Raw genomic sequence first — 72,089 nt, 5'->3', positions numbered from 1 at the left:
ATAAAAGCTTTTCGAAAATATGTCGGACTATGCACGCAAATTGATGAGGCTAAAATGAGTTATTTAAAGGCTTCAAGGTGTAGAATTAGTTTCAAAAATGTCACACCTCCTCTTTCAGCTCCCGCGAGGGGTGAAGGGAGTTTTTCCAATTAAAGGACAATCGAAACGGGATTTCTTTATTTATTTCAGAGTCAGCACTTGGGAGATTTAGGGTGTTCCAAGTCACCGATCTAATCCTTTGGGGGGGGGAGGGGTTTGGCCACCTAGGCTCGATAGGACTCAACAAACCTAACTGCCTCAACTTGTGGAACAAGGTGGTATAGGTTTCTCCCAACTTAGTAAAGGCTTTCTGTCTCGGTAGCCTTTCATTTCTAGAAGCTTGATTTCCTCGAAAGCCTGCCCCTGGAGGGTTCCTGTAGGCCCTTGATAGAGGATAGGCATTTTGGGGTGGAGGGTATGTGTTCTGTGGAGGTGCATATGCGTTTTGGGGAGCCGACGCGCGCCATTGCGGGCGAACCGGAGGCTGAGTGTATGTTTGGGCTTGGTGCACGGAGAAGTGTGGTTCTTGAGGTGGATAGTAGTGTTGTGGCGGGCTATATGGATAATTTGGATTGTGGGGTCTGGGTTGGTTGTAGTATGGTTTGCCGGACCTGGACCAACTGCATGCCTCAACCGTGGCAACCTCTTCTTTCTTTTTCCTCCCCAGCGCACCTCCCGTGCCGCTCTGAATAGCCTGAGTTGTTGCCTTAAGCGCTGAGTAATTCAGGATTTTATCGGACCTCAGCCCCTCCTCTATCATAACCCCTATTTTTACTACCTCATTGAAGGATTTTCCAACCGTCGTCACCAAGTGACCAAAGTAAGTTGGATCCAGCGTTTGCAGGAAGTAGTCCACTATTTCCCCCTCTCTCATGGGAGGATCAACGCTGGCTGCCTGTTCTCTCCATCGGAAACCAAACTCACGAAAGCTCTCCCCAGGCTTCTTTCCGGTCCTCAGTAACGTGAGACGGTTAGAGACTATCTCGAGATTGTATTGGAAGTGACCTGCGAAAGCCTGCGCTAGATCATCCCAAGTGTACCACCTGCTGGGATCTTGTCTGGTATACCATTCCAACCGAGAACACAAGGCTCTGAAGGAGAAAGAGAGAATTGATACTTTTAAACAAAAGTATTAAAAGCTCTTAAGGCTGATTTTTGAATCTTCACAAGTTAGAAAATATTGAGTGAGGCAGGCTGGAAGTGGGATCGAAAGTCCAAAGTTAGAGGTCTGTGGTTCTAGGCTTGCTTCCTTACAGCTATTTTCAGCATATTGAGAGATAGAAACTGAAAAGAGAAGTCTTTTCTTCATTGTTGAATACAATACTGTGATAGCTTCATTGCCCTGTCGATTGTCCAATATTGTTTGGTTTTTCTTCAAACTGGTTTTGTTGGGTCTGCCATTTGGGTGACCTGCTACTGTTTCATTGAGTGTCTTGGGTTTTTGTCTGGTTTACAAAATTTGTCGCGGGTTCTTTCTTGCTGCCTATTACTGGTTATTATTGGTTTCCTTTGGTTGCTATTGTGTTTGCTGAATCTGTTGATGTACTACTACTATTACTGCTGACTCCTCTTCTACTGTATCTCTATTCTTCTACCAGGTACACAACTTTATCATGGCTGTTGTAAGTCTGAAAATTTGAAGCATGAATATGAGATGAAGAACTGAAATTTTAACGTTTAGCTTTGTATATTCTGAAACTTTAAGTTGTGTAAAAGGGTAGTTAGTTTCATTTGTTAGCAGCATGTAGTAGCTTTGCTATGTACAATTGAGTATCGAGCAGTAATAGTGGATAGAATGCCTTGCATGTTATTTTACAAGAACCAATAATGTAATGGTAGCATTCTGTTATTTCAGTTTATTTCTTTGCAAAGCATGTTTCAAATACGTATAAAGGCTTTAGGCTAATTAATCAGTAGTTTAAACTGTTTTAGTTAACAGGTTTATTTAGAGTCATAAAAGGAGTTTTGTAGTTGTTGATTCCATTTCCGCCTTATTGTAAAAACCAAAAGTGTAAAAGTAAGTAGCAGGCCGGACGTAAAAAAATAAAAATGGCCCAGGTCTAGTTCTGCACCCGGCATGCTGGGCCTGGGCCTACACTGTGTTGCCTCATGTTCCCGTCTATCTTCGGTGTCGATTATTTAGGTTCGAATTTTTTTATAATAACTCGCAAGCATGTAAATAAATTAGGTATATTTTCTTCTTTTATTCTAGAGACAAACGAAATAGAAGACGTAGTCGCTTTAGGATTATCCTTTTAAAATAAATGAGACGAGCCTCGCCAGATAAAAAGGTACAAACTGCGGGGCCCTCACAAAATGTATGTGTTAATTACTTAGAACTCGGGATCGGCCGCTTAGCGAACTTCACGGCCTTTTTCCCAAAATAACCATGCGTTAGTCTCTTTAGGCGCACATTTTAATAATCTTACCTTCTTAAACTCGGGTGCGCATTTCATGCGACCCAAATCCAAATCCCAAAACATTGAATAAAAATGTGTTCCGGATTGCGGGTGCATTTCATGTGACGCAATCCAAAGACATGTTTTTAAACAATGTTCACATTCTTTTTTAAAAAAAAATATAATAACAAAAGCGGTAAAGAGTTAAAACCTGCACATGAGCTCATAATTGTATAAAATCATATAAACAAGCCGAATATGACAGTTGAGCGACCGTGCTAGAACCACGGAACTCGTAAGTGCCTAACACCTTCTCCCCGGTTAACAGAATTCCTTATCCGGATTTCTGGTTCGTGGACTGTTAAATAGAGTCATTCTTTTCCTCGATTCAGGATTAAATCGGTGACTTGGTACACCCGCACCCGAGTTTAAGAAGGTAAGATTATTAAAATGCGCGCCTAAAGAGACTAACTCATGGTTATTTTGGGAAAAAGGCCGTGAAGTTCGCTAAGCGGCCGATCCTGAGTTCTAAGTAATTAACACATACATTTTGTGAGGGCCCCGCAGTTTGTACCTTTTTATCTGGCGAGGCTCGTCTCATTTATTTTAAAAGAATAATCCTAAAGCGACTACGTCTTCTATTTCGTTTGTCTCTAGAATAAAAGAAGAAAATATACCTAATTTATTTACATGCTTGCGAGTTATTATAAAAAAATTCGAACCTAAATAATCGACACCGAAGATAGACGGGAACATGAGGCAACACAGTGTAGGCCCAGGCCCAGCATGCCGGGTGCAGAACTGGAACTGGGCCATTTTTATTTTTTTACGTCCGGCCTGCTACTTACTTTTACACTTTTGGTTTTCACAATAAGGCGGAAATGGAATCAACAACTACAAAACTCCTTTTATGACTCTAAATAAACCTGTTAACTAAAACAGTTTAAACTACTGATTAATTAGCCTAAAGCCTTTATACGTATTTGAAACATGCTTTGCAAAGAAATAAACTGAAATAACAGAATGCTACCATTACATTATTGGTTCTTGTAGAATAACATGCAAGGCATTCTATCCACTATTACTGCTCGATACTCAATTGTACATAGCAAAGCTACTACATGCTGCTAACAAATGAAACTAACTACCCTTTTACACAACTTAAAGTTTCAGAATATATAAAGCTAAACGTTAAAATTTCAGTTCTTCATCTCATATACATGCTTCAAATTTTCAGACTTACAACAGCCATGATAAAGTTGTGTACCTGGTAGAAGAACAGAGATACAGTAGAAGAGGAGTCAGCAGTAATAGTAGTAGTACAGCAGCAGATTCAGCAAACACAACAACAACCAAAGGAAACCAATAATAACCAGTAATAGGCAGCAAGAAAGAACCCGCGACAGATTTTGTAAACCAGACAGAAACCCAAGACACTCAATGAAACAGTAGCAGGTCACCCAGATGGCAGACCCAACAAAACCAGTTTGAAGAAAAACTAAACAATATTGGGCAATCGACAGGGCAATGAAGCTGTCACACCTCCTTTTTCCGCACCCGAGGGGGTACAAGGGAGTTTTTTCCAATTAAAGGACAATCGAAACGGGATTTGTTTATTTATTTCAGAGTCGCCACTTGGGAGGTTTAGGGTGTCCCAAGTCACCAATTTTAATCCCAAATCGAGGAAAATAATGACTCTATATTGCAGTCTGCGTACCAGAAATCCGGATAAGGAATTTTGTTAACCCGGGAGAAGGTGTTAGGCATTCCCGAGTTCCGTGGTTCTAGCACGGTCGCTCAACTGTTATATTCGGCTTGATTATCTGATTTTATACAAGTGTGAACTTATGTGCAAAATTTAACTTTTAAACCGCTTTTGTCATTTACTGTTATTTTATAAGACTTGCAACGTTGTGAAAACATATCTCGAACCACGTTACGTCAATGCACCCGTGATTGTTGACATATTTCGACTCGGTTGAGATTTGGATTTGGGTCACATAAATGTGCACCCGAATTAAGGAGAATAAATTATTAAGACGCGCCTAAAGCAACTAGCGTATTGTTGTATTGGGTAAGGCCAAAAAATTCGCTAAACGGCCTGTCCCGAATTCTAAGTGTTTTAATATATATACAGTTAGAGGGCCTCGCAGCTGTGTACATTTTTGTTTGCCGAGGCTCGTCTCGTTCTACTTTTAAAAGGAATTCGCGACGTCATGGATATGCCTCTCGAACCACGTCACAATCAATGTACCCGTGATTATTTGGATTTGGGCCACATAAATGTGCACCCGAGTTTAAGAAGGTAAGGTTTATTAAAGCGTATCCTAAAGAGACTAACGTGTTGTTATTTTAGGAAGAGGCCGTGAAGGTTCATTAAACGGTCCAACCCAAAGTCTAGTCAATGGTTATGTATTTTATTGAGGGCCCCGGCGATGCGTGATTTATTTGGCGAGGCTCGTCTCATTTTTATTTTTAAAGGATAAACCTAGAGTGACTACATTTTTCTACTACGTTTGTCTCTACTAATGAAAGCAATGATCCTACTTAATTACATGTTTGCAGGTTATTTATAGCGGAGTCCCGAATGCTTGAGCAAAATCAGAAGCGTGGCCGCACATACAGTCAACCGAGCAAAATTATCAGGCCCAAATCCAGCTCGCTCGTGATGGGCCAGACTTGGGCTATGGTTTGCCCAGTGCAGGCCTGTTCGGTCTGTTTTGGCCTGGGCTCGACCCTCATGGGGGTTGAGAAGCGCAGACTTGCGCCGTTTATTTTAAGGCAGTGGTTTGCCAATTGTAAAGAGACAGCTTATCAAAAGGACATGAAATTAACTAACATGGATAATTCTATGTTTTTAAAGACATGCTAACCAGAAGAAACCTAATATACAACCTACTGCATTTGAGACCCTTTTATCTATCAACCTACATATACAAACTAACATTCAATCACCACATATTGACATCTACTGGGCACACAAGCTACCTTCAGTATCTAAACAAGAATGCCAACTATTACGTATTACATGAATATTTAATGTAACCATCTATGTACAAAGACATTCTTCAGGACCTTCATTTATTCATGCTCAAATTTCCCAATTACATTTGACAGTGCATTGGTTGTGTACCTGGTTTAGAAGACATAGAAGAAAGGGATGATCAGCTGGGCAATATGCAGTAACACAGCAACAGCAGATACACAGCAACAACACAGCAACAAATCAGCAAACCAAGTGTTTTCCACAGCCACAGACAACCAACAATATCTCCCAGAACAAAAGAACTAGCAGATAGTCGAGTACCAAAACCAGCAATCCCAGGAAAGAGTAAGGAATAGCAGCAATAACTGAGGGTTCAATGCAGTAAAACCACCAGTTCAACCACCACAAACAACTCGGTCCATGCAAGCAACAGAACTTGGCCAAGACAGCTTGACCAATATGCACTCTTATACAACTTTCAAGCAGTGTTTGGTTACAATGTTTATTGGAAACTAACTTATGTTTTTTCAGTTTTTCTTTGAACTCACTAGACCTCTCTTCAGACTAAAAGTTTTTTCCAGCCTTTTGTTTTCTCCTTTTCTGAAGACTAAAAGTCCAGCCCCTTTTAAGTTCTCAAATGGCCTATTTATAAGCCAAATGAACCAGTGCTGTTAAGCTGCCTCCCCTGCCAATTGGTAGAATACCCATACCCTTTAAGCCCATGCCTAAGCATCTTTGGTGCCAGCCCCTTTGTTCCCCACGCTTGGTTTTTGTTTAATCAAGAATTATGAGCATCATTTTATTATTCATTTTAAGCCCCATACTTTTGTGTCTTGTTCCCCATTGGTATTAGTTTAATCCCAAATTAGTACCCTGCTTGTCAGCTCATTTAAACGAATCTTTCTGCCCTTTTTAACACCCCAGAATACCCTTGTTAACCCTTGATTATTACTGCCCTGCCTATTGCAGCATCAGGGCATTTTTGAACTGATGAAAGTTCAAATTCAAGACTGCCTGGACTGAACCTTTTCAGTCATTTTTACAATGCAAACAAACCATTTCAAACAATGCTGGGGCATTCAGTCAGTGGCAAAGTTCAATTAGTCATGCGACATTATTAGCTCATTCGATTCATTAGTTATAGAAAACTAATCGACAACATTTATCGAGTCGACTATACTAATTATAACAGGTAATAATCAGTCGCTCATATAAACAATACGTTCAGGGACCTAAAGGGTATCAGACAACTTTTGTTCAATTACTGGGGCCTATATAAGTTATTCATGCGACGACTATACTAATCGGACATGCTTATCATAGGATACATTTAAATCATACACAGAAAACAATCGACCAAATAAAAGGTCTTTACAGAGAGGAAAGAAATTAAGAAACTATCAGAAAATAACAAACAATTACCACAAAGCAATGCTAATGACTTAATCAACAATTAATATAAACGAAAAGGGAAAGAAAACTTACCGAAAAATGTTTAAATCAAACAGACCCAAATCCGACTCAACTCTGCCCATTTGAGGCCGAACAAATTTTAACCAGGATGTTCTCACATGAGAACACCTTGGTTAAGATCCATTGAACCTCAAACCCCTTTCAAGACCGGCTGGATTCCCCAGGTGCATGTGTTCTAAGGTCTGGGTTTTCAGATCTGGATTTTTAGGAGTTGTGGGTAGATTCGGACCAAACCAAGCTTGGTTTGGTCATAAGGAAGGTCAGGGGAGTGTCTGGTATAAAGATGGGGTGGTGGTTTGGCATAGGTCCGTGTTCGACTCAAATCTTCAAATGAAGATTCGAGACGAAGGAAAGTGATTCGAGGCTAGGGGGTAACAGATCCATGTTCAAGAGAGTGAGGGGGTCTTAGGGTGTTCAGGAGGTGGCCACCGGCGTTCGTGCCGCCGGGTTCTGGTGAAAGGGAAGCTAGGGCGGCTGCTAGGGTTTGGGGGGCTTCAGTGTTTGGGTGAAGACGATGAGTGGGGGGGGGGGGTTCGAATAGGGGGTGCGGGGTATGATAGGAGGCTTATATACGGGGAGGCTGATTGGATCTGAGCCGTTAGATCAGATGATCTCAACGGCTTGGATCTGAGGGTGAGAAATGAGACGGGGTCGTTTGGTAGTTAAACGAGGTCGTTTGGTTTAAGTGAGGGGTTGGGTCGGATTGGTTCCTGGGTCGGGTTTTGAAACGGGTTACTGATAGTGATCCTGGACCGTTGGATTGGATTGATTGGAACGGCTGAGATGAGCCGCCCTTGAAACGACGTCGTTTCAGGAGGTGCCTGGGCAGGCCTGGACTTGGACTGGGTCTGAGTGCTGGTTTGGGCCTGTTTTTGTTTCATTCCTTTTGGGCCCTAACCGATTTTCCTTTACTCTTTTGCTTTTTTTTTTCTTCTTTTTTTTCTTTTAAACAAAAATGAGATAATAATAAAAATAGTGAAATTAAAATCAACAAACTGTAACATTTCCACATAATTATCACAAAAGTAAGTTAAATCACAACCTAGAACGAACGACGCACATATATCTATATTTTTTGAATTTTCTTTTAACGACACATATTTTTTTGTATTTTGTTTGATAATGACTAAATGCGAAATGGACAGACCTACAAACGACTAATAACACATGTCACGGAAAAATCAAAAAATTGTACAGCGAAATCATTTGTCACTATTTTTATTTTTTGTTTTCCTTTTGGAGTGATTGCTCGTGAAGCAAAAATCACGTGCTTACAGCTGCCCCTCTTTGCACGAAGACACGAAGGGTTTTCGCGCAAAGATAAAGCGAGCGATTTTTGCCCGTCCGAATACTCCGTGTGAAGCATTTTTTGAAAAAGATTTGACCGAACCTTTGCTTCAGAGGTTTCCTACATATCCTGGGCTGAACAGGAATCAGGTCAATGTAGTTCGGGAAATTTTGGTAGCTGGGACTACCGTGTGACTGTAGTGTTTGCTGTTGTTGTGCGCTGTTGTATGCTGCTGTAGGATGCTACTGCTCAACCGATCTCCCTGTTACATTGCTCTAAAAGGAAAAAGAAGAAGCTAAGCTAGACTGAGGATCATGAAATCTTATCCATCTTCAACTTGTTCTTGTTTCCTTGCTTTCTTGTCGGCTAACGCTTTCCTCCGATGCCTTTATCTTGTGACTTTGGGAGATGACGCTGGTCCTTCGCTGACGTTTGAATGCCAGTTTTCATCACTTTGCTTGATCCGCTGGGAACATGCCCTCTTCTTCAAGCCTTTCAATTGTTTCTTTGGTGGTATGGCTTTTCATCAAAATTGTTATGTTGGGCATGCTATAACGTTCCCAAACTGCTTCTTCTGAGACGCGTTCCTTCTTTCTTTTGAATGTGCGCTTGCTTTGGCAGCCTTCTGCCTCTTGGCGCTGGGGATTTTATTGTTTCCTGCTTGGGGATCTTTGTTGTACCCTTCCGTCTTCAGGTGGGGTGACTGATTCCAAAATCTAGAGCTGAATGTATTCCCGCATTATACTGGTGGGCGACCTAGAACTTAAAAGTATTCCCGCATTATACTGGTGGGCGACCTAGAACTTAAATGTATTCCCGCATTATACTGGTGGGCGACCTAGAACTTCAATGTATTCCCGCATTATACTGATGGGCGACCTAGAACTTAAATGTATTCCCGCATTATACTGGTGGGCGACCTAGAACTTAAATGTATTCCCGCATTATACTGGTGGGCGACCTAGAACTTAAAAGTATTCCCGCATTATACTGGTGGGCGACCTAGAACTTAAATGTATTCCCGCATTATACTGGTGGGCGACCTAGAACTTAAATGTATTCCCGCATTATACTGGTGGGTGACCTAGAACTTAAAAGTATTCCCGCATTATACTGGTGGGCGACCTAGAACTTAAAAGTATTCCCGCATTATACTGGTGGGCGACCTAGAACTTAAAAGTATTCCCGCATTATACTGGTGGGCGACCTAGAACTTAAATGTATTCCCGCATTATACTGGTGGGCGACCTAGAACTTAAATGTATTCCCGCATTATACTGGTGGGCGACCTAGAACTTAAATGTATTCCCGCATTATACTGGTGGGCGACCTAGAACTTAAAAGTATTCCCGCATTATACTGGTGGGCGACCTAGAACTTAAATGTATTCCCGCATTATACTGGTGGGCGACCTAGAACTTAAAAGTATTCCCGCATTATACTGGTGGGCGACCTAGAACTTAAAAGTATTCCCGCATTATACTGGTGGGCGACCTAGAACTTAAATGTATTGAAATTGCTTCCTCGTTCTTTCGAGAAAATTTTCGACAATCGGCAGAAAATTTTCTGCCCCGGTTTTGGTGATTTCCCTGGCGTTGCATCTTGCTGCCATCATCAGTCCTTTGTTTTCCTGCAGCAGACAAAAGGATTTAATTAATTTTCATTGTGGCGGTAGAGGGTGCCTTTTTGGCGGATGATTTTCCTTTCTTCTCTTCTCTTGCTCTATGTCCCAATTGATTAGGGGGGGGGCAAAGTTGCCTGCTGGGGGTCTCTAGCCTGCTGGGGATTGGATTTCAATTAATCCCCTTTTCCGCTTTCTTTTTAAGCATATTCTGTGGGAGTCTGCTTTTAACTCCCGAAACCACTCCCTTTAGGAGCTCACTTCCTCCAAAATTGCCTGGCACGATCCTTGCATTGGGTGAATTCCCCTCCGGTTTCTGGTAGTAAGCTTTGAAAAATTCTTTTCAAGACAAATTTTAGGAAGAAAAAATAAAAGCTAGAGGGAAAAAATCTTTCTGAACCCATATTTGGTGGGGAGGAGAAACTCAAAAGAACTTATCTGGAGGACATGACTGGTCCCCGTGATCATGACGTGCACCATAGATTCCCGACCCAGTCTATTTGTATCAATCGATTTGCCCGATGGTCTGACTTGCTGGGGATGATAAATGGCTGTTCATCTCGTTGCAAATGTGGTAGCTTTTGCTGATCTATCTTGTCGCCTCATAGTGCCCTTCGAGGGGTTTTCACTAATGAGACTCTCTCTTTTCTCTCATCTCCCGGCGCCTTATGGTGCCTGTGAGGGGTTTCACCAATAAGATTCTCTCATTTCATATCCCTCATCTTACATCGCCTCTCGGTGCCTGTGAAGGTTTTCACCGATAAGACTCTCTCATTTTATTTCTTTCGGGGAATCGGGGCGTTGTAGATACGGCCCTCTCTTCTGGAGATTCCTTTGACCATCAATTCATTCCCATTCTTACGATCCTCTTCTTTGCTGGGGATCGGTGTGTTATTCTCGGCCTCATTGCTTGACTCGACATCTCTTGAACATTGATCGGGAGGTCTTTTGGACATTGATGTTGGTTTTGGTGTGGAGTTAAAGAAAGGCTATGAAATTGAAAATAATTTGATGGGTGATGTGCTACAACTTTTGGAATCAAACCTTTGTTGGAACTTAAAACATAACCTCTGCCCCAGTTTTCTTGCTTGGGGAATTTATTTTTTTACACTTATGTTGCGCTATGTGCGTTACGCATGCTGTGCCTATTATGCACACTATGTACATTATGCATCCTATATTTACTATGATGCATACTATGACCGAGCCGTGAGGCGCCTACGTATCCTCTTTGAGGAATCAGGTCAAACGTAGTTCCCACGGTTTTGTATTTCTTATGATTTTATCTTCTTCTTTTTCTTTTTCCTTTTTTTCATTTTCTTTTTCTTTTCCCTTTTTTCTCTTTTTTTTTCATGCTCTTTTCTTTTCTTTTTCTCTCTTTTTTTTCTTTTCATGTCTTTTCCATTAGTGATTCCAAAAGAGGGGTATGAAAGAATAACTTTAAGCTCAAAGGGGGAAACAAGGGTTAAAAAGTGTTTGGATAGAAGAAAGAATTTCCCCCGTCATCTCATTATCCAATAAATGCCAAATACAAACAAATAAACCAACAATTGCCATAATTAAAGAAATTATGCATAATATCTCTTGACTGCATCTGAATTGATAGCCATGTCGACACATCTCCCCTCGACATCTGTTAAACACAAAGCACCGTTGGACAATACTCTGGTCACGATATAAGGCCCTTGCCAATTTGGGGCGAATTTGCCTTTTGCCGCGACCTGATGTGGGAGGATCTTCTTCAATACCTGCTGCCCTACTTCAAACTTCCTGGGGCGCACCTTCTTATTATATGTTCTTGCCATTCTCTTCTGGTACAGCTGACCATGGCACACTGCTGCCAATATTTTCTCATCTATCAGGCTCAACTGTTCCAATCGAGCTTTGACCCATTCATCATCATTAATCCCGGCTTCAGCGACAATTCGGAGGGACGGAATTTCGACCTCCGCTGGTATTACGGCCTCAGTTCCATACACCAACAAATAAGGAGTTGTGCCTATGGAAGTTCGGACGGTAGTGCGGTAACCCAACAAAGCAAAGGGTAATCTCTCGTGCCATTGTCTGGACCCTTCCACCATTTTTCGCAGTATCTTCTTGATATTCTTATTGGCTGCTTCGACTGCTCCATTCGCCTTGGGACGATATGGGGGTGGAATTGCGGTGTGTAATCTTGAATTGTTGGCATACCTCTCTCATCAGGCTGCTATTAAGATTCGCACCGTTATCCGTGATGATCACTTTTGGGATCCCAAATCTGCAGATGATATGGGAGTGAACAAAGTCCACCACTACCTTCTTGGTTACTGATTTGAAGGTTTTAGCCTCAACCCATTTGGTGAAGTAATCAATGGTCACTAGAATGAACCTATGCCCGTTGGATGCTGCCGGCTCGATGGGCCCAATGACATCCATGCCCCATGCCACAAACGGCCAGGGTGCTGACATCGTATGTAACTCTGTTGGCGGAGAATGAATCAAATCTCCATGTATCTGGCACTGATGGCATTTCCTCACGAAAGTGATACAGTCGTGTTCCATGGTGAGCCAATAACACCCTGTTCGAAGGATCTTTCTTGCCAATACATATCCGCTCATGTGTGGCCCACAAACTCCAGCATGTACCTCTGCCATAACCATCGTTGCTTGACTGGCATCTATGCATCTCAACAATCCCAAATCCGGGGTTCTTTTGTAAAATACTCCTCTGCTGAGGAAGAAACCATTCGACAAACGCCGAAGGGCTCTTTTTGGTCTCCAGAGGCATGTTCTGGATATATCCCCATTCTGAGGTATTCCTTGATATCATGAAACCAGGGTTTGCCATCTGCTTCTTCTTCTATGGCATTGCAGTAGGCGTGCTGATCACGGACCTGGATGTGTAGAGGATCCACATACATTTTGTCAGGGTGGTGCAGCATTGATGCTAAGGTGGCCAAGGCGTCCGCAACCTCATTGTGAACTCTCGGGATGTGTTTGAACTTCACCGATCGAAATTGCTTGCTTAGATCATGCAAGCATTGTCGGTATGGTATGAGCTTTAGATCTCGTGTTTCCCATTCACCCTGAATTTGATGTACCAAGAGGTCCGAGTCTCCCAAGACCAAGATGTCTTGGACATCCATGTCAGCAGCCAAGCGCAGACCCAGAATGCAAGCCTCATACTCGGCCATATTGTTGGTGCAATAGAAGCGTAGTTGAGCCGTAACAGGATAATGCCGTCCTGTTTCAGAAATGAGTACTGCTCCTATTCCAACCCCTTTCGCGTTTGCAGCTCCATCGAAGAAAAGCTTCCAACCCGGTTCCTCAGGCAATTCCAACTCATTTGTATGCATTACCTCTTCGTCAGGAAAATACGTTCTTAAGGGCTCGTATTTTTCATCAACGGGATTCTCTGCCAAATGGTCTGCCAGCGCCTGGGCTTTCATGGCCGTCCTCGTTACATAGACGATATCAAACTCTGTGAGCAGAATTTGCCATTTTGCCAACCTTCCCGTGGGCATAGGTTTCTGAAAGATATACTTCAATGGGTCCAAACGGGATATGAGATAAGTAGTATACGAAGACAGGTAGTGCTTCAACTTCTGAGCTACCCAAGTTAGGGCGCAACATGTTTTCTCGAGTTGAGTGTACTTGACCTCGTGTACTGTGAATTTCTTGCTAAGATAGTAGATGGCTTGCTCCTTCCTTCCTGTGTCGTCATGTTGCCCCAACACACAACCAAATGAATTTTCCAAGACCGTCAGGTAAAGAATTAGGGGCTTCCCGGGCTTAGGCGGGACCAATACGGGTGGATTAGACAGATACCCTTTGATTTGGTCGAAAGCCTCTTGACACTCTGCCGTCCAACCTACCGCAGCATCCTTTTTCAGCAGCCGAAATATGGGCTCACAAGTTGCTGTGAGTTGAGCGATGAACCTGCTGATGTAATTGAGTCTACCCAGCAAACTCATTACCTCTGTTTTGTTCCTTGGCGGTGGCAAATCTCGGATGGATTCAATTTTGGATGGGTCTAACTCAATCCCTCGTCGACTGACGATGAATCCTAGCAACTTTCCTGATGGAACCCTGAATGCGCATTTGGCCGGGTTAAGCTTGATATCATACCTCCGGAGTCTTTGGAAAAATCTCCTTAGGTCTGCTACATGGTCCTCCTGATGCCAAGATTTGATGATCACATCATCGACGTACACCTCGATTTCTTTGTGTATCATGTCATGAAACACAGCAGTCATTGCTCGCATGTACGTTGCCCCGGCGTTCTTTAACCCGAATGGCATTACCCGATAGCAGTAGGTTCCCCATGGCGTAATAAACGCTGTCTTCTCAGCATCCTCCTCGTCCATTAGGATCTGATGATAACCCGCATAGCAATCCACAAAGGATCCGATCTCGCGCCCAGCGCAATTATCGATCAGGATATGAATGTTGGGTAGCGGAAAATTGTCCTTGGGACTTGCTTTGTTGAGGTTGCGGTAGTCAACGCACACCCTGATTTTTCCATCCTTCTTTGGGACTGGTACCACATTGGCCAACCACTCGGGATATCGAGTGACCCGAATGACCTTCGATTGCAACTGCTTAATCACTTCTTCTTTGATCTTTACACTCATTTCTGTTTTAAATTTCCTTAGTTTTTGCTTGACCGGAGGGTATGCCGGGTCAGTGGGCAATTTGTGAACCACTAAATTGGTGCTTAATCCAGGCATATCATCATATGACCATGCAAAAACATCTTTGAATTCCATGAGAGTTTTGATCAATTCTGCTCTGACATTCGGCTCAATGTGGATGCTAATTTTGGTCTCTTGGACGTTATCAGTGTCTCCTAGATTCACAGCCTCGGTGTCATTTAGGTTAGGCTTGGGTTTCTCTTCAAATTAGCACAGTTCTCGGTTTATTTCTTCGAAGGCTTCACCTTCGTCACATTCAGATTCATCGTCACAAACGACCTCTTGCATCATTGAGTCGGTTTCAGATTGATTTATTAGACTAGGTTGAAGATCCGCTGTGCATGCCATGTCATTAGAACCAGTAAAAAGAGAACTGTTCAGAAAGAAAAAGAACAAAACAAAATTAAGATGGGACAAAAGAAAAGAACTTTATTAAACTTGCGGGATAAAAGGGTTCACACTTTTACAAAAACGAAAGTAAAATTTGGATTACACCCTTGAATAATCCGAACAAACAAACAAACAAAACATAAATCAAAGCCTAATACCAAGACTCCCCTCGGACAGGAAGAGGAGTAACCGTCCAATTGTTGGTCTTGGCCTCAGGCCCCACAAACTGTATTTCTGCTCTGCTGGAACCTTCTCCAGCTTCCACCATACTGACATCCGCGAATAGCCTCTCAAAACTCTGATTTAGGTCTTCATTTATAACGATCAAAGGTCCTCGACTCTTTGGGATCGGCGACCCCTTGGCACTCGCTTTGACAAAAGACCTTGAGAGGCGTGGCACTAGTTTAGGCAGAAACCAAACCCTTTTCTTCATTTTTCGCGCTTGCTTCCTATCTGCTGCGGTCGGTTTGAACCCCAATCCGAAAGTTTCCAAATTTTTAGGAAGGGAGACAGGTTGGACAATCCCTTGAAGCTCGACTCCCAGGCCTTTTCCTGGCACAAATCTGTTACCCAGCATTTCCGAGACCATCATGACTGACGCGGCAGCTACCCTAGGGTGCGGGATGATTTCTCCTTCAGAAATTTTGCTGGCCGACCCTGTATCGAAAATCTGGTAGACCCAAGGACCTTTGTCATCAGCAGTCTCTATGAAAGGTACAATGGTTCTGCCCATGGTGCACGTTGTATCCTCGCCGTGTAACACGACCTCTTGTCTTTCCCACTCGAACTTCACCGTCTGATGTAGAGTGGAAGGCACCGCTTTCGCTGCATGAATCCAGGGTCGTCCTAACAGCAGGTTATAAGAAACTGTGGCATCTAACACCTGGAATTCCATGGTAAACAGGACTGGACCAATGGTCAATTCAAGTACAACATCCCCTACAGTGGCTGTTCCGTTTCCGTCAAACCCCCGGACACAGATGCTATTCTTTCGGATTCTTCCGCGGTCGATCTTTAACTGGTCCAGAGTGGATAATGGACAAATATTGGCGCTTGAGCCATTATCCACCAATACTCAAGTTACCACCGAGTCTTCACATTTGACAGCTAGGTATAGAGCCTTATTATTCTCCGTACCCTCCACCGGTAGGTCATCATCTGAGAATGTTACCCTGTTTACCTCGAAAATCTTGCTGGCAATGGTTTCCAGGTGGTTTACAGCAATCTCACTGGGTACATGAGCTTCGTTCAATATCTTTAGCAGGGCCCGACAATGCTCCTCAGAATGGATCAGTAACGACAGCAATGAGATCTGGGCCGGTGTTTTTCTCAGCTGTTCGACCACAGAATAGTCATGTACTTTCATCTTCCTCAGGAACTCTTCAGCCTCTTCTTCGGACACAGGTTTCTTGGTTGCAACTGGGTTGGTCCTTCTTAGCTCCACCGGAGCAAAACATCGACCTGATCGAGTCAGCCCTTGCGCTTCACAACTGACTTCTTCCACCTGTTTTCCTTTGTACAACACCACCGCCTTCTCATATTTCCAAGGCACAGCCCTGCTGTCAATCATCGGCAGCTGGACCACAGGCTTTATGGTCACCCGTTCTCTACATACCCCTTTCAACACGACCGCCGGTGTGGGCGGGATCCCTGGTACTACCAACTTGCTTGGCTCGGGTTTGCTTGTTATGGCGGACGGGCTCTTTCCTAATATCACTACTGGCTTGACGCCTTCTCCCTGCGACTGTACACTCGTTCCTCCACTGGTTGAGACTTCTTTCGGGGCAGCTTGGATCATCATCACTGTTTGTGAAGGTTTTCTCAATTCCCCTCCTTCACACACCAACTCAATCATGTGAGTTTTGTGGTGCGCTGGCAGTGGGTTTTGGTTGATGTTAGGAGCTTCTGGTGTCTGGACCTCGATCTTATTGGTGTCAATAAGATCTTGTATGGCATGCCTTAATTTCCAGCACTTCTCGGTATCATGCCCGAGCATCCCTGAACAGTATTCACAACTGATTGATCGATCCAAATTCTGAGGTGGGGGATTTGGTTCTCGAGTCTGGACAGGACTAACCAAACCCAATTGCCGCAGCTTGTGGAACAAAGCGGTGTAGGTTTCTCCCAGCTCCGTGAAGGTTCTCTGCTTCCGCAACCTGTCATTCCTAGCATCTGGATTTCCCCGAAAGCCTATCCCTGAAGGGTTTCTATATGCCCTTGGTGGAGGGTAGGTGTTTTGCGGTGGGTAGTTATTATGTGGAGCTGGGTATGTGTTGTGGGGGGCCGGTGCGCGCCATTGTGGGCGAACCGGAGGCTGAGTGTATGCTTGGGCCTGGTGTATGGAACAATGCGGTTCTCGAGGCGGATAGAAATTTTGTGGTGGGTTGTATGGGTATTCTAACCTGTGAGGTCTGGGTTGGTTGTAGTGTGGCCTGCCAGCCCTGGACCAACTGCCTGCCTCGATCGTGGCAACCTCTTCTTTCTTTCTTCTCAGCGCACCTCCCGTGCCGCTTTGAATAGCCTGGGTCGTGGCCTTGAGTGCCGAATAGTTCAAAATCTTGTCAGACCTCAGACCCTCTTCTATCATGACCCCTATCTTGACCACCTCGTTGAACGATTTTCCAACTGTTGTCACCAAGTGACCAAAGTAGGTTGGATCCAGTGTCTGCAAAAAATAGTCCACCATCTCTCCCTCTCTCATGGGAGGATCGACTCTAGCTGCTTGTTCCCTCCAGCGGAACCCGAACTCGCGAAAACTTTCCCCGGGTTTCTTCCCAGTTCTCAATAATGTGAGACGGTCAGGGACTATCTCGAGATTGTACTGGAAATGACCTGCAAAAGCCTGCGCCAGATCATCCCACGTGTACCACTTGCTGGAATCCTGCCTGGTATACCATTCTAGTGCAGATCCGCTCAAACTTTGGCTGAAATAAGCTATCAACAGCTCATCCTTGCCGCCTGCCCCTCTCATCTTGCTACAGAATCCCCGCAAATGCGCCATGGGATCACCGTGCCCTTCATATAAATCAAACTTAGGCATTTTGAACCCAGCCGGGAGTTGGACGTCTGGGAAAGGGCACAGATCTTTGTATGCTACGCTGACTTGATTGCCTAGCCCGTGCAAGTTCCTGAAGGACTGCTCCAGGCTTTTGAACTTTCTCAGCACTTCATCCTGTTCAGGGGCCTTAGCCGGCTTTTCAATCTCTGCCGGCACTTCCAAATGTGGATTGTAAGCTTGAGGCTCGGGTGCATGGAATGTAGGCTCAGGGGGATAGTATTGTGTATCGTGAGCCTGAAACAATGGCTCACTGGTCGTCCTTTGCAAAGGGGCCGATGTTGGTCCCACAAAAATGGGAATATTGGGTGTTGGGAGAGGTTGATGGGGTGGTGGAGCTTGGGAATCATGAGGGCTTCTTTCTTGATGATAAAGGGGATTTGGACGACTTGTGGAAGGGCCAGAGTGAGGGTATTCCGGCATGTGTCCCAGTGTCTCAGGGCTCTTTTGTGTTTTGGCTAGGGCTAGCTGCATTGCATTCATCTCTAGCCCCATCCTTTCAATCTTTTCCATCGCTTCTTTTAGCAACTGGCTCATTGGCCTTTCTTCCTCATTACTATTCTCTGAAGTAGTCATGCTTGTTGCTACCGGTCCTTTGGATCTGGTTTAGTAGGAGTGTGTTGCCAGAGTTCTTTAACAACTAACTTGTCTGAATCAGACAATAACAAACTTCGTTAGCGTTAGAGTTTAACAGATTTGACCATAACACATAGAGGATGCAATGCACCTATGCAGTTAACCGTTCCTACATGCTTTGCTTCAAACAACATGCGTCATCCCGGTTTGCTCGTTCGTCCTTTTAAAGTATTTTGGGAACTCTGTGTTTTATTTTATTATGTACTTTATTTTCTTTCTTTATTAAAAGCGGTCGAATCTTATGGGGATTGCCTACGTATCACGTCCCCGCGTGAATCAGACCAGGCGTAGTTCTGCCTTGAGGCTAACATTTATAAAAAGAAAATGAACAAACATTACATTTGAAAACTTTGTAAAAACAATGTCTTGAAATACACACAAAATAAAATGAACAACATTACATTTGAAAACTTTGTAAAAACAATGTCTTGAAATACACACATTCAAATTGAAATAAAAGATACAATTCTTAACATCTCATAACGTGCCCCACTTTCCACTTGTGTTGTAAATTATTAGATCATTTGCTCAAGGCGGGGCTTGACCCGGATGTCCTCCCAATGTTCGATACATCCTTTCCAACTCCACTGCTAGATGACGGGCAAAGGTGGGTGCATGCTCGGTAAACCTTTCATAATCCATTCCTTGGCAGTTTACATAACTTTGAGAGGTGTAGACCGCCAGGTCATGGATCTGTGCCCTAAAATTTTGGAGATGTTGGCCTTGATCCTGCAATTGCTGCTGGCGAGTGGTGGCTATATCTCGGATACGGCCTTCACGATCTAGGGCTGACTCTAATAGAGCTCGGAGTCTGGCCTGCTCTAATCTCATCTGCGCTCTTTCTCTATCAGTGTCCGCTTGTTGATGCTCTCTGTACCTTCTTGCCTCTTCTAGTTGTGCACGAAGTTGGTCTTCTGATCGTATCCAATGGTCTTTTTCCTTCTTGAATTGTGCCCTGTCTTTCTCGGATTGCCTATTTTGGCGTTCCTTATCAGATCTGGCTTCTTCGTTTAATTGTTGGATCCTTTCTTTTGCTTTGCTCAATGCCCTTTCTTTTGCAGCAAGAATGGAATCATAATCCTGCATTCTTTCAAAAAGATTGGCGATGGTTTTTTGATCCTTCCAATTCCTCATTGGCGTTTCAGAAGCCTTTTTCATTTTCAGAAATCGAGCATGAAGACTTTCATTCTCACAGGCTAGACTCTTCTTCTCGCCTTCAGCTTCTTGTGCTTGCAAATCCTTCTCCAGACTGAGGTTCCTTAGATTTTCCTTTAGGGCGTGGATAGTTGCTTTGTACCCCTTCTCTTTTTCTCCCCAGATCAACCGCTCTTGGATTTTATCATTAAAGTTTTGAATATGGGGTCTTTTAGTTGGCCTTCTCAGCTCAGGTTCTGGTTCCTCATCCACGCGAGACCGTTTCTCGAACCACATTGCATATCCAGGATTTATCTCACCCTTTGTAGTGTCTGGGACTTGAGTATCACTTTTTAAGTATCGACATCCATTCCACATCTGCTGAAGTAACGCCTCAGGAATAGTGGCCTCTGGGTGTAGTTCGATTTCTTGCGCACTCAAATCTTCATCATCAGGAACTACTTGATATCTTCCTAGTTGTCTTAGGACTCTCAATGGCGCGTATGGCTGGATGCTTCTCAATCCCAATAGTAGCAGATAACTATTTGAGTTTGACATATGTATTACTTCCCTCATTGATAGCCATCCCAGAGTCCATTCAATTTGATTTGCCGTTAGAGCCCTTAGCCGAGATACCCATGTTTCTGTCCCTTCTGGAACCTGATAATTTTTCACTCTTTCCTCATAACCCTCGATGTAATTATCGTTGTTTGGCCTGTACTGTATGATCTTGGGCTGTTGTTGGAGATGTTCAATCAGCCACATTTGCAACAAAATTTTGCATCCCTCGAAGACTTTCGCTCCCGCTTTACATAAAGTCAAAGCCCGATAAATGTCCGAGAGAATGATGGGGACAAGGGTGTGGTTTTCCTTGGAGGTGAGGATTTGCACAACTTTTGCGGTGCGAATATCGATTGTTCGTTCTTTGTTCGGGAAGACCATGATTCCTAGAAAAGCCACCATGAAGGCGAAACGACGGTGAACCTGCCATGCGTCTTTGTCTTGTTTGTTAGTAAGGCCTTTCTCATGAATTTCGAACCCATCTGACTTTCCGAACCTTGAATACAAAAAGTTGAAAGAACAACATCCGTTGACGACGTTGCTTTTCCTGATTTGACTGCTGATGTTCAAAAGACCGAAGAATCGACGTACCGAGGGAGCCTTCGTGAATATCAAGCTTTGATTCCTTAAACTTCCGTCAAAACCAACATATCCAGCTACCTCTTCTAATGTAGGAGTGAGCTCGAAGTCAGAGAAACGAAAGACATTGTGAACAGGGTCCCAAAAAGTCACTAATGCCGCAATCAGATCCTCACGGGGTTTAACTTTCATAATGTCCGGGAGATTTCCCAAATGCTTGATGACCCACTTTTGACCATCTTCGCCTAATTCACCCCACCACATTTGAAGCTGGAATAGAAACTCTTCTGTATTTGCGGAGGAGGGGTTTTGTGTGGTGCTCATTTTGTATCTGAAATTTAATTTAATAAAGTCAAGACTCATTTTGAAAACATACTCCAATCGTTTTCAGTTAAAACTATTTCAAGATTTAAAACTATTTTTTTTTGGAATTTTTCCAACTATTTTCAAGACTAAATACCTTTCAAGATTAAATACCTTTATTTCAAGATTTGAAAACTATATTTTATTTTTATTACATATATATATATATATATATTTTTTATTTTTTTTATTATGACCCATTTTACTCCTCAGCTCTTACCATGATTTCATTTAAGCCGGTCAGCAAGCATGTTCGAGGCAAATGAATGCACGTATAGCAAGTAGGATGCATCAGGATGGTCTTTTTATTTCGGGTTCACCTGTCTTAGACAGACCCAACCCCTGTGTTGAATCCCCTAAGTCAAATGCACGTGATGCAAATAAACGTTCCTACTAGGGATCCGGTACATGGCTGAGTTATTCTAAGTGTAACCCTGAGGTTGATTGTTCTAAACCTGGCTTACCCAAACGGACAGTTTGAGCCGAAGCGGGGGCAACGTACCGGGAGCACGAAAGTCTGCCCGGCCTAGTTACTTGTCCCAACTCCGTCTTATTTCGTATGACTTTAACAGAAAGGTGGGTCACGCGCACGTGTACACCATAAATTCAGAAGACTCAGAAAGAAAGGTTTCGTAGCAGTTTTATATACACAATTCAGATAATATTAAAGCGGTAAAAGCATCATTTAGCACATTAAGCATATATCATGTAAAAATCAGATAATAAATAAAGCCAAATAACAGCAATTATTCTAAGCTCGAATTCTTAACCCTGAACCAGTGGTTCTGGGTTATGCGATCCCCAGCAGAGTCGCCAGAGCTGTCACACCTCCTTTTTCCGCACCCGAGGGGGTACAAGGGAGTTTTTTCCAATTAAAGGACAATCGAAACGGGATTTGTTTATTTATTTCAGAGTCGCCACTTGGGAGGTTTAGGGTGTCCCAAGTCACCAATTTTAATCCCGAATCGAGGAAAATAATGACTCTATATTACAGTCTGCGTACCAGAAATCCGGATAAGGAATTCTGTTAACCCGGGAGAAGGTGTTAGGCATTCCCGAGTTCCGTGGTTCTAGCACGGTCGCTCAACTGTTATATTCGGCTTGATTATCTGATTTTATACAAGTGTGAACTTATGTGCAAAATTTAACTTTTAAACCGCTTTTGTCATTTACTGTTATTTTATCAAGAATTGCAACGTCGTGAAAACATATCTCGAACCACGTTACATCAATGCACCCATGGTTGTTGACATATTTCGACTCGGTTGAGATTTGGATTTGGGTCACATAAATGTGCACCCGAATTAAGGAGAATAAATTATTAAGACGCGCCTAAAACAACTAGCGTATTGTTGTATTGGGTAAGGCCGAAAAATTCGCTAAACGGCCTGTCCCGAATTCTAAGTGTTTTAATATATATACAGTTAGAGGGCCTCGCAGCTGTGTACATTTTTGTTTGCCGAGGCTCGTCTCGTTCTACTTTTAAAAGGAATTCGCGATGTCATGGATATGCCTCTCGAACCACGTCACAATCAATGTACCCGTGATTAGAAATACATTTCGAATCCGTCGAGATTTGGATTTGGGCCACATAAATGTGCACCCGAGTTTAAGAAGGTAAGGTTTATTAAAGCGTATCCTAAAGAGACTAACGTGTTGTTATTTTAGGAAGAGGCCGTGAAGGTTCATTAAACGGTCCAACCCAAAGTCTAGTCAATGGTTATGTATTTTATTGAGGGCCCCGGCGATGCGTGATTTATTTGGCGAGGCTCGTCTCATTTTTATTTTTAAAGGATAAACCTAGAGTGACTACATTTTTCTACTACGTTTGTCTCTACTAATGAAAGCAATGATCCTACTTAATTACATGTTTGCAGGTTATTTATAGCGGAGTCCCGAATGCTTGAGCAAAATCAGAAGCGTGGCCGCACATACAGTCAACCGAGCAAAATTATCAGGCCCAAATCCAGCTCGCTCGTGATGGGCCAGACTTGGGCTATGGTTTGCCCAGTGCAGGCCTGTTCGGTCTGTTTTGGCCTGGGCTCGACCCTCATGGGGGTTGAGAAGCGCAGACTTGCGCCGTTTATTTTAAGGCAGTGGTTTGCCAATTGTAAAGAGACAGCTTATCAAAAGGACATGAAATTAACTAACATGGATAATTCTATGTTTTTAAAGACATGCTAACCAGAAGAAACCTAATATACAACCTACTGCATTTGAGACCCTTTTATCTATCAACCTACATATACAAACTAACATTCAATCACCACATATTGACATCTACTGGGCACACAAGCTACCTTCAGTATCTAAACAAGAATGCCAACTATTACGTATTACATGAATATTTAATGTAACCATCTATGTACAAAGACATTCTTCAGGACCTTCATTTATTCATGCTCAAATTTCCCAATTACATTTGACAGTGCATTGGTTGTGTACCTGGTTTAGAAGACAAAGAAGAAAGGGATGATCAGCTGGGCAATATGCAGTAACACAGCAACAGCAGATACACAGCAACAACACAGCAACAAATCAGCAAACCAAGTGTTTTCCACAGCCACAGACAACCAACAATATCTCCCAGAACAAAAGAACTAGCAGATAGTCGAGTACCAACACCAGCAATCCCAGGAAAGAGTAAGGAATAGCAGCAATAACTGAAGGTTCAATGCAGTAAAACCACCAGTTCAACCACCACAAACAACTCGGTCCATGCAAGCAACAGAACTTGGCCAAGACAGCTTGACCAATATGCACTCTTATACAACTTTCAAGCAGTGTTTGGTTACAATGTTTATTGGAAACTAACTTATGTTTTTTCAGTTTTTCTTTGAACTCACTAGACCTCTCTTCAGACTAAAAGTTTTTTCCAGCCTTTTGTTTTCTCCTTTTCTGAAGACTAAAAGTCCAGCCCCTTTTAAGTTCTCAAATGGCCTATTTATAAGCCAAATGAACCAGTGCTGTTAAGCTGCCTCCCCTGCCAATTGGTAGAATACCCATACCCTTTAAGCCCATGCCTAAGCATCTTTGGTGCCAGCCCCTTTGTTCCCCACGCTTGGTTTTTGTTTAATCAAGAATTATGAGCATCATTTTATTATTCATTTTAAGCCCCATACTTTTGTGTCTTGTTCCCCATTGGTATTAGTTTAATCCCAAATTAGTACCCTGCTTGTCAGCTCATTTAAACGAATCTTTCTGCCCTTTTTAACACCCCAGAATACCCTTGTTAACCCTTGATTATTACTGCCCTGCCTATTGCAGCATCAGGGCATTTTTGAACTGATGAAAGTTCAAATTCAAGACTGCCTGGACTGAACCTTTTCAGTCATTTTTACAATGCAAACAAACCATTTCAAACAATGCCGGGGCATTCAGTCAGTGGCAAAGTTCAATTAGTCATGCGACATTATTAGCTCATTCGATTCATTAGTTATAGAAAACTAATCGACGACATTTATCGAGTCGACTATACTAATTATAACAGGTAATAATCAGTCGCTCATATAAACAATACGTTCAGGGACCTAAAGGGTATCAGACAACTTTTGTTCAATTACTGGGGCCTATATAAGTTATTCATGCGACGACTATTCTAATCGGACATGCTTATCATAGGATACATTTAAATCATACACAGAAAACAATCGACCAAATAAAAGGTCTTTACAGAGAGGAAAGAAATTAAGAAACTATCAGAAAATAACAAACAATTACCACAAAGCAATGCTAATGACTTAATCAGCAATTAATATAAACGAAAAGGGAAAGAAAACTTACCGAAAAATGTTTAAATCAAACAGACCCAAATCCGACTCAACTCTGCCCATTTGAGGCCGAACAAATTTTAACCAGGGTGTTCTCACATGAGAACACCTTGGTTAAGATCCATTGAACCTCAAACCCCTTTCAAGACCGGCTGGATTCCCCAGGTGCATGTGTTCTAAGGTCTGGGTTTTTAGATCTGGATTTTTAGGAGTTGTGGGTAGATTCGGACCAAACCAAGCTTGGTTTGGTCATGAAGAAGGTCAGGGGAGTGTCTGGTATAAAGATGGGGTGGTTTGGCATAGGTCCGGGTTCGACTCAAATCTTCAAATGAAGATTCGAGACGAAGGAAAGTGATTTGAGGCTAGGGGGTAACAGATCCATGTTCAGGAGAGTGAGGGGGTCTTAGGGTGTTCAGGAGGTGGCCACCGGCGTTCGTGCCGCCGGGTTCTGGTGAAAGGGAAGCTAGGGCGGCTGCTAGGGTTTGGGGGGCTTCAGTGTTTGGGTGAAGACGATGAGTGGGGGGGTTCGAATAGGGGGTGCGGGGTATGATAGGAGGCTTATATACGGGGAGGCTGATTGGATCTGAGCCGTTAGATCAGATGATCTCAACGGCTTGGATCTGAGGGTGAGAAATGAGACGGGGTCGTTTGGTAGTTAAACGAGGTCGTTTGGTTTAAGTGAGGGGTTGGGTCGGATTGGTTCCTGGGTCGGGTTTTGAAACGGGTTACTGATAGTGATCCTGGACCGTTGGATTGGATTGATTGGAACGGCTGAGATGAGCCGCCCTTGAAACGACGTCGTTTCAGGAGGTGCCTGGGCAGGCCTGGACTTGGACTGGGTCTGAGTGCTGGTTTGGGCCTGTTTTTGTTTCATTCCTTTTGGGCCCTAACCGATTTTCCTTTACTCTTTTGCTTTTTTTTCTTTTTTTTCTTTTAAACAAAAATGAGATAATAATAAAAATAGTGAAATTAAAATCAACAAACTGTAACATTTCCACATAATTATCACAAAAGTAAGTTAAATCACAACCTAGAACGAACGACGCACATATATCTATATTTTTTGAATTTTCTTTTAACGACACATATTTTTTTTGTATTTTGTTTGATAATGACTAAATGCGAAATGGACAGACCTACAAACGACTAATAACACATGTCACGGAAAAATCGAAAAATTGTACAGCGAAATCATTTGTCACTATTTTTATTTTTTGTTTTCCTTTTGGAGTGATTGCTCGTGAAGCAAAAATCACGTGCTTACAGAAGCTATCACAGTATTGTATTCAATAATGAAGAAAAGACTTCTCTTTTCAGTTTCTATCTCTCAATATGCTGAAAATAGCTGTAAGAAAGCAAGCCTAGAACCACAGACCTCTAACGCTGGACTTTCGATCCCACTTCCAGCCTGCCTTACTCAATATTTTCTAACTTATGAAGATTCAAAAACCAGCCTTAAGAGCTTTTAAAATTCTGAAATCTTAGTGTTCACTCCTCTCAAAATCAGTCCCTAACCTCAAAAATCAGTCCCCTTTCAATCTATCCTCACCCCCTTATTTATAGCCAAGCAGTCTGTTTTCTTTTTAAAAAACCAGTCAGCCCCCCCTTTTTTATTCAAACTTCAGCTTTTCAGCCTGTATATCCTTTCCCATGTGCACCCCTTAATCCCCTTTTATCATTTTGCCCATGATATTCTGATTTCCTCCTTTTATTCAGCTCCTTTTTGTTAAAAATGGTGTCAGCTCTTCACTTCTTTATTAAAAGCCCATGCTATTTCTGATTTCCAGCCAATAAAGGCACTTAACCCATTATCACTCCCACCATTGATCCCTATTTTATTCATTAGTTTAGTGGTATATTAGTATTATACTGACACACCATTAAAGTTGAACCATTTTCAGGCTTATAACATCCCAAAATACCCCTCTGGGACTCTGAACTACTGCCCTGATAGCTGATTGCTAACTGCTATCCAATGTACTACAGCTATAATCAATTCACAACTAAATTCAAACAATGATTCGATCAAACATGTGAAGCAGTATGAATCAGAACATTCAAACCTATAAAACTAATCGACGACATTTATCCAATCGACTATACTAGCTATAACATAGAACAAACAATCGATAAACAATAAGACTAAACATGGCATCAAATGACTTCAACAGCTTTGCACAAAACAGGGAATCTATATGAATTAACCATTCGACGATATTAATAAAATCGAATATGTATCTTACCACACGCATTTAACAATGGACAGAAGAATAGTCGACCAAATAAAAAGGTCTTATGAATATGGAGAAAAAAAAGAAAATATCAGTAAAATCAACAAATTAACTAAACATGTTAACAAACATAAACATTATTCAAACAAAAACAGAAAGGAAAGAGAAAATTTACCTTGGAAGCTCAACAACAAACGACCCAGGCTTGAACTGGATCTGACCATTTGAGGTCGAACGGACTTTAATTGAAGTTTTCTCAACCGAGAACACCTCGATTAAGGTCTATTAGACCCCAACCCTCCGTTTAAACTGGCCGGATTCCCAAGGCTTTGTGTTCTAGGGTTTATACGGTCTGATTTTGGGGCTTGACGGTTTCCGGTTTCCGGTTAGATTCGAACCAAACCAAGCTCGGTTTGGTCACGAGTGAGGCCAGGGTAGTGACCGGTGTGAATCTGGGGCTGGTTGGTGTAGATCGGGGTTTTGCTCGAACCTTCAAATGAAGATTCGAGACGATGGGGAATGATTCGAGGCAAGATGCTAACAGATTCGTGTTCAGGGTGGTTGGGTGTATTAGGGGTGTTATTTTGGTGGTCACTGGCGTCGTGGTTGCCGAGTTTACGGCGAAAGTGAGGGGCGCCGGCTAGGGTTTGAAATGGGGATGCTGGGCTTGTCTCTGAGAGAGACGACGGAAGGGGGGGTGTTCAGATAGGGGCAGGGTAAAGGGGTTAGGCTTATATACGTAAGGGGTGGTTTGATCCTGGCCGTTGGATGAAGTGAGATCAATGGCCATTATCTTTCACTTAATGTGGAACGGTGCCATTTGGCCTTGGTTGGGGGTCGGTTTGAACCGGTTAATGGGTCGGGTTTGGAATGGGTAGGGGATGAAATCCTGGCCGTTGGATCGATTTAATCCAACGGCTCTGATTAAAAGGGGCCAATACGACGCCGTTTGAGGCGTCTCACAGTTTGATCGAATTGGACCGGATTTGGGGGGGGTTGTTTTGGGCCTGAATTTGGGTCCAACTAGGGTGGCCCAATTCCGATTTCCTTTATTTTTTGCTTTCTTTTCTTTTGCTTTTCTAAAAACTTAAATTCTAAATTAAGTTATAAACTAAATTAACTTATCAAAAATACTAACTAATTTGTAGCAACATTTATCATACATAATTAAACACCAATTAAAACAAAATTGCACAATTTGACATTGAATGCTAAAAATGCAAACGATGCATATTTTTGTAATTTTTATTCTTGTAAAACAAACTTAATTACTCCTAATTGTAGAATTAAATCCTAAATGCAAATGTGACATATTTTTGTATTTTTTTATTAATTTAACAAATAAACATGCATGGACAACTACAAATAATTATCCTAAAATGCCGCGAAAATTCTCAAAATTGCACACAAAGGAAAATCGTTTTATTTTGAATTTTTTGGGAGTAATTCTTTCATAGGGCAAAAATCACGTGCTTACAAAAAACATAAGATGACCTATCGGGTCATCACATTTTGACATCATTTAAATAAGTTTTACAAAAATAACTTACAGGATAGACCTTGATCGCAAGTGCTGGCAGATAACTAGAAGTTCTTATAGATTGGCGAAGATTTATCTTGCCAAAGGTCCTGACAAATCTTCGGGATTTTAGTATAAATTAAAACTCCAGTACAAACTGTGCCACTGTTTTGGTTAAAATTATTACAAATCATGATGGATTGTCAGACATGCACATAATGTTTGTAAAATTGTTACAAAACCTGACATATCTCAGACTTACAAATCCTGACGGACCGTCAGACTTGCACCAAAATATTTTTGCTTCAAAACTAATCTAAGTTGATCTGAATCAACTTCAAATAACCCCAAATTTGATATCCAACCTTTAATACAAATCCCAACAATTCTCAATGGTTTGATTCAATCCACACGTTAAGAATCATTAGACCCACTTTGTCTCCTTCAATAATCTAGCTCAACAAAAATCAACAATGGTGTTCTTTAAGTTAAAGCAATCCAGACAAATCAGAAATAAATAATGAATATTTCAGTTTTCTGCAACACATATGAAAGAAATTAAAAGGAAGAGGAGGAGGAGGAGAAATTCTAATGGATGATGAATATTTGCTCAAGTTTAATGGGGACAAAACTTAAATGAGTGTTAGGCAGATGGACACTAGAAAATTATGTTGGATGGAACTCTTTAGAATTATAATTTATATTTTGATACCGTTAATAATATTTGGATAAAATAGTCCCGCTACCAGAATTTTGAAGTCGCAGCCTGATCGGAGCCAACCCAGTACCACTACAAAGTAGCGAGGGTGGTCGAATCAACTTTTACTCGAGATGGTCAGGATCGAATCCACATGGAGCTAGACGTGAGAGTTTGATTCCTATCTAAACTAGAGATGTGTAATTGCTCTTAATTACTCTTCCATTAATCTTTTGGTTTTGATATTACTTCTAATTTTATGCTAATAAGATGCTAAATTAAGCTACGAGTAAGATACTTGAAAGGTTGACTAAATGGTTAAAGGGGCACTAGGGAGTGACTTTCTCCTAGGTGAATACTTGACGGGTTCTCGAGTCTAAGGCAAGATTGTCATGTTGGGGATTACGACATAACCAATGCACGAAACTTCTCACTCTATACCTCTCGGTAGTTTGAGTGATTTTGCCCTAATTAACTTTCTCAAGACCAATTGGGTATGATAATGTGTGCAAACAATTGAGGTTCAAGTCGGGTATTACTATATCTAGGTTTAACCCTTTAATTGGGGCTATCAATCTCTTTAATATGCCCCAATTCCTTGTTGGACTAATTTTCCTAGACTCAAGCTCTCTTTCTCAAGAAGAGCCCAAGTCAAAAAGGCACAAATTTGTGTTTGCAACCACTAATTCAACATGGAAAACACAAATTAGTCCAAATATCAAACACCTATAGATATTCAAGCCTTAAAACTCAAAACCCATCAAATACCCACACTAGGGTTGAGCCACAACCCTAACTAATGGGTCCAGCTACTCATGATATTAGAAGAAAACAAAGAAAAACCCATAAGATTTAATTACAAACTAAGATAAAGAAACTTCAGTGTTAAAGTAGCTACAAATTACTCAAAATGGTCAAAAACCACTGTTCACGAGCGCAGTTGAAAGTTAGAGTACAACTGATGACCTAAAAATGGGAAAAGAACGTATTTATACTAAGCCGAATTTTCTTGACAAAAATACCACTGTGGGGATAGTGCGGTCCGCACAAATCGAGTGCGGCCGTAGCGAGGCTTCTTGGCTTTAGATCTCTGCTCTCTGAACTTGGCCACCGCGGGTCGCATAAAATGCACCGCGGTCGCGGTGGCTTCTTCTGCGGTCCACACAAAAAGGACCGTGGACCGCATTGGCTATTTCCTCAAAACTTCCAACTCTCTGAACTCCTTCTTTGCAGACTGCACAATCTCTATTGCGGCCGCGATGAGGCCATTGTGGTCCGCACAAACTGCTTTGCGAACGTATTGCTTGAGTTTCCGAAATAAGCACCTCTCTGAATCTCCTCACTACGGACCACACTAAATGGAATGCGGCCGTAGTGAACCTGTTGCATTGTGCTTGGACTTGTTCTTGATACTTGTGCATGTTTCACTCCTTTTTGAGCTGGTTTTGACTAGTTGTCACCTTTTTGACCAAACCCTGTAAACAAGTACAACATGTAAGCCTTTGAGACTATTTTGTATACATTTTTAATCAAAACTCAAGTAAGAAGGAGTGTAAAATGAACCATGATCCCTAGTTATCACAGCCAGAATTTTGTAGCATGCTACGAGAATTTTCCCAAATATAATGTTTTGACGATTGCTATGTATTGTGGTAAATCCTGGTGATTATCATATAAAAATTTCGGGCGATTTCCATATTTTCGCAAATTCTAGTGATCACCATAATAAAAATCTTGCGATTGCCACGTTTTGTAGAAAATTCTTGTGATCACCATATGAAATATTCTTTGCCATATTTTTGTAGTATATCCCGATGATTACCATATTAAAAATTTTAGCGATCGCTTGAAAAGCTTTTTAAAATTCTGAATGAAACTATTTTCCCAGGACTTCTCTTACCGAGGTAAAAAATCAATAGCGATACCAAAATGTCATATTCCTACCATTCTCTCGATGGACACCTCGAGAAATTTCGTAAAAATTGCACGGGGCGTCCTATTTGGTCGTCCCCATTTAACCTATACCCATTTTTAAGAAACTTTTAATTTGTACCTACTTTTTAAATAATTTCAGCCCCCTTTCTCCTCTTCCTTCTCCTCCTTCCTTTTCTTCTTCTTCTTTTTAAATTCCGTACTTTTAATGGAAATTTCTTCTTTCCCATTTTCCACTTCCCCGAACCCCGCACATAACAAAAGCTTGATGCTCTGGGTTGCTTTTTTTTATCAACTACAATCTTTTACGTGATTTATTAGTGCATATAAGTTAAACCCATTTTTATGATAAGTAATAGAATAGTAAAAATGGTAATTGACCTGTCATCACTGTATTGATAATAATGTGAGTAAAACTCAAATCTTTTGAAGAACTACTAATAGAATGTTGATTTGCAAATATGTAGGAGGCTAGAGGCAGACAAATTTTTCACCAGCAATTACAACGAGGAGACATACAAAAAAAGGACTGGAATGGGTGAATACAACAGAAAGCTTGAAAGTTGTATTAGATCGACATTACCTTAACTTCAGCTCTAGAGTTGGAGTTCGCCAGTTATAAAAAAAAAAACTTCAGCTCTTCGCCAGTTACAAAAACAAAATTCGCCAGTTACAAAACAAAAACTTCAGCTCTAGAGCTGAAGTTCGTCAGTTACAAAACAAAAACTTCAACGCTAGAGCTGAACTTCAGGCCCGACTACTAGAATGCTGAAGTTTTGCGTGATTGTCTTTGCTATTTCAGCCTTGTATGCTGAAGTTCAGCGGAAAAACGGGTACGCTTGCAATTTTTTTTGCAAAGCGGACACAAGTTAAAACGTGACACAAAAAGCGGGTATAGATGCAAATGCCCCAGTAATTTCTTGCAATTTTTAACTGGATCATGGTAGGCCCATTAAAAACCCATTACTTGCATCATTTCCACTTGCCCAACCAGCCTGATTTTGAGCAAAGTAACAAGCAAATATGACCTAAATTTCAGGGTAGTTACTTTTCACTAATATGAATTTCTATATTCATTCGGTAGATTTAGATGCAATTTTTCCCATTATTGATATGATTTCTCTTAATTGTTCCTTAAACTATATAAATTCTATTTGCTCTTATATCTACTTGAACCTAATGTATTGTGAACAACAACCATTAAACCTTCATCCCGACTAGTTAGTACTAAATTTTGTTTCCATTGTATTAAAATACTTCTTGATTAATTTTAAAGGATAAATTCGTATAGTCGGACGTTTTAATTGTCATGCGATCACTTTCTAGAATCGCCACAGAACTAGCTTTATCCTCACGTGAGTATGAGACTTGAGGCGAGTCAACTTGCCTTTGACAAAAATATATAGTTTACCGATCAAGCTTGCATCGAAATCCCTTTGACACATATCTTTTTTACGAAAAATCTTTTACATATATAACTTTTTAGAAGTGTGTCTATTATACACCTCTTTTGTTATGTGGCATACACGTATATTACACATAAAACAAGGGCGTGAAAAATAAAAAATTTATGTCAGAAGAGAAAAAAAATTCTGAAAACATACCTTCAGGTTCCCGTTTAACTATTTTCTTTTCAAATTAAAGAAAAGAATATAAGCCATGTCTTTTTCCCAACCCCCGTTTCGTCCCCCCCCCCCCCCCCCCCTTGTTTCATCTTCTTCCCCAACACCATTGGTGATTTGCTGAAAATTTGGTGATTAATTTTAATAAATTTCAAAAATTACCATTAAAAATTTTAAACTTTGAGTTTGAGCTCGAATCTGAATTTTTTATTGAAACTGGCTAAAAAGCGGTCAAAGAGTTGAATGTAAAACTAGAAAAGAAGGTGATTATGGTGGAAGGGTCAGTGGTAATGTGGTGGTGGTGGGAAGATGACGGGGTTGGAAAGACGAGGAACAAGGTGTTATTTTTCTTTTTTGTTTTTTCTCTGGGGAGATGTGGGCAGGTGGTTCTTTTCTGCTTATCTTTTTTTCTTCTTCTTGGTTTATGACACATGTTGGAATAGGCGCGGGTAATAATAATCAAACACGTGTAATAGATGCACTTCTAAAATGTTGCGGGTAAATGGTTTCCTGTTATTAAAAAAAGAAAAAGGTGTTTCAATTAATCCCTGTAACTTGTTGATAATAGCAACAAATGCCGTTATGACTTTTCTGTATGACGATTCACGAAAGCACTCTGTAAAAACATAGGAAACTGCTACAAACACTCCCAAAGGCCTAACAACTCAGTCAGTTCACACTATCCTCTCTCTCTGCGTCTTTCTCCATGAAATCTCTGTTCTTGTTACTCGCATTTTTGACAACACACACCCTTTGTACATACCAAAATGGCTTCATTGGCAATCCTGACTAATAGTCCGTTTGGTCAAATTGCAAAAATCGGCTTATTTTGAAAAGTGCTTTTTTAGAAATACTTTTGGTGAAAAACATTTTGTGTTTGGCTAATTAGTTTGAAAAACACTTCTGAGCAGCAATTAGTGTTTGACCAAGCTTGTATTTTTCTAAAAAATGCTACTCAAAATTTTATTTGGAAATAAGCTACTTTTTTCTGCTTCTCCAAAACTCTTCTGCTTTTCCTCAAAAATACTTTTTTTCTTGCAAAAGCTTGGCCAAACATCTCAATTTTTTTAAAACACTTTTGACCAACTTGCGCTATAAATCAATCAAGTTAACCACAAAATCAACGGCTCACAATGCCGCCATATTCAACTTCAAAAAATGAATCACAACCTTCACATTTCTCTCACAACAACCCCAACTCGCCGCTGAATCTCCGCCGCAAACCCCAATGCCACCAAATCCTGCTACCGGCAGCCCAATGTACAACGAGAACTGGCGAGCCCCATTCACCCTCACCTCCTTCTCATCCTCCTCCTCCGTCATACCCCTATCATTTCTTCACCAATCCCCTTGCATCTCGCATTCAGGCAATTTCACAAACATTTGATACGCATGGTTTGATGAACCTGTTTGCTGATTGGATGACGACCCAAAGATGGGAGGATATGAAACAACTGTTTGAGCTTTGGATTAGGTCGTTGGATAAGAACGGGAAGCCGAATAAACCTGTTGTTAATTTGTTTCATCATTATTTAAGGGCTGACTTGATGATGGGTGCGTCGGCTGATGATTTGTTGGCATTAGCTGGTCAAATGGAGGAGTATGGTTTGATTGCTAACAGTGCGTCGCATAATTTGATCTTTAAAGCTATGTATCAAGCGAGGCATCCCTTATCTTGGATCGAGAAAGCTCGCAAATTGCTCGAACGGTCAGTATTTAGTGAAATACACTAAGCATACACACGTCTTGTCATTGTGTGATATTTGTTTGTCTGATCGCACTCGAAATTAGGTACTCCCTCCTTGCCACTTCATATGCCAAAGTTTGAATATGCACGTAATTTAAGAAAGAAATGAATGCTTTTGAAGCTTATGGTTTAAAACATGCCATAAGTTACTTATGGTCTTAATCATGTCATAACATTTGTACTACTATAAAAACTTTTCATTAAGGGATAAAATAAAAAATTCTAAGTTAAAATTGTTTCCAAATTTAGAAAGCTACCAATCTATTTGGAACAGACTAAAAAGGAAATGTTGCCACATAAACTTGAACAAAGGTAGTTATTTTCTTATTTATGCAGGTTTGTTTATACATCGTTCAATTTAATGTTAGATTATCTTAAATTGCTTTGCCTTGCCTTCTTTTTCTTTTGTAGGTAGGTAGTGAGTTTGGAGAACTACATAGTCATGAGAATAAATTCAAAAACTTGAAGCGGAAAAATTTTCTTATATTGCCAAAATATATTTACAAGGGGTGTCTTTACAAAGAAGGCAATCGCAACTAGTATGAATTAATGTTTAGTCATGCGGGTTTATATATATTAGGTCTAATATATGCTAAGACTAAGATTCGTTTTGATCTTGTTAGAGATTTGTATGTTAGTAAGAAATGGAGAGAACTTCTAGTCTAGTAGCAGAGAACATAAACTAATTATTGAATATAGGAATGAAACGGGTTCAAATGTTGCAAAATGGACAGAAAGATTCATATTGACTACAACAAGTTTGGGATTCAGTCTATGTTGTTGTACTAGTTTCTGAGGTGACATGTCTTTAAAAGATAATGCATGAAAATTTGTATTTTGCACTATGGTTCTGGATACATTCAGGAGCCTCTTGGCTTATGGATAGAATAAAGGAGGGTTCTATTATTTCTTTCGTGTAAGGGTATTTTGTTTGGAATGAACTTTTTAATGTTCAATTATCTTAAATTGCTTTGATTTGCCTTTTCGCTTTTCCATATATCAATTTGAGCTTGAAGACCTACAAATTGATGAAATTAAGAAGTAGAATTTATGAGTCTTGGATATCACGAATGCTTTGGTTTTATGGTTTATATGACGGAAAATTTCTAGGTGGCGTAGCTTTTAAGATAATGGACCTAAAATCATATTTGGCATAGTAGTTTTGTCTACAAAGAATATTTAGAGAAGCATTGATGCTGCTCCTAGGAGGTGTGAGAGGTTAGCCATGGCGGGTGTGAGAAAACGCCGAGTAGGTTAAAAAAGTATTGGGGTGAGGTGATTAGGCAGGACATGACGCGCTTCAGCGTACTGAGGACATGACCCTTGATAGGAAGGTGTGGAGGTCGAAGGTTATTAGATAGTTGAAAGTTTCCCCTTTTCTCTCCAGTAGTATATATTCTCTTCTTCTTCTCACCTTTCTGAACCGAGGGTCTATTAGAAACAACCTCTTTACCTTCACTAGATAGAGGTAACAACTGCATCACACTACCCTCCCCAGACCCCACTTATAGGAATATACTGAGATTGTTGTTGTTGTTGTTGTTAGTTCGTGGATCTGGTGAAGAAGGGTTGTAGTATTGTCTTTTGTGTATAAGGGTGTTGTGTTTGTGATACACCTTTTCATTTTTGTTTCTAAGCATTGGATTAAGTGCATGACTGCAAGTAAAATTAGTGACAAGATGGTTTTGCCTTTTACATATCAAATGTGCAGAAATGATGTATAATTAAGAAAAATATACTCAAGCTATTTTATGAGAGTCATCATCTGCTATATGGGCAAACCATTTCCTATTCTTCTCCATCATTCTCAGCCAGATCGTGTTCATGTGTTTAACTGGTTTTGTAGCGTTGACTTAGTGCTTTGCAGATCTCTCTCTTCTCCATTTGGCCTTACTAGAGTACTTTAATTACTTAATAACTAAAGCATAGGTGCCATTACCTTGAAAATGAAATGAATGACGTCGGGGAAGAGTTTGTTCTGGAGGACAATATTTCCCATGAAATATGTGTTTTTTTGGAAAATGTTTTATTTATGGGAAATCATTTTATGTTTTCCGGTTGGATATAAAATAAAATTATTTGATAATCACACATGGTAGAGGATAAGGAAGAATAATGTTTTGGTGATACTTGGAGTTTAAAAATTGACAATAATGTCCAAGTTGGTCGAAGTTTGTGATATGGAAAGAGTTGGGATGTATATATTATATAAAAGGAAAAGGTAAAGGAAAATAACTTCATCCACAAGTGAGGAAGTCATTTTTCCCTTTTTGGCGGAAAATATTTTGTGGTATCTAAACACTCTAAAATGATTTGCTTGCTAGCCAAACTTCAAGTCAAGTGAATAAAAATTGGATTGGCAGCTTTTGCTATTTGCATGTCATCCTTTTCAGTAGCTCTCCTCCATTTTGAATATTCCTCTATTCTCCTGCGCCTTCGTCTTTAGTTTTTGCTGAAAAGCCCACCAAGCAAAAAATGTGAGTTTCATGCCTGTACTAGGGAACCTTCTTGATGCCACCGTCCACGAGATATTTGCCCCATTTATATAAGAATGGGGCCCATTTAAATGAGATATTTGCCCCATAAATGCTATATAATGACATTCCCATGTGCTACTTATGCCAGGATGATTGAGGTTGGAAAAGAGTATAAAGAAGCTCTGCCTAATGATGAGTCATATGACTTGGTTATTGGCTTACTTTTTTAAAGCAGATCTCATTGAAGATGCCTTAAAATATGTTGATTCATCATTGAAATCCGGCTTTAAGTTATCCATGGATGTATTCAACAAGTGTGTACGCAGCTGTGTTTTCAACAACAGGCTGGATATATTAGTCTCAATTATAGAGAAATGCAAGGTAGCTATGCCTTTCTTTTTGATTTTCAGATAATTCTTACCGTGCAGCTGTCCCTGCTTGAAATATATTTTGATATCTGACACTGCTTATATGGTATTGGCAGAAAAAGGATCAAAACAAAGGCCTACTTCCACCAAGATGAACACCTTCTTTCAACAAAAGTAAAAAACTTTCTTTTTCTTTTTTCACAACTTTAACCTCTCTTTATTCAAACACTCTCTATTATTATTTTCCCATACCAAACACAAGGAAGAAACACCATTATTTATAGGTGTAGAATTTTTTCCAAATAAATAATAAGGTAGTGGGATAATAAAATTGTAGAACATGGTTGGTGGTTACAAAATTTAATCTTTAGTCGGTAATTAGTGGTAGATCATGGCATTAGGGGTTTCATGAGTTACACCAAAGTAATGACCACTTTCTTGCCAATTTATAACCACTATCTCACAAGAAATAATACACTTTAATATTATAATTTTAATATTAAAATGCACTAACACCAACATATGGTGTGCCCTTCTTCTTCTTCTTTTTTCATCATACCAGTAATGAGTCATATGACTTGGTTATGGGCTTACTTTTTAAAGCAATCTCATTGAAGATGCCTTAAAATATGTTGATTCATCATTGAAATCCGGCTTTAAGTTATCCATGGATGTATTCAACGAGTGGTACGCAGCTGTGTTTTCAACAACAGGCTGGATATATTAGTCTCAATTATAGAGAAATGCAAGGTAGCTATGCCTTTCTTTTTGGTTTTCAGATAATTCTTACCGTACAGTTGTCCCTGCTTGAAATATATTTTGATATCTGACACTGCTTATATGGTATTGGCAGAAAAAGGATCAAAACAAAGGCCTACTTCCACCAAGATGAACACCTTCCTTCAACAAAAGTAAAAAACTCTCTTCTTCTTTTTTCACAACTTTAACCTCTCTTTATTCAAACACTCTCTATAATTACTTTCCCATACCAAACACAAGGAAGAAACACCACTATTTATAGGTGTAGAATTTCTTCCAAATAAATAATAAGGTAGTGGGATAATAAAATTGTAGAACATGGTTGGTGGTTACAAAATTTAATCTTTAGTGGGTAATTAGTGGTAGATCATGGCATTAGTGGTTTCATGAGTTACAATAAAGTAATGATCACTTTCTTGCCAATTTATAACCACTATCTCACAAGAAATAATACACTTTAATATTAAAATGCACTAACGCCAACACATTTAACCAAATAAAAACTCTGCAAATTTGAACACCCAGCTTTTCCCTACGTCTGCTTAAGTTGGTTAGGGGGCTTTTCAAGGAATCAACACCTATATGCAGAAATTCAAGATGAATTGCGTATTTTTGTTTCACTTTCGGCATAAGAGAGGAGTGTTTAGAAGATGCTGCATCGGTGATAGATATTATAGGTTCCTTGTTGTAAGATGAACAAGGGCTTTCCTTTGCTTCTTTTGAGTTGTGAATACGGGTATCTGCACAGCCTTTGTGCCGAAAATCTATGGATACCTGCTTAAAAAAAGTTGGTTAGAGGGTTTTTCCTATTTGGTCACTTTATACAGTTATACTTTGTCTTGCTGCTGATTCCTAAGATATTGTTCAGGTTTACTATTATTTGGAGAATTTGAGCCGGGCAGATCCCCCGTACAAGTTTGTTACTGCTTTGAACTGTGTAATACTAGGCTGTGCCAACATATGGGATATTGATCGTGCTTATCAGACCTTCACCGCAATTGAATGAATATTTGGATTAACCCCAGATATTCATTCTTACAATGCTCTGGTAAATGCATTTGGGAAGCTAGGAAAGGTAAATAAATGAACGTAAAATCTTCATGAAAGCATTGGACAGCAATGCATTTTTTTCTCTCTTTCTCTTTCTGTCACAACACCAGGCCTTATAACATGCTATTGACTTTAACCCTCTCTTAATCTTCTTGGATACTATTAAACATTTGAGCGCAATTATAGGTCGTCTGGTTAGTAGCTGTGATGGTTTTCAGTGTTCATATCTAAATGATTGTTTACTTAAAATAGTATTCAAGGTTCATTTATTTTCCTTGTTTATGGTGAAATGATTCTTGTTAAGCAGACCTATAGCTTATAATCAATGGAGTTAGTCATTTTGCATATCTTTTGTCTTATGGTTCTATGCATGTTGATGCAGTTCCTCTTCTTGTTGCAGAGGGATGAAGCTGCAAAAGTGTATGAGCACTTTGTAGGTTTAGGTGTTAAGCCAAATGCAATGACTTTTTCTCTGCTTGTTGATGCTCAACTGATTAAGAGAGACCTTAAAGGCGCAATTTCTGTTGTCGACGAGATGGTACTTCGTAGTTTGACTGCAATCACTCTCCCACCCCACCCTGCAGTCCCCTCAAATAAATGGCTTGAGCTGACTAATAATATAAAAATTGGCATCATGTACAGGTGCGTGCACAATATAAACCATCTAAGGAAATGCTGAAAAAGATCCGAAGGCGATGTACTCGAGAGATGGACTATGAATCTGACGATCGGGTGGAATCATGGGCCAAATAGTTCGACATCCGAATGGGCACAGAGAACCGTTGGAACATGCTGTTTAATCTTGAATACAGTACTGAATATGCCGGATAGATGGTGCTGCAGTGACTCTGGGATCACTTTCACAGTCTACCCTACTAATCTGTTGGCCCCTTTTAGTTTGTTAATGGGGACCTTTTTGCTAAGGACTTGATAGATGGTTGATTAGATATCATTGCTTATAGCAATTTAAAGCTATCCTAGGGTCTCTTTCCCTCTTCTCCAGGAGAGCATCCACAAGTATGACATTAACGTGCAGATGGAGTTGACGAAATCTGGTGATGTTGTGCATCGTGTGTCCTTGGCCTTAGCCTTTATCCAATGTCTATAAATTATAAAATTCTGGTTGGGATTAAGCCATGGAGTGGCTAATTAGAATTTCTTCGCATTTTCATATTCTTTTGTACCCTTTAGGAAGAGGAAAAGCAAAGACGCATTGCTACTATTGCAATGAGATCAAGGTCTTGGTAAACAATTGTAGCACAATTTTCATGCTGAAAATGTTACATTAGATACAAATTTTCATTCGGTTCTTGCTTTTCGTCTTCTGCAAAATTGATTCTGTTTCTTATGTCAATGACCATTTTGCTGGTGAACTTGTCAGGGATTCATGGTACTGAGATGAATCTAGCATCCTTTTTCCACTGTGAATATTTACTCACTTCAAATGAAATAAAATTGTCTGATCTGCAGTACTGTATCCTCTACATCTGGAGGTAATTGTTCAAACTATTTACGAATTGTATTATATTCTTTGCATCACTGTAATCTTTTGAATAGCTCAGTAAACAACTGAAAAAACAAAATGTAATCTAGAGTCTTATTTTCTGGGATTACTGCCCGCTGAATTTATCAGCTTTTATCTACCTTGTGAATATTCAAACCAACAAAATGAGGCCAAATTCACAATTGTACAGAAGAAACAAGTGAACTAAAATAATTAAAAAGCCATAGCTGAGATGAGGTAACTATTCTCCTGCATTAATCAGATCGTCTCTGCACTGCTTGGTACTTTTTGTCTCCAGTCTTTCCCCCTGCTTTGTTAATGTGCCCTATTATGCATGAGCAAGGGCAGCTTTCTGAAAATAGACAAGATTATTAAAGCAGTGCATTCAATTTTCTACAACTTCCATTTTGCTTGAAAGGCAGCCAAATTCGGAGTAATATGGCTTTTTATTGAAAAAATTAGGTACATATAGAGAGCAAATTTAACCTCAATTATAAGTCAAACAGCACGTGTAGGTCTGACTGCTAATTTTGCATAAGAACACTTTGTTCAAAATGGAATTCTGCTGGTTCCATTCCATTATATGTAGTGCTACATTTTTTTTAACTTTTTTTTTTTTTAAATTGTACACAGGGGTGGGGTGGGGGGGTGGGGGTGGGGGGTGGAAATGGTGTAGGGGATTACAAGGTGGGGAATAGAACCCCCACCAAGAAGGTGGACGTTTAGATAGCCGACCAACTGACCTCTTAAGATTCCCTATGTAATGAAACGAGACTGTTCAAAAAGAACAAAAAAGTTTGATTTTTGTGTTAAATTGCTGGTGGTAGAAGAATATCTTAAAGCAGGACTAAAGTTGGAAAGCTGATTCTTTCTATATAGTTACACCACATTATGGTAAAAATTCAAATTTTTAAATGAAGTTAGATCTTTTGAAGTTGTTGTGTACTAGCTTTTATTCTTGAAGTGTTCAAATATTTTTGTGCGACCAGATTAAGTTATGATCACGTTACTGGGATGAGGACAGTAGTAGTACACTTGGATAGACAGAGAAAAGGAAGAATGAGGTTAGATGGTTCTTTAAGGACTAACCCGCTTTTGCTCTTCCATCCTTGCCTTTATTAAAGAGTAGATAGCAACACCTGCAATGGCTATTGCAGTACCAATCCCAGTTTGAGTTGATATCTTGTTCCCTGCAAAGTTTTGAAACAGTTAAGCACAGAACAAATTAACATACTGAATCAAGAATCTGGACAATTATCAAGGTCATGAAGCACAGTGTTGAAAGTTAAGTTGTACAATGCACCAGTAGCTTTTATGCACTGCAGCAGAAATGTAACAGACAGATTTCTTAGCCGTCAGTGGGAACTTTGGCAACCAGAGTTGAAAAGAACTCGTCAACAAGGACTCTCAATTTAGCTCGAGGGATGCTTGGACTTCGAGAATTCTTGATTGATACTATCAGGAAAGTTAATCTAAAAATCTTAGTATCAGGCAAAGTTTACTTATCCTTTAATTTTATATTGCAGACAGACAGACGCACACTTCAATTGTAGAGTATCAAGAACTCATAATTCATTCGTTTGACATATATAAAAACACATGTATTGTGGTGAGAGCATATTAGAGCATACGCTTACCAAATACCACAATAGAGAAACCAATCACAAAAACTCGCTTCAGTACATTTCCAACAGCATGTGTAAGTGGCGCAACCCGCTCTAATGTGTTGGTAGCTACCTGCAAAGGTAAAAAATTATAAATTTTATGAAATTAGAGGAATTAACTCGAGGAAATTAACCAGAAAAACTTGAACTATGAAAAGATTATAAACTCTACTAAAACCCTAATGCATTGATTATTCACATACGCGATGCCTACCTGGTTATACAGATGATAGAACATCCCTATCCAAAAGAGGTCAGATAAGAACTTATAAAGGCCAACTTTAGTAATGGCATCCCTGAAACCATACTGCATTAGTTGGGGTCCTTCAATCTGACATTGCATATTGCTGCCACCAATTAGTTCTATCTTCATAATATACTGAGAAAGCAGGTTAAAGCATCTCTGAGCAAAGCAAACTTACAAATATGGCTGGAGGGAGGCAAAAGAGGAGGGCCATAATTGAAATATATGCGTATACATTTGTACTATCCATTCCAGTCTGCGAAAAACAACATACCAAGAAATGGAGATGAGTTTCAATGCATTTTTGGATGTTAGTAAGCCTACCTGTATATTTAGTCCAGCGTGAAGGTAATGCTGGCATAGTTTATATCAGAGCAGAGTAGTACCATATGGGGAAAATACTTACCATCGCTTTCTTTGAGTAGATACTTCTGTAAGTAAAAGCAATATTTGAGATCATTGCGCTAGTGAAGCCAGTCCAATTGAATGACAGTTCAGTCAATGAAGCCATCGATACCCCTAAAAAGTTTCAGCCATCAGTTTTGTTTTGATCAGAATTTGAGCAGGCTAGGTTGGCAAGAAGAATGAGGTAGAACCTCAGTGTTGAGGATTTGTTGGTCATCCAACGTACGTGGTTAATCTTCTAAGTAAGTTTTTTTTTTCTATGGGATACTGTAAAAGTTGTTTTGAGTTTTGCGGTTACAGCCAAGATTTTTTGAGCAGCTGGTAAATGTTGGAACTAGTGGAAGAAAAGAAAAACAGTGCTATATATGACACTTACCAATGACAACAGGGGTCAGTGATAACCACAGAGAGATGGGAATCTGGTGCCCCAAGACAAACTGAGAAGCAGCTGCACTGAAGAACGGCTCCAGCGCTGTCCAACAACAATGAGAAAATGTCAGTTTTTCCAGAATAAGTTTGTAATGAAGTATTCTGAACTGTTTTTTATTTCTAAAACTAATTTCAGATGCCATATATCAGCCTTAACAACCACTATTTATGTAATGATGTCATATCTACTTATTTGAACTGTATAAATTTATAAGCATCCGTTATTCAAAACAAAAAAATTAGCGAGCTAAAGTAGTGTCTCTTGTTGAGTTATTACCTTTGATGGTATGAGTGAAGGATACAGCAACAGTTGCAAATGATACATTAGACATAACATGTCCAAGAGCATGACAAAATGCTACTGGAGTGAGCAGTGCCAGAAGTTCCTTATTGATGGGCTTATCATATAATTTGACCAATGCAAGCAAGTTAATTAAAGCCAGCTGATGAGCATATTAACAAAATATATATAAATAATGCAGAAAAATGAAACTTACTGCACGTTTAGGTAGACCAACAGACCAACTAATAAGACAATAGGTTACTCCAACTAGGAGATGTACAACTGAAACAAAGCTGCAAAAGCATAAAAAAAATCATGTTCAAGAAGTTAAACTCAAGGGGAGCTGTCATTTTCTTTATTTGCATAACAGGATATTAGATTTAACAGTCTCTCAAATTACTAATGGCACTTACTATGGGTATGGGAAATAATTGTAGACCTTCTTGTTGAGTATATTGAAAATCACATTCAGAAAATACCTTCATTAGAAGACTTAATGATCAGATTCATTTGAAAATTGGCATAAGAAACTTTTAGCTATCAGATAAATGTAAAACTATATCTCCAATCAGTGGCAGAACTAGGTGGAGTGAAGGGTGTTCAATCGAATCCCTTTTGTCGAAAGATTATACCAAGCAAATGGAGTAAAGACAAATTCTATATATATTCCGTTGAATCTCCTTGACACAAGGAAAAATTCTAGTGTAGCAGTTTATTTTTCTGAATCCTCTTATATAAGTTCCTGGCTTCGTCGCTGTGTCCAATATGAAAATTGACCATCACAGTTCCTCATTTTTACCTTTTTCAATCCATATCCCCTCCATCTCCCCCCCCCCCTCCCTCACCCCTCCCAAAAAAAAAACTCTTTCTTTGAAAAAACAAAAAGTAACCAAAAAAAGCTAGTAAAAGATTTACAAGTCAAATAACTTGCTAGTCCAAAAGTCACCCAACAGCTTACCACGTAAAGAAAAAGAATCCAGTAACTAGAGCTGGAAATTTTTCAGGAAAGCCTTTAGTTGGTTTAGCATACCTGCTTACAAAATTGAAAATCAATAAAATAATACTGTAAAATTTGTAAATAAAATGAAAAATAAAGTCCAAAATATAAAAAGAAAAAGAAAATCAAACCCATCAGTAATTTCAATGTCATGACCCTCTGAATCAGCAGCTGCAGCCTTTGTGATAAAAACATCAACAGTGTTTCTTGGCTTCAGTAGTTGACTGCATTTAACTAACTTCAGGGGCTTTCTAGATAACCCCACAGGTGAAAGTTCAAAGCTTTTGGAATTTGAAACAACTGATAGACTTCTCAAAGGAACTAAATTTGTACTAGCAACTTTGTGGGTTGAAGAAAAATTTGATCTTTGTAGAGAAAACTGAATGGAACTAGGCATTGAAGCCATGATCAAAAGAGATGAAATTGAAACCAAAGCTTATATTGGAATAATGCAAAAACACCAAGAATTCAACAAAAAGTATATGGAATTTGTATTAAAAGTCTCTTTAGAGAAAAACCAACAAGAAAAATGAGAAATTGAAGTAGTAGTATAACGTTGAAACCAAGGTTGTGATTAGTTCAAGAGCGGAGATATCAAGAAGAAAAAAATGAGGAAATAATTGATAGCTATTTTGAGACTTTCAGTTGGATGATTAATTAACAGAGAGAAAAAGGGAGGGAAAGGGAAGAGGAAGATATGTTTGATTCATTAGGCCGTTATGTTCTCTTTAATATGAAAGCTCCTTTTGATTGTTGCTTGTATCTATTTTGAGTATTTTCCTTTCTTTTTGTTGGTAGTAATCGGGGGTTAAAACTCAACCGGAAAATCGTACCAAACCGAAAAGATAAATTAAACCGATTAAAAAAAATTCGATTAGGTTTAATTTGATATTAATTAAAAAAATCCGAACCCGATATATAAATATATAATTTTTATATATACATATATTTTACACATTATATCGAATTTTCTTTAAAATATATTTAAAAATATTTGACATTCTTTTACAAGATGTAATATTTAATAGAATAATAATATCTGTTTTGAAGATCTCTAATAATCACTTTCTGAATGCTATGTTACCTTACATTATATTATGTTATGTTATATATTATTTATTATTTATTATTTATTATTAGTGTTATTATTACTACTAGAGGTGTACATTGATCGGGTTGGTTCGACTTTTATCAAAATAAAATCAAATCAACTATATATCGGTTTAGTTTGGTGCAGTTTGTCCATAAATGTTAGTAACTCAAAGAAATCACAAACCAAAATCAAAAATCAATACTAACGCTAACAAAAGACATTCAATTTAATTGTACTAGAAATGAGAATAGTGTTGGATATCTATTTTTTTGTTTTTTCATGGTTTAAATAAAATGTATAATGCATATATTTTTTTAGTGTTTAGTCATGTAAATAATAGTATTTATTAGTCGTATTTATTTTAACAACACCATGACTCATATCACATTTTATGTTATTTTCTTGAGAAATACCTTATATAATTCTGTCTTACTAGGATTAAAGAAATATTTGGAGCACAAATTCTATGTTTTATGCTATGAAGACTTTATAAAAAAAATCAAAAAAATTCGAAAAACCCGAGATAAAAAATCTGACTTTTATTGGTTTGATTTGTCTTTAGATTTAATAACCCGACACAACTAATTTAATTTGGTAATTGAAAAATTCGAATCAACCCGACCTATATATACATCCCTAGTGACCAGTGATGTGAGAATTATATATCATATTAATTTTCTTCCCCAAGACATTTTAATATAATGTAAGCCGTCTTATTTCATTTACTTTGAAGAGAACCAGCTGGTTTTAACAATTATTTTTAAAGATATATTCATTTTAATAGGTAATAGTACTTAAAAATTAATAGATTTCATATGGAAAAGCTTCTTTTAGAAAACCTGAAAATTATTACTCAGAAAGTAACTAAACAAATCATTTTGGGCAAATGTCTTCAAGGATTTTTGAACTTTCCTTCCCTAAACCCTCTTTTCCAATCCCCCCCCCCCCACCCCCAACAAAAAAAAACACACACACACATACACATTTTATTAAAATAATGGATTGAAAAACAAAAAGAAAAATAAAAAAGGCCACGTCAACCCAAAAATGCCTATTTTCTTGGTGATGATATTAGGACAAAGCTTTACTGTTGTATGAGTTATAAATTTAGAGCCCGTTTGACTTAGCTGATTTAGAGTAGCTGATAAACATTCAGTGCTGAAAAACACTTTTAATTGCTGAAGTTGATTTAAAAAATAAACAGTTACGTGTTTGGATAAAAATACTGAAATTAATAATAAGCAGTTGAAAAACTGGGTATACAAAAAGTTTTGTTTTAAAAAGAAGTATTTTAAGGATAGAATAGTAAATATTTTGGTCAAACCTAAAGTGCTTATAAGGTGAAATTTGATAAGTTGGGGAGACTAACTTATGACTTTTGGCTTGTTTTTGGCTTACAAGTACTTAACTGATAAACACTTTTAATTTTGTTAAACACGTAAATAAGCCAAAAAATATTTATAAGCCAGTTTAACCAGCTTATAAGCTTAGCTAAACACCATCTTAGAATAATGTACATATGACCTTTGGATGATACTTTGGTCATGGAACCAGAAAAGAAGCTTTTGTGATCAACTGATATCCTTATTTGTTTTTTTCTTAATTTGTTCTTTCAATATCTCTTTACTATTCTATTAACAATAAGAGAGAATTGGTTTTGACGTATTACGTTTCAACTAAAGGAAAGAAAGGCATGGCGCATGGGTAAGGGGAGCTGGACTGCTTCTTGATCTCGTCACCATTCAATAATGGCAAATAATGAAATAAAGTATACTATTTGTTTATTTTCTAATCTGACAATATAAATTTTATAGTGTTTGACGTGCAATATTTTAAGAGAATTTTAATTAAGACATTTCAATTTGGGCTAGCTTTGTTAGCTACTCATATTAGACTATTGTTATAATATAAACAACAAATAAATGCTTTTCAAATAAAAAGTTGTGTTCTTAAGTTGTATTTCTTCACTATAAGTTGTTAGTTGTTACTATTTGCTTTGCAGAAAAACAACAATCTTCTAATATTGTTGTCTCCTTCAAAAAGTCTATATTTTCCAAAATCGTGCACTTGAAAATCAAAAGTGTTCTTACAAATTAATAGGCTTGTCATATTTACTAAAATTATTTATATATAATCTCATAGCAATCTCGTAAAAGAGATATCACTTTTAGATTTTATGTGTTTCAAGTCAAGTTATTTGGGTTCTCATTTATATTTTCAAACAACTCATCCTTCCAGATATATGATATATATGTCCACTCCACTTTTTAAAATGTACGTATAAAGTGATATTCTATCTATTTTAACTTATATGTTGCTATTTAAATGGACACGATGTTTATGATGTTTGAGTTTTATGATATGGTAATAGAAGAAAATTATTAAAATAATAGTTGAAAAGCGAGCAAACATCTCATCAAAGTTAAAGTTTGAATAACTTATTAAGTTGAAGTTTTGAAATTTGTATATGTTAGAAGTCTAACATAATAAATTGCTAGCTAGATCAGTCAATAATAATAGAGTACAAAATAGGTAAAATACATAATTTACCTATTAGACACATTACTTTTGACCAGATAGCACTTACGTATTTACACACAAAAAAACATGTGAAGCCCGTAAAAAATCTCACTTTTTGTCTCCCCTCCCTACAAGAACCCCTCTCCCTCCCTCTGGCCTTCTCCTCACCTCCCTCCCCCTCATTTTTTTTCCCAAATAAAATTTTTGAAAGAACATATCAATTTTAGATTTAAAATTGAGCGAATTTTGTCGGTTTATTATCCAAGTATTGTGAAAACTATTTATTTGTGATAGATTTAAAAACTTTAACAGTAGTATTGAAGGTTTGGTGAAAAAATCTAGAATTCGCCATTGTTGGGGAATCAAAAAAGGCTTGAAAATTCAATTGGGTCGTTTTGATTGTTGGGTTATTGAACTCAGTTTGTTACTCGATTCTTTTCAGCCAGTTGTGTAGATAGTGTGGTTGAATTTTAGTGTTGTTAGAAACTTTCTCACAAACAATCATGGTGGTAGCAACAATGGTGCTTGAGATAGAAAATGAAAAAATGAAGAAGATGGATTTTAATTTTAATTTTGAATATTCTTTTCCTTTTTAAAGTCAATGACACGTGTCATGACCCTAATAGGGCATGACTTTCATGTTATCTAAAAAATTGGTCAAGCACAAAAGTAGTGTGTCTTAGCCACACTTTTGAAAGGTTGAGTGTGTAAAAGGTTTTTCGTGAAAGAGAGGTGTGTAACAAAGATTTCACAGCAAGGTTGATAGGTAAACTATGTATTTTGCCTACATAATAAATAAAAAATTACAAAAGACTGTGTACCTATGATGTTTGACCATAATTTTATATTATTAGTACTTTACTTGCCATACATTTTGTTAGTTTAGTGGTTAATTGTGCAATTTTTGAAGTAAATATGTTGTTTTATGTGTAGGATCATCGGAAGATAAAGACGAGTGAAAGTTGCTCAAAAATACAAGAAAAAAGCATGAAAGTACGTTGAACTCATTCCTGGCTCCAGACCAGGTGTCGCCATCTCCTATGGGAGCAGTTGCAATTGAGTCGGAAGATGGAGTTCAAAAGTTCACAGTCAACGGGCAAAGGCTAAAAATACTACCTTAGCATGGACAATGAGGAAAAAGTTATGTCAGTGATTTATTTGAAGAAACCCCTAAGGGGTCGTTTGGTACGAGGTATAAGAAGGTATAAGCGTGATGTAAAAATTTAATACCACCTTAATATACTGTTTGGTTACCAAACTAGGTATAAGTTATCCCAGTGTTAATTTTAACACTGGCATAACTTATACCTTATAGAAGGTGGGGTAATTAGCACCGATATAACTTATACCTTCTTCTTAGAAATTATGGAATTGTCATTCTTAATACAACATACCAAATAATGAACAAACAACAATCCCAACATAACTAATCCCAACATAACTTATCCTAATATAACTTATACCGGCATAACTTATACCGGTATAAATCGTATTCCAACCAAACGACCCTTAAGTGTAGAGTGGCCTTGATCACAGTTGACTGCATCATGCCGCGACGTTAAATCAGACACTTCATGGGAGGCAATCCATTGTAATGTTGTATTCATCATGTCGTGACATTAAGTAAGGAGCTTGTTGGGAGGCAACCCATTTCTTAGAGTAGTTTATTTTTTATTTTTTATTTTAGGGACTAATGAGTTTATGTTGAATGGTTTCAGGTTGGCTGATTAGGTACGGGCATGTGAAAATTGAAAGTAAGTGACCAGGAGTCAAGAATTAAGCGAAAACCGCACTATATTGCGCCTCAGAATATGCCAGGCGAAGGACCTAGCTTGCAATAGCCTGGGCGTCGCGAGCTTTATCACTTGCCTGTTCTCGCATCCAAGCAAGCGCCGTGAGCTCAAAGGCGAGCTCTAGCATGCGCCCTGCCTCGCGTCACCCAGCCCCAAGCGCACCTCAACCCACGCGTCGTCTGGTCTATCGCGAGTCCCACGTCGCGTCTGGCCTCGCGGCGCCAGGTAAGATTTTTTTCCTTTTCTTCTTCTTTTCCCTATAAAACTGAAACATACACGCACACAACAAATTAAAATGCCCATCCCCCAAAACAAAACCATTCAGCCTCTCTCCCTCTAAACTAAAAATCTCCCAACTCCTCCCTAAATACTCTCTCTTCCTGCTCAAGAACAACACTACCTCCCCCTCTTCTCCCTCCCACTCACCGGAAATTCCCCAACTCCCCTCTCACACAATCATTCACGTAATCTCACTATTAATTGAAGATCAGTCCTCTATCTCAAACATCTAAGGTATGATTTCTACCCTCCCCTTAATCTCGAATTAGTTGGAGTAGTAATCTCTTGCAGCCTTTGGAAATGTTCTTCATGGTAATAATGTGCATGTTTGTCCCAACCCCATGAAGCTTATGGGAGTGGTATTGTTGTTGTTTAAACGAGTGTTCACACTCAGTTCCCAAGTCGATTTGAGAGGGTGATGCAATCTCTCACCTACACAAGCACTTCCATGGCACTAGTGCACACCAAGTGTTTTTCAAAATACTGTAAAGGCATTCTTTGTCTCTATTGGAGCCTGAGCCTCCAGGATTGTTACATGAGTGCTATGTTGTTATACGTCCCTTAAAATTTTAAGTGTGGGGTGGCTCATCAGAGCCAAGAATTGTGGTTAAATGTATAAGAATTGTATTATACATCTTTGTGACATTGATTGAATGGAAGATACAAGCATGCTTAAAATAAAGGGGGTGAAGTCTAAGTAGCTCCAATTTTGTTGAGCCCCATGTGCTAAACCTTTAAGTGTGGGGTCGTACGACCATGTTCGAATTGATTCAATGCCCTCTAAAGTTGACTAACATCCACTTGTGAAGGTACGAAAATGGTCCATCTGAAACCAAATACACTACCAACTAACTAAGGAAAAGGCAAAGTTACTGCCCCAGCTAAAAGCAAGACCTCCTTTGCACCGCCACCGATAAAGCGGAAAGGAGGAGAGTCTATTTCGAATCAGGCTGAGAGATTACAGGCAGTTGCAGCCATGGAAGCCTCATGCCCAAGGCCTCAGGGATAGCGTGAATATATGATTAAGATTATAGCCCCATCCACCAAGGCATGGTACAAGATTTGCCGGCCTAAGCATATGTACCCCGATTTAGCTATTGATGAGCATCGTTTACGAGTTAAGTATCCAGCAATATGGAAGTCAATTCATGAGCTTGGGTTGAGCTATGTGTTCGGCAACCCTTGGGATATTAATGTGAACCTTATTCGCGAGTTCTATGCTGGATATGATCCAGATGAACCAGAGCACTATGTGCCAATATGGGGAAGATTGATTGATTTTTCTTCATCTGCTCTATGCAACTACTTGGGAGCTCCGGATATTCCACATGATCCCTTGGGTAAAATCATTGCCCACCCGACATATCGAGAGCTTAGATACGCTTTATGTGCTATCAAATTTGTGGCTGCGTGGGTCTGTGAAAAAAAAAAGTTTCACTGTCATATAAAACTTCCAAAAAGAAGATGAAGCCGAAAGGAAGATCAGGTTTGGTTGAAATTGATCAATACACGGTTGCTATAATGCAACCATGATACTGTGATCGGGCGTGAGAGGGAGTGCTTGCTTTATTTCTTAATGACCGGCCAAAAGCTGAATGTGGGCCCTTTGATACGCCACCAGATGGCGCATGTGTGAAAGAGAAAGAGGATAGATAGGTTTTTCTTTGCTAACATGTTGACACCGTATCCACGAAATGAGGAAGTAGAGGAGGATCCGGAGTTCAATATAGTCGTTTCGGCACCACTCAGAGGGACCAATATTACCAACATCCGGGCAAAGAAGGAGAATGATATGACTGCGCTTACTGGTGCCGAGCACAATGCTCGCGATGATACCTTCATGGCCCATTTTTATGGGATGTTTGAATTGTAGCTCTAGATTGGAGGGAGACTAGCTACTACAGAGGAGCGGGCCAACTTACATGAGCATTTTCCGCTCAATGCGCATGCCCAACATCTGATTGGGCTTGGCGAGGACCTGAAATTACCCGAGGATGAAGATATCAACACACATGAGTGCTCCGAGGCCGAGCCAGAGCAGTATGAGGAGGAAGTAGATGAGGATGCTGAGCAAGGCGATGATGATGAGGATTGGGCAGCTGGTGATAGTGCCTTCTATGATGAGAGTTTTATTACCACATTACTTGCTTTTCATTGCTTTTATATGCATTAAAGACACTGCATGATTTAAGTCTGGGGTGGAAAATCCCCTATGATATGTAAATATAGCAGATTAACTAATAACTTCTTATTTCTATTTTAGTTTAGTAGTTATTATCTTCTTGTTTTCTATTTTAGCTTAATGAGACAAAATAAAAAATAAAAAATTTAGCTTATCATTTTAGTGGTACTTTTATTGAATTAGTAGTAGTTAATTTGATTCGAAAAAAAGAAGAAGCAAAAATACAGAAAAATCGAAAAGAAATATTTTCTTTAGAAAAATGAGGACTTTTCCCATGATGGATCTCCTAGACAGTTTTCTTGAGGGATTAAAGTCTAACAAAAAATACAAACAAAATTGAAATATAGAAAAATCCAAAAACATATTTTTTTATTTTTTCTTTAGGTAGTAATAACCCCCGTGGTTTTTCTTTGTCTCGATTCTTTTCTATGGGATTTAGTTTGAACCGGTGGTAATTTGCTTATTTCTAGAGTAGATTAGGATGTAGGAATAGAAGAATAGGAAATATGAGATTTCTAGGCGCCTTTTTGACTTGTTTGATAGTAGCATAATTAGGCTGTAGCATGTGTATTACCTTCTCTATGGTTTGAAATTTCTTATGATGCCTTGTTGAATTAGATAGCATGTCTATTGACGCATATGACTCGTTTTTTTGGCTTGCATTCACTTTGTGCTTAATGCTTAATAATTTGTGGCTTCGTGAATATCTGCAATTGTTTGAAAGTCGGAATGGAACCGTCCTTAGTGAGTCATGTGCCATATGTAGTAAGGTTTTTATGTAGTCCATGTCATTTCACTAGAGTCTAGACCTTGCCTGACATGTGAATTAAAGCGAAATCTTAGATGATGCTTGGTTTGAAAAATAATTTTAGGCTTTCTTTGATCTTTTTTGAGCTTAATGCTTACCACAAATAAAATTATACCTAGTTAACCCTTTTGAGCCTATAGACTTTTAATTGGCAACCACATAACAAGCCTATTTCCCTTTTTGTTCTTAATTATTATTATTTTGATCATTTTACCTCTTAAAGCACTTTAATTGTAAAATGAGCGCTAGAAGAAGTAATGAGGGAACTTAGGTGGCTTTTGATGGAAGGCAATGAAAGAGAAAAGGTGTACTTATTTTGTAAAGAAATTGTAACGACCCGGCCGGTCGTTTTAAGAATTAATGCCCCGATCCCCTATTAACTGCTTTCCCTATATTTGTTTTTGCTATTTTGATTTGCCGGGATGTTTGGTTTTGAGTTTTGGAATGTTTTGGGACACTTAGTCCCTAAAAGAGAGCTTAAGCTTTAGAATTTGGACCGTAGTCGGAGCAGTATGAAGACGGACTCAGAATGGAATTCTGTTGGTTCTGTTAGCTCTGTTGGGTGATTTCGGGCCTAGGGGCATGTGTCAGATTGTATTTTGGAGGTCCGTAGCTTATTTAGGCTAGAAATGCTGAAAGTTGAATTTTTGAAGTTTCCGGTTCGATAGTGAGATTTTGATATCAGGGTCGGAATGGAATTCTGGAAGTTGGAGTAGCTCCGTAGTGTTAAATGTGACGTGATTGCAAAATTTCAGGTCATTCGGACAAAGTTTGATAGACTTTTTGATCAAAAGCATAATTTGAGAGTTTTTGGAGTTCTTAGTCTTGAATCCGATATTAAATTGGTGTTTTGATGTTGTTTTGAGCATTCCGAAGGTTGGAACAAGTATGAATGATATTTAGGATTGGTTGGCATATTTGGTTAAGGTCCTGTGGGCCTCGAGTGTGTTTCGGATTCTCAACGGACCATTTTTGGACGTGGAGAAGGATCAGATTTTTGCTGACTTTTGTTGCAGACTTTTCTTCATCGTGATCGCGTGAGGAGGCTCGTGAAGTCTTGGATGAGGCAGAGGGGATTTTGTTCTACGCGATCACGGGAAAGGGAGTACGAATGCGTAGTATTGGTAGGAGTTGAATCACGAACGCTTGGGCTACGCCGCATTCTCGAAGAGGAAGAAGTGAGGCATATGGGGAGTGGAAGTTACTCTTCGCGATCACGTGAGGTCAACCACGATCACGTTGAGCTGAGCAGCGGAAGCATCACGTTCGTGTAGACTGAATCTAGGAGCCAGCGAAGTTGCTCTTCGCGATCGCATGGAAGCTTCCGTGATCGCGATTAAGGATTTGCCTGGGGCAGAATATAAAATTTCAAAGTCGAGGGTTTGGCCATTTTTATCAAAACTAGAGCTTGGGAGCTCAGATTTGAGCGAGATTTTGAGAGATTTTCAGAGATATCGATTGGATTCCTAACTTCTTTTTTCTTATAACCCATTAATCTAAACATGAATTCATCATCTAATTTCGGATTTGGGGTGAGAAATTGGGGAAAACTTTGGAAAAGTTCTTAGATCTAATTTTTGAGTTTTTATTGGGGATTTGATATTGGATTTGGATAATTTTGGTATGATTAGACTCATGAGTGAATGAGGATTCATAATCTGTAACTTTTACCTAATTCCGAGACATGGGCCCGGGGGACGTTTAGGTCATTTTTCCTAATTTCGAGTATTAACTTAGAATTAATTAGTGGAATCAGTTACTTGAAGTTATATTTACATTATGCAATTGATTGGAATAGATTTGGGCCATTTGGAGTCGAGTACTCGTGGCAAGAGCGCGGTTTCAGGTTGATTTTGAGTCGGTTCGAGGTAAGTGGCTTGCCTAACCTTGTGTGGGAGAACTCCCCTTAGGATTTGGAATTGTTGATATTTGAAATGCCTTGTACGTGAGGTGACGAGTGCGTACTTGTGCTTATTGTTGAAAATTCTGTTTTCATTAAGTAACTATAATTGTGTTTCCTTTCCTATTTATACTACTTACAATTTAAGTACTGTTAGCTTAGGGAAGCATGTCTAATTGACTTAATTGCTTTACTTGCTCCACTACTTTATTTGAATTATGTGCAGCAATGCTAGGTTAGAAATACGTGTTTACCTTGGTATGAAATTTGGATTTTACTTAATATTCTTCGTGTTGCTGTTGTGTGTTTAATTTGGGACTACGGGACGGTATCCTGGGAGATTCCCCTGCATGTTTACTTTGGGACTGCGGATTTGTATTCTGGTAGATCCCCCTGCACTTTTATAACTGGATATTTACATTTGGGGACTACAGGACGGTATCCTGGGATATCCCCGGTTGTTATGTCTGTGTTGAGCTGTATTCCTTCTGTGATTATTTTGTCTTTGTTATAGTTGTTGTTATTCTTATTACCCTGTGTTACTTCATACTGTTAGCATTTATATTATCATATTCTATACTATTTTACCTGGGTTTTAAGCTATAATCAGTAGGGCCCTTACTTTCCTCGTCACTACTTGACTGAGGTTAGTCTTGACACTTATTGAGTACCGTTGTGGTGTACTCATGCCCTTTCTATGCATATTTTTCATGTGCAGATCCAGGTACTTCGATTTAGCCCTACACTTCGATTTAGCCCTACTACCCTTGAGGCGAGGCGATTCTCCAGAGACTTTGAGGTATATCTGCCGCATCCGCAGATCGAGGAGTCCCTTTCCATTCTCTCTTACAGTATTAGACCTTCTGTATTTACTTTTGTTTGGACATTCTGGAGTTAGACCCTTGTAGTTATTAAACAGCTTGTGATTTCATGAGATTTCGGGTTTTGGGAAGTTGTTCAGTTTTTGAGATCTTGTATTAGTATATGCCGAGCAGCATCTTAAACGTTTTTATATTTGCTTACCTTCAGTTTTTATTAGTTTTTCCACATTTTGTTTCTTTTTCCGCAATTGTTAGGCTTACCTAATCGTAGAGTCTAGGTGCCATCACGAAATTTCACAAAGGGTGAACTTGGGTCGTGACAAGTTGGTGTCAGAGCTCTAGGTTCATAGAATTCATGAATCACAAGTCGGTTTATTAGAGTCTCGCGGATCGGTACAAAGACGTCTATACTTATCTACGAGAGGCTATGTAACTGTTAGGAAAATTCCACTTCATTTGATTTTCTTGTCATGCGAGATTTTGATATCACAATTCTAAACTTCTGTCATCTGTTCTCTCACAGATGGTGAGGACACGTGCTACCAGAGATGATTAGGCACCCGCACCCCCTACTGGAGCCGTCAGAGGTCGAAGCCGGGGTAGAGGCCGAGGACGCACACGTGGTGCAGCCAGAGCGCCCACGCGAGCTGCCATTGAGGTTCCACCAGCAGTTCCAGCCGGAGTTCATGCACCTGATACGCCTACTGCTACTACTACTCCAGCTTTCCAGGAGACTCTTGCACAGTTCATGAGCATGTACACCACTTTGGCTCAGGTAGGGTTGCTTCCCCTTGCTGCAATTACATCTCAGGCGGGGGGAGGAGCATAGACTCCCACCGCCCGCACTCCTGAGCAGTGAGTGCATGTTGATCAGGTCCCAAAGATTATTCCTGCACAACCTGCAGTCCCAGATCAGCCCGAGGACAGAGCATCGACTTCCGCGGATGAGCAGCTGAGGCTTGAGAGGTTCAGGAAGTACAAGCCTCTTGTATTCAGTGGTCTAGCATCCGATGATGCTCTGGGATTTCTAGATGAGTGCTACTGTATCCTCCGTACCATGGGTATATTCGCATCGAGCGGGGTTTCCTTCACTACATTCTAGCTTCGAGGAGCCGCCTATGAGTGGTAGTATACTTATGAGTTAGACAGTCCGGATGAGGAAGCTTCCCTAACTTGGACTCATATTTCAGATATGTTTCTGAGAGAGTATGTTCCTCATAGCCTTAGGGACGCATCGTGCAGAGTTTGAGCATTTGCGGCAGGGTGCTATGACTGTCTCAGAGTATGCTGTTCGTTTCACTAGCTTGGCTAGGCATGCACCAGCCTTGGTTGCTACTATTCGCGAGAGGGCTCGCCGGTTTATTGAGGTGCTCATTCCCAGCATCAGGTCTAGCATGGCTCGTGAGTTGGAGATGGATATTTCTTATTAGTAGGTGGTGAGTATTTCTAGGAGAGTGGATGGTATGCATAGTAGGGATAGGGAGAAGAGGGAGGCCAAGAGGTCTTGAGAGTCGGGACATTATTCTGGTGCCCGTGCTCTAGCTGCAGTTCGTCATGGTAGGGGTTATATGAGTCGCCCTATTCATTCAGCTCTTCTAGCAGCTAGTGGTATTCCAGCTCCTCCTAGGCCTCAGGAGCCTTATTATGCACTTCCAGTATCTAGTGCGTGTCTTGCACGCGGCGCTTTTAGTGGTCAGTCTAACAAACCTGGCCCGAGCCAGTCACATCCACCACATCCTCCAGAGTTTGTTTTAAGTATGGTGACACCCGCCATATAGTGAGGGATTGCTCCAGACTTAGGAGGGGTGCACCTCCACAGACTTATCAGACACAGCGTGTCCCGCAGAGTTCTCAGGCTATGGTTACAGCTCCAGTTGCTACCCCACCTACTCAGCCATCTATAAGTGGAGGTTAGGGAGGTAGAGGCCACCCTATCGGGGGAGGCCAGGCCAGATATTATGCCCTTTCTGCCCGTACCGACGCTGTCACCTCCGATTCTTTCATCACAGGTATTGTCCCGGTTTGTCATAGAGATGCATCGATTTTATTCGATCCAGGCTCCATCTATTCTTATGTGTCTTCGTATTTTGCCTTGCATTTGGGTGTATCTCAAGATTCTTTGAGGTCCCCTGTTTATGTTTCTACTCCTGTGGGAGACTCTCTTGTTGTGGACCGCGTTTATCAGTCGTGTATGGTTGCTCTTAGTGGTTTTGAGACCAAAGCCGATTTATTGTTGCTCAGCATGGTAGATTTTGATGTTATCGTGGGCATGGACTGGTTGTCGCCCCATTATGCTATTCTTGATTGTCATGCCAAATCGTGACGCTGGCTATGCTAGGTGTACCGCGAGTTGATTAGAGGGGTGCTTTAGATAACACTTCTAGTAGAGTTATTTCATTCCTTAAGGTTTAGTGTATGGTTGAGAAGGGGTGTGACGCGTATCTAGCTTATGTGAGAGATGTCAATATTGATACCCCTACGGTTGATTCAGTCCCAATAGTATGAGATTTTTCTGATGTGCTTCCAGCTGATCTTCCGGGCATGCTGCCCGATAAAGATATTGATTTTGGCATTGATCTATTGCTGGGCACTCAACCTATTTCTATTCCTCTGTATCGTATTGCTCCTCCTGAGTTGAAGGAGTTGAAGGATCAGTTACAGGAATTGCTTGATAAGGGTTTTATTCGGCCCAGCGTATCACTTTGGGGTGCTCCTATCTTGTTTGTGAAGAAAAAGGATGGTTCTATGCGTATGTGCATTGGTTATCGCCAATTGAACAAAGTTATAGTGAATAACCGTTATCCTTTACCTCGTATTGATGATTTGTTTGACCAACTACAGGGTGCACGAGTGTTTTCTAAGATTGACTTGCGTTCATGTTACCATCAGTTGAAGATTCGGAAGCCAGATATCTCGAAGACTACTTTCAGGACTCGGTATGGTCATTAAGAGTTCCTTGTCATGTCATTTGGGCTGATCAATGCCCCAGTAGCCTTCATGCATTTGATGCATAGTGTGTTCCGGCCATATCTTGACTCATTCATCATTGTCTTTATTGATGATATTCTGGTATACTCCCGGAGTCGGGAAGATCATGAGCAACACCTGAGGATAGTGCTTCAGACTTTGAGGGAAAAGAAGTTATATGAAAAGTTCTCGAAATATGAGTTTTGGTTGGATTCCGTGGCATTCTTGGGTCACGTGGTGTTGAGTGAGGGGATAAAGGTGGATCCGAAGAAAGTGGAAGCAGTGCAGAGTTGGCCCAGACTATCCTCAGCTACAGAGATCCGCAATTTTCTTGGCTTGGCGGGTTATTACCGTCGATTTGTTAAGGGGTTTTCATTTATTGCAGCACCTATGATCAGGCTGACCTAGAAGGGTGCTCCATTCTAGTGGACGAAAGAGTGTGAGGCGAGCTTTCAGAAGCTCAAGACAGCTTTGACTACATCCCCAGTTTTCATATTGCCTATAGGTTCGGGGTCTTATACTGTCTATTGTGATGCCTCGAGGATTGGCCTTGGAGCGGTATTGATGCAGGACGGTAGGGTGATTGCCTACGCATCTAGACAGTTGAAGGTACATGAGAAGAATTATCATGTCCATGATCTCGAGTTAGCTACTATTGTTCACGCCTTGAAGATCTGGCGTCATTATTTGTATGGTGTGCCTTGTGAGATTTATACTGATCACCGGAGTTTGTAGCATCTGTTCAAATAGAAGGATCTTAATTTGCGTCAGAGGAGATGGTTAGATCTGCTGAATGGCTATGATATCACTATCTTGTATCACCCGGGCAAGACCAATATGGTGGTCGATGCTTTGAGTCATCGGGCAGAGAGTTTGGGTAGTTTGGATGATTTACCAGCAGCAGAGAGGCCCATGGCGATGGATGTTCAGGCCTTAGCCCGCCAGTTTGTGAGATTGGATTTTTCAAAGCCCAGTTGGGTTCTAGCTTGTGTGGTTTCTCGGTCTTCCTTGTTTGATCGTATCCGGGAGCGTCAGTTTCATGACCCTCATTTGCTTGTCCTCAAGGACAAGGTTCTGTATGGCGATGCTAGAGATGTGACTATTGGTGATGATGGGGTATTGAGGGTGCAGGGTCGGGTATATGTACCTAATGTTGATGGGCATCGGGAGTTGATTCTAGAGGAGGCCCATAGTTCGCGGTATTCCATTCATCTTGGTGCCGCGAAGATGTACCAATATTTGAGGAGGCTATTGGTGGAGGCGAATGAAGAAATATACAGTTGGGTTTGAAGCTCGGTGCCTCAATTGTCAGCAGGTGAACTGTGAGCACTAAAGACCGGGTGGATTGCTTCACCGGATAGGGATTCCAGAGTGGAATTGGGAGCGTATCACCATAGACTTCATAGTTAGGCTCCCACGGACTTTGAGAAAGTTCGATGCCATTTGGGTGATTGTGGATCGACTGACCACATCCGCACACTTCATTCCTGTGTGTACTACCTATTCTTCAGAGCGATTGGCAGAGATTTATATTCGGGAGATTGTTCGTTTGCATGGTATTCTAGTTTCCATCATTTCAGATAGAGGTACTCAGTTCACATCACGGTTCTAGAGGGTCGTACAACATGAGTTGGGTACTCGGGTGGAGTTGAGTACAACATTTCACCCCCAGATAGACGGACAGTCCGAGCGCACTATTCAGATTCTTGAGGATATGCTCCATGCGTGTGTGATGGAGTTTGGAGGTTCTTGGGATCAGTTCTTACCACTAGCGGAGTTTGCATACAACAACTATCAGTCCAAAATTTAGATGGCACCGTACGAGGCTTTATATGGTAGGTGATGCAGATCCCCGATGGGTTGGTTTGAGCCGGGTGAGGCTAGATTATTGGGTACAAACTTGGTTCAGGATGCTTTGGAGAAGGTTAAGGTGATTCAGGATAAACTCCGCACAACCTAGTCCAGACAGAAGGGTTACCTGGACCCGAAGGTTCGTGATGTTTCCTATATGGTTGGAGAGCAGGTTCTTCTTTGGGTTTCGCCTATAAAGGGAATTATGAGATTTGGGAAGAAAGGGAAATTGAGTCCGAGGTTTATTGACCCTTTTGAGATATTGAGACGTGTTGGGGAGGTTGCTTATGAGCTTGCCTTACCTCCCATCTTGGTAGGAGTTCATCCGATATTTCATGTTTTGATGCTCCAGAAGTATCACGGTGATCTGTCGCACGTGTTGGATTTCGGTTCAGTCTAGTTAGACAAGGATCTATCTTATGTTGAGGAGCCAGTGGCGATATTAGACAAGAAGGTTCGAAAGTTGAGGTCAAAGAACATTGCATCAGTGAAGGTTCAGTGGCAGGGTTAGCCGATCGATGAGGCGACCTGGGAGACCGAGCAGGATATGCGCAACCGTTAGCCGCATCTTTTCAATACTTCAGGTATGTCTCTATGCTCGGTCGAGGATGAACGAATGTTTAAGTATAGTAGGATGTAACGACCTGGCCGATCGTTTTAAGAATTAATGCCCCGATCCTCTATTAACTGCTTTCCCCGTGTTTGTTTCTGCTATTTTGATTTGATGGGATGTTTGGTTTTGAGTTTCGGAGTGTTTTGGGACACTTAGTCCCTAGCTTTAGAATTTGGACCGTAGTCAGAGCAGTGTGAAGACTGCCTCGGAATGGAATTCTATCAGTTCCGTAATCTCCGTTGGGTGATTTTGGGCTTAGAGGCGTGTTCGGATTGTGTTTTAGAGGTCCGTAGCTTATTTAGGCTTGAAATGCCGAAAATTGAATTTTTGAAGTTTCTGGTTCGATAGTGAGATTTTGATATCGGGGTCAGAATAGAATTTTGAAAGTTGGAGTAGCTGCGTAGTGTTGAGTGTGATGTGCTTGCAAAATTTCAGGTCATTCGGACGAGGTTTGATAGACGTTTTGATCGAAAGCGTAATTTGAGAGTTTTTGGAGTTCTTAGGCGTGAATCCGATGTTAAATTGGTGTTTTGATGTTGTTTTGAGCCTTTCGAAGATTGGAACAAGTTTGAATGATGTTTTAGGATTGGTTGGAATGTTTGGTTGAGGTCCCAGGTGTAAGCACTTGATTTTTGCCCTATAAAAGAATTACTCCCAAAAGTTCAAAATAAAATGATTTTCCTTGGTGTGCAATTTTGAAAATTTTTGTGACATTTTTGGATAATTATTTGTATTTGTCTGTGCATGTTTATTTGTTAAATTAATAAAAAAATACAAAAATATGTCGCATTTGCATGTAGGATTTAATTCTACAATTAGGAATAATTAAGCTTGTTTTACAAGAATGAAAATTACAAAAAATGTGCATCGTTTGCATTTTTAGCATTTAATGTCCAGTTGTACAATTTTATGTTTAATTATTACTTAATTATGTGTTAATTGTTATTGGGAGTTAATTTGCGCTTTTATAAATTAATTTAGTTCTATATAATAATTTAAGGATTTTTAGAATTTAGTTTTAGAAAAAATAAAAGAAGAAAAGAGAGCAAAAATATAAAAAAAATCGGAATTGGGCTCTTCTTCAAATCCAAGCCACAGGCCCAAAAAATGCCCAACCTTCCCCATGACCCGGTCCATCTCAACACGGGTCTACCCGGTCCGCCCCATAAATCTCTTCATTTTTCATTTTTTCCCAAAAACAAAACAAAAACAAAACAAAAAAAACCAAACCCTAAAATCCCATCCGCCCCCTCTCTTTCTCTCTTCTCCTTCACCATCCCAAACACCCCAAAAAACCCAAGCAGCCATGGCTGCTGCCCTTTCCCCCTCACACCTCACCCTCAACACACACACATACACACACACACACACACACGTCGTACTTCGTCTTCCTCACGTGAACCAGTCCGGCAACCCCCCATTAAATCCGGCGACTTTCATCTTGTCTCGAAACAACCCGCCTCCTCACGACCCCAGCTCGGACTGCCCTACACCTCCATCTCCTTTGAACCCACTATTGCTTCTGCTACAGCCACGAACGACCCTGCTGCCACTGTTTCATCTTCTCCGTCAAGCTCGAGCTTGAGCTCGACACCCATGGCTGTTGCTGCGTCTTCTTCTCCACCCCGTCACCTACTGTTTCTTTTGCATCATCTTCAACCAAATGACCCTACTGTCCCGTCGCTGCTGCTCCAAAACCAAGCTGCTCTTGCTGCTACCTTCAGCTGCCTCGTCGAGACCCTCTCTGTCATTGTTTTCTAAAACAAAAAGAACCAACAAAAAAAAAAAGCTCCATCCCATCCGTTTCCATGGAGATTGAGCTTTCTTCTTCATGAAGCAACTGCCTAAGACAAAAAGAGCTAGAGCCATTTCCATGAAAAGAAAGAAAAGCTGCTTCATCTTCTTTGAAAAAAAAAATGAACAGACCCTTCTAATCTAAATGGAAACACCACTAGCAGCAGCGAGTCCGTAGAGTACTTCGCCGTTTGGGTTGGTGCGTGAAAATAAGATCAAAATCTGTCCGGTTTCTTGAGGTCCTGTCCGAAGCTCCATCTGTTTGTTCCGGTTGAGTTGCCGTTCATTAGAGCCAAGAAGTCGAGCAGCTGCTTCAAAACCAAACCCCATCGCTGCTGCTTCACTTTTGTTTTTGTCGCCTTCAGTCCAAAACCAAAACGAGACCTCACCATTTCGTTTGTTCGAGCTTTGGTAGGGATCGTCGAAACAGTTCATACGAAGTCGAGGTCTGGATTGTTAAAGGTTAAGGTCTGTCTCATCTCCTTTTCTCATTTTATGATCTTTATGTGATCAAGATAAGAGCCGCTAAAATCTGTTTAAATATTATGGGTTAAGGAGTTTGAATCGTTCTTGGATTGAATCATGGTTGTAAGAAATTCGTTGAATTCTGTTTAGTCGAATTTAAGTTCGATTGGTTTGTCATTCGTGATTATTAGTTGTAGAATGTATAGTATCTTTGTTAATATTGAGTTGGTTCGGATAATTTCATTTTGTGTATTGTTTGGTTTCCTGCTTTTTGTTGTTCATCATGTGATTTCAGTTTGCATTTCGTTTCCGTTACTTGTGATTCATGTTGTTTCAGTTTATTTTTGTTGTGAATATTGTTGTCTCCTTGCTCATTCATTTTGTCTAAGTTAACCAGGATTGGTTCCCAATATGGTTAACTTATTCACATTAATTTGATGTTGTTCAATTTGTGTTCATGTGATTTGTTGTTGAATTTGTTTAGAAATTGGTCATATTTGCTATATTTTGGTTGAGATTGATTAGATGAATTGGTTATAGCTGATGGGGTAGTTTGGTAAATTGCAGTATTTTCAGTTGCAATAAGGTCGGAGGGGTAGTTTTGGAATTGAATATTTTGAATAATTCTTTATGTTAAGCATGGGGGACAAGATGTAATGGGTTGGGGTTGATATAATTGTTTAATATAGTGGGGGATAAGACATAATGTAGTGGGGGGGGAATAATGTAATTATTTATGTTAAGCATGAGGGACAAGGTTTAAAATAAAGAAAATATTAATTAGTGGGGACAAAGCATGCAATTGGGGGAATATTTCGGGTTGGGGATTCAAGACAAGAGTCTTGTTATAAATAGAGTCATTTGACACATTTTAAAAGGGACCAAGACTTGAAAGAGCTTTTAGACTTAGAGGAGGAAGACTTAGACTAGAACTTGAAAGATTTTTGAGGATTATTTTGAGAGAGGAATACATTCTAAAAATCTGAAGAGAGTGTGATAGAGTTTAAAAAGAGAAAACAAAAACAAAGTGAGAAACAAGTTTAGTTTCGGGTTTTAATACACGCGTGGATTGTTGCTGTTTAGTTTGTTTACAAACTTTTGGGTTTGTTCTATTGAGTTGTTCGGTTTTTCTTCAAAGTTTTCTGGGCCTTGAATCTGGTTCGAATTTGTTGCTCTTGGGTTGCTGCTGTTGCTGTGTATTTACACTACTGCTGCTTCTACTAATCTTCATCTTCTTTCGTTGCTTTCCAAATACCAGGTACACAAACTGATACACTGGTTCATCTTGTAAGCCACTCGAAGCATGAATGCAAAAATGAGAAAGATTTGAAGTTGTAGTTTAATGTAGTCTTTTCTTTCTTTTACTGTCTGTATATAGAATATTATATCCGTTGTCCATGTAAACTCTTTAAACGACTCATTTTCGAAACTTGACTATAATAACTCGAAAGTATGTAAATAAAGTAGGACCTTTTCTTCATTTATTTTAGAAAATGAACTTAATAGAAAAAATGTAGTCACTATAGGTCTATCCTTTTAAATAAAATGAGACGAGCCTCGCCAAATAAAATGCACAGATTGCGGGGCCCTCACAAAATGTATGCTTTAATTATTTAGAACTCGGGATCGGCCGTTTAGCAAAATTCCACGGCCTTACCTAGATATAATAATACGCTAATCGCTTTAGGCGCGTATTTTAATAATCTTACCTTCTTAAACTCGGGTGTGCATTTCATGCGACCCAAATCCAAATCCCAAAACATTGAATAAAAATATGTTCCGGATTGCGGGTGCATTTCATGTGACGCAATCCAAAGACATGTTTTAAACGATTTTCACATTCCTTTAAAAATATAATAAAAGCGGTAAAGAGTTAAAATTTGCACATGAGCTCATAATTGTATAAAATCAGATAAACAAGCCGAATATGACAGTTGAGCGACCGTGCTAGAACCACGGAACTCGGGAATGCCTAACACCTTCTCCCGGGTTAACAAAATTTCTTATCCGGATTTCTGGTTCGCAGACTGTAATACAGAGTCATTCTTTTCCTCGATTCGGGATTAAAATTGGTGACTTGGGACACCCTAAATCTCCCAAGTGGCGACTCTGAAATAAACAAACAAATCCCATTTCGATTGTCCTTTAATTGGAAAAACTCCTTCACCCCTCGCGGGGGCGGAAAAAGGAGGTGTGACAGCTCTGGCGACTCTGCTGGGGACAAACCCAGAACCACTGGTTCAGGGTTAGAAATCGAGCTTAGAATAAATTGTTATATTTAGCTTTATCTGATTTTGTTACATGATCTGTGCTAACTAACTGCTTTTACCGCTTTGATATTTTGTGAACTGTATATAAACTGTGCCGAAACCCATATCCTCTCTTAGTCTTCTGAATCATGAAGAAGGGTGTACTTCATACGACTTCTTTTCTGTATAGTGTCAAATCCCAATTTAGAACGAGGTTCGGACAAGTTGCTAAGCTGGTGAAGCTTCTGTATTCCCGGTACGCTGCCCCCCCTCGGCTCGAGCTGTCCGCTCGGGTAAGCCAGGTCTAGAACAAACACCCAGGTTCTGAACCTAGAATAACTCAACTTCATGCCGGATCCCTAGTAGGAACGCTTATCTGCATCATGTGCATTTTTGACTTAGGGGACTCAACACAGGGGTTGGGTCCGTCTAGGAATAGCAACCTGAAACAGAAAAGACCATCCTGATGCATCCTACTCACTGCTTGTGCATTTATTTGCTTTGGACTTGCATGATGACCGGTTTTGAATATTGGGAAAAAAAATTAAAAAAAAAAGAGAAAGAAAGGAAAATAGCAGTGTATAGGGTTACTCTTCTGTTTTGAAAAAATAACAATGTCCAAATACTGGCGAAATTCTACCGAAATTTTGGGAAAAATGAAAAAGAAAAGAAAAATATTTTTTTTATATATAGTTTGTTTCGCTCAAAAAAGCAAAAGAAAAAAAATAGAAAAGAGTCCCTTATTTTTAGGTTGAAGAATAGGTTGGTCATTTGGTTGAAACTAAAAAAAATTTCACTTTGTCTTGTCTTCAAAATGAAAAAAAAGAAGAAGAAAAAGAAAAATAATTTGTCTTGCCTTGAAAAATGAAAACGAAAAAGAGTTGTTTTTAAAATAGTTTTATTTATTTATCTATTTGTTTATAAAAATGCCGAAAATGAAAATAAAAAGAGTCTTGCGTTGAACGTGGTTTTATTATTTGTTGCAATATATATATATATATAAATCCAAAAAGTATTTTTCTTTATTTCCTTTCTAGAAAAGTTTTTTTAGACCCTCAATTTTCAAGAAAAAATCCAAAAATATTTTTCATTATTGATGTATTTAGAAAGTCTTTTAATTGTTTTAAAAAAAAAAATTTTTAAAAAAAATTATAAAAATATTTTCTTTTAATTTCTTCCAAAAAATCCGAAAATATTTACATTCTTCTTTCAAAATTGAAAAGAAAAGTCAAAATTCAAAAATATTTTTTAGAAACATTTCTTTCATCGAAAGTAAAATTCCAAAAATATTTTCTTTCTTCTTTAGAAGTTTCTCTTTCAAAATTCAAAAAATAATTCCTTTAGAAATCCTTCTTTGAAAAAATGCTCCATTTCTTCTTTATAAGTCTTTCCTTCAAAAAAAAAAGTTAGTTCATTTACTTTATTCACGATGTTCCCGAACTACGCGGGTTTGATTCTCACCGGATGTGAGATACGTAGGCAACCCTCATCGGGTCCAACCTCCCATTTTGCTAAAATAGCCAAAAACAAATAATAAATAATAAAAAAAAACATGTCAAAATTTTAATTTTTGTCATAAATAAGTCGGGTGATGCTGTTTTGTCAAAAATAGCCGAATGTTCCCGAGAGGGACGCCGGAAGGCTGACTTTGCATGAACAGCCACTTTTTGGGTCATTTTTTTTTAGGATTTTGGTCCAGTTGACCCACACAACCTTAAAAATCTTCGTCCCCGAGGCGCTAAAGGGCCGTGTTTGCAACACCAGGTTTTATTGTAATTTGAAAAAAAGAGTCAGCGGTCAGGTGAATACCGTTTGGATTTTTAGTCAAAAATAAGGCGAGCCAGCTTCGGTCGCGTCTTAAACCGTTCTTGCCGAAATAGCCTTAGAGTATCTTTCAGTTGTCGAAAGGCTATTTTCGTAAAAGAACGGAAAAGTTTGTAAAGTGTCATAAAATAATCCTCCCCGGCCTCAAAATTCATGTGAAATTTGGAAGGGACCACATTTGCAAAAATAACCGTTTGGTTGCATTTGTCAAACGGGGAAAGGAAGCTGGCCGTTTGTTTTTGAGTTTGTAAATCTTTTGATTAGAATATGCGGGTTGTTTGATTTTCAAGTTTGTAGGTCATCTTTAAACCTTTGAAATCCAGTTTGTTTTATTATGAAAATTGATAATTCCAAAAAAAATGTTTCATTGTTGTTACCTTTCGTTTTGGCCGAACTACGCAAGGTCTGATTCATGTGGGGTCATGATACGTAGGCAATCTCCATAAGATTCGACCACCGCTAAAAAAGGAATGATAATAATAAAAAAAAAGGGGAAATAAAGGAAAGCGCGAGTGCATCGCATATCTGATAGAGCGGTTTAACTGCTTAGGTGCATTGCATCTCTGATATATGATTATCTGTCAAATGCCCTAACACTAACGTGATAGCTTCCCTTTGCTGTGTTCATATATAGAAAAGTGGTTGGTTGTGGTAGCTCCTCCTTGCAAAGCAAAAAAGTACAATGGCACAGAACCTCAGAACCGAGTGGGTCGGTACCGATGACCGACAACAACTGGTCGAACAGAACAATGAGTTGGTAAAAGAAGTGAAAATGCTGAGAAAGCATGTGGCAGATATGTATCGGGTGTGGGTGGCTCGGATAGCACCACCCCCGCCACCACCTAGCTTCCTGGAATCTGTCCTTACCCGAACACCGAGCACAAAGCCAGACGCTCCCCCATACTCTCCATATATAACCACCTATCACAGCTTTCCCAGCCACCCAAGTAGCTCCATCACTCGCCCTCCAGTTATGCTTTCTCAATGCTTCTCCCATCCCCAACTCCACTTCTCTCCCCGTGACCCTAAAAACCGTACTTCACTTTCCAGGTACCCGGCTCCACAAAATGCCTATCCACCCTCACAAGCCTACCAAAAGCCATCTGGATCAGGTTTCCGACCCTGTCAAGCATGCAAGAATGAGAGGTTGCTGAAAAAAAGAGAAAGTCTTTCACCCCTATTGGATGATCATATGCCGGTTTGTTCCAAAAGTTGAAGCAATTGGACATGTTGAAGCCGATTCGTATAAATGCGCCAAACCCTCTGTCAAAGAAGCTTGATTTTTCTAGAAGGTGCACATATTGCTCAGATGAACCGGGGCATGACACAGAGAAGTGTTGGAGGCTGAAGGAAGCAATTCAGAAGCTTATTGACGCAGGTGACATTGTCGTGCCAAATCCGGAGGCAACAGACACTAGCCAAAGTCCATCACCTATTCGAAGTGAGATGCATAGGTCGAATATGATTTGTTTTGAAAAAGGGTATGAGAATTCTTCTGAGATCCTTGGAGGTCCGCGCATGGCATAGTTTTCAGTGCTATATTTTGGTGGAGATCCCAGTAAGGTTGATGCCGAATTCAGTGGCTAAGATGCCGAGCCTGGCAATTGGAAAGACGCTCCATTCCTTGGTCCGCCGGAGAGTTTGATGGCTTATTTTATTGTCTGGATTATTCTTAGGGTTGTAATCCGGATATTGTCTTGTGTCGAACTTTCTTATCTTTCCATTTTTGTCATAGCGGTTTGTTTAAGTTTTATCTAGGTTTGTTTTAGGATTTTATTTTGGTTTGTTTTTGTTTGTTTTGTTATTCAAACCATTTCACCGGTAGTCTAATGCAAAATCCGGTCTTTTATTATTTCCAGTCATCTTTTTGTTTAGTCCTTTTATCATTTTTTGTTCAGCGCCGATTCGAGTGACATGACATGCACATATAGTTTGGGCCTAATCTTAAAAGTTAATCATAAAACCCCGGAAAGGTGATCAGAACATTTAAAGAAAATAAGGACGGTTTGAGATTATTCGGAGCTCGAGTCATGTGGAACTAGGGCAAGTTAAACACAAAGAAAACTGTTAAAAGCAAGATTCGCCAAATTAGCATGAGGATCGTTCGTAATAATGAGAATGAGAGTGTCGCCCAATGGTGCTTTAGAAATGACAAATGAAAAAGCATATGTGTGAATATAATTGTCAAGTCCAGACCATCAGAAGAGGCTACAAATCTTTGTTTAATTGTGTTGTTTACACTGGGCATGTTTTGAAGACTGGAATGACGAAGGCATTTTGTTCTGCTACCTAAACACTTTATCCTTCGTTACCCCTTTTGAGCCTTGCTTATTTTTCTTTCGTACCCCTCGTTCGGAATAAGTAGCAACGACTAGAAAACACAAGCGTGGTAGGTAAACAAAAGAAAAAAAAAGAAGAAAGAAAAGAAAACAACAAAACGACAAAAGAGAAAGGAGAAATGAGAAAAAGAAAGAAAAGAAAAGAAATAATAGGTAAATGAAAAAAGAGGAATTGGGAACTACATTTGACCTGATTCCTCAAAGAGGATACGTAGGCGCTTCACGGCTCGGTCATAGGATGCATAGGGGCTATAATGGTCATAGCGTGCATAGTGTAACATAGTATAACAAAAATAAAAATTCCCAAGCAAGAAACTGGGGCAAGAGTTGCGCTTGTTGTAAACAAATATGATTCCGAAGGTTGTAATTTTGAACCCCAAATTTATTTTGTTTTTTGAGCCTTTAATACCCTTTCTTTCTAGCCCTATCCAAAAACCCACATTACGATCCAAAGAAAGACCTTTTGATCAGTCTGCAAAAGATGCCAAGTCAGACAAATGAGAGTCTTACCGGTGAACATAACACTCTGTTCCACAACAGAAATGACTCTAATCTCCAGCAGAGAGAATCATACCGACAACACTCCAAATCCCCAGCTGGAAAGTGACACAAATGAGAGAGTCTTATCGGTGAAAATCTTTACGGACACCATAAGGCGATGAAAGCTGAGAGAAAAACCAAAATGAGAGAGGCTTGATAGTGAAAACCCTTCGGGCACTACAAGTCGAATAAGATTGAGAATCAGATGGGGAATCGCCAAGTGAAGATCTTGAAAGACGATTGACGGCAGAGGATAGGCCACATGTGCATGTCATGATTATTAGAGTCGGTATCTGCGTTTGATAGGCTTTTATTTATAGTTTCTTTTGTTAAAGAGTCATCTTTTTCCTTTGTCTTTTATTCTGTTCCTTTTTATCTTTCTCCTTTCATAGAAAAATTCCCCAGTAGAGTCTGTTTGGTCAGAACAAGTGAGAAATGACTTCAAAATATGCCATCAGCTTTCCAATTATGCAAGATACGATCTGACTAGTACATCCAAGTGGTGTAGTCAGCAAGGAACAAGCGTAAGGCCAACGTCAAGAAAGATATCCCCAGCAAAAGGGAATTGACAAAAGGATTGACGAGTGTCAAGAGGGATATCCTTGCCGAAATCAAAGGTGATAAACCTCAAGGCCAAGGCCCGTGGACAAATCAAGGAGAGCAATGAGCATGAAGAGGGATATCCCCAGCAGAAAGGGAATATCCCCAACAATTAATATCATCCCCAACAAGTTTGGAACGCAGAACAGGGAAGGAGAAAGGGAAAAGCCATCCCAGTAGGAGTATCACAACCAACCACCGCGTTTTAAACTAACAAATTTTGTTTGATTTGAAACAGGTAAAGGAAATGGCAATGATGACGGAAATGCATGCCATAAGAGAGGTTATCAAACCGGGGCAGAAAATTTTCCTTTCATTTAGAAAATTTTCTGGAAGTCAGGTACCCATTTGGGAAAGAATAAAAGATAATACCAGTCTCAAGGGAAGTGGTCTTTGAACCAGTGTTACCCCCAGCATAACAAGTTTTAATGAAGGAAGTTGTTACCCAGCAGACGGAACAAAAGGATGAAACTAATGCTCGAAGAAGCAAAAGGCCGGCCAGTGCCATTCCCAGCAGCCTTCCGAAGAGTGAAGCACTAGTTTTGAAGAATCAAAA

At 39.7% G+C, this 72,089-nt stretch overlaps 1 protein-coding gene and 1 pseudogene across 2 annotated transcripts; one reads left to right on the top strand and one right to left on the bottom strand.

The window, feature by feature from the left end:
• The first annotated feature begins 34,136 nt into the window (after positions 1-34,136).
• Positions 34,137-40,671, top strand: LOC107826432 (pentatricopeptide repeat-containing protein At1g26460, mitochondrial-like; annotated as a pseudogene).
• A 171-nt stretch (positions 40,672-40,842) lies between these two features.
• Positions 40,843-45,601, bottom strand: LOC107826442 (triose phosphate/phosphate translocator, chloroplastic-like). 2 transcript variants are annotated; one of them, XM_016653425.2, is made up of 12 exons: positions 45,027-45,600; positions 44,857-44,928; positions 44,312-44,377; positions 44,113-44,191; positions 43,893-44,013; positions 43,563-43,658; positions 43,188-43,300; positions 42,960-43,037; positions 42,752-42,868; positions 42,511-42,610; positions 41,963-42,063; positions 40,843-41,225 (listed from the first exon to the last, which is right to left on the bottom strand). In XM_016653425.2, exons 1-12 carry the CDS (start codon positions 45,299-45,301, stop codon positions 41,202-41,204), a joined length of 1,242 nt encoding a protein of 413 aa, XP_016508911.1. In that variant the 5' UTR covers positions 45,302-45,600; the 3' UTR covers positions 40,843-41,201. The 2 variants fall into 2 exon arrangements, with proteins under 2 accessions (XP_016508911.1, XP_016508918.1); XM_016653432.2 differs by lacking the exon at positions 44,312-44,377 and having other exon boundaries at positions 45,027-45,601.
• Positions 45,602-72,089: the final 26,488 nt, after the last annotated feature.

This window comes from Nicotiana tabacum, chromosome 18 (assembly GCF_000715075.1).
Source record: "Nicotiana tabacum cultivar K326 chromosome 18, ASM71507v2, whole genome shotgun sequence".
Taxonomy (NCBI): Eukaryota; Viridiplantae; Streptophyta; class Magnoliopsida; order Solanales; family Solanaceae; genus Nicotiana; species Nicotiana tabacum.
This window is presented reverse-complemented; position numbering and strand designations above follow the sequence as displayed.

Excerpts from the sequence above, each read along its gene's own strand:
- LOC107826442 (XM_016653425.2), bottom strand. The coding sequence starts at position 45,301 with ATGGCTTCAATGCCTAGTTCCATTCAGTTTTCTCTACAAAGATCAAAT. Across the intron at positions 44,192-44,311 it reads AATTATTTCCCATACCCATA|CTTTGTTTCAGTTGTACATC; the intron begins GTAAGTGCCATT and ends ATGCTTTTGCAG. Across the intron at positions 42,611-42,751 it reads TCTATCATCTGTATAACCAG|GTAGCTACCAACACATTAGA; the intron begins GTAGGCATCGCG and ends TTACCTTTGCAG.